Raw genomic sequence first — 61,262 nt, forward strand, 5'->3', positions numbered from 1 at the left:
CTTATCCCATGACTCAGTAGCCTCACTTCCAAATATTTACCTAAGAGGTAAATAGATGGGAATGTTCACAGTGGGCTTATTCATAATCACTAAAATTTAGACAAAACTAAATGGCCCTTTCCTGGTGAATAGAAAAACTATAGCATATTCATGAAATGAAGTACTACTCAGAAATAAAAAGTAACGAACTATACCCAGCAGATCGAAAGGCTGAGACAGGAGGATTGTAGGTTCAAAGCCAGCCTCAGCAACAGTGAGCAACTCAAGGAGCAGCTAAGCAATTCAAGGAGACCCCTGACTCTAAACAAAATACAAAACAGGGCTGGGGATGTGGCTCAGTGGCTGAGTGACCCTGAGTTCAATCCCCAGTACTAAGGGAAAAAAAAGTAATGAATGACAGAGACATACAACAGGGAAAGACCTCAGATGCATTATGTTAAGTGAAAAAAGCCAGATTGAAGGCACTTATTAAATGATTGAATGATAATATCGATTGATTGAAATGGGGCTCATGTGGGTCCAGCTGTCTTTTTTTCTTTTTTTTTTTTTGAGTACTCTCTCCCCAGCCTGTTTTATTTTTTTATTTTGAGACAGGGTTTTGCTAAAATGTCTGGGGTGGCCTGGAACTTGCAATCCTCCTGCCTCAGCCTTTTAAGTCACTGGATTACAGGTGTGCACCACTATGCCCAATAAGGTGGGAGGGGATTTCAAGTTTGAAGCCATCCTGGGAAATTAAGTGAGACCAGTCTCAAATTAAAAAAAAAAAAAAAAAAAAAAGAGTTGGGGGATGTAGCTCAATGATAGAGTGCTTGTCCGGCATGTAAGATGCCCTGGGTTCCATTCCCAATACAAAAGACTCTGGAACTGTGTGCAAAAAAAATAAAGAGCATTTTATGAATGATCCCTTTATATAACCATCGAAAACTTAGGGCCATATACTCTTGTTCCAGGCACTGTTTATAAAGTCCTTTACATACATATATTTTGGCTCAGTCCTCCTGACAACTCTATGAAGTAGATATTAATTACTCCAAATTGTGAGAGTTTTATCCCAGAATCCCTCAACTTCCACTAAGTCATTTCACTGAGGGGCACATAGCTAACAATGAGGCTTAGCAGGAATTTCAAACTCAAACACCCATGGCAACCAGGCAGGTAATGTAACTAAGCCCAATAGACCAAGGCATTAGGGAAGGTGGGGACTGGGGAAAACTTCTCAATACAGACTTTATTTGGAGGGGACAGTTGCTCCTGGGCTCCAGCAACTACGAGGGGAAATAAGGGCCCAGGGTTGTCAGATAGTCTGATTGTTTGAGAATGCCCTAACAGTCTAGTTTATATGAAATGTCAATGTTTTATTAAATGTTAACAAATAGCTGGATTCAATGCCCCACACCAATGACTCAGAAGGAGGAGGCAGGAGGATTGAAAGTTCAAGATCAGACTCAGCAACTTAATGAGAACTTGATTCAAAATTAAAAAAAAAAATTTAAAAGACAGGAAATGAAGTTTAGTGGTAACACACCCCAGGTTCAATCCCCAGTGCTGAAAAAAAAAAATGTTAGCAAATAGTCAATAATTTTAAAAAAACATGTAGATGTTAGTTAAACGTACATTCTCTCCTTCCTCCTTCTCCAAAATCACCCCCCAGGTGTAAGAGACCAATAAGCAGAAGCAGAAAATCCATAGCTAGTGAAATCAGGCATTATCTGCAGCCGTTGTGAAAGTAGGAAGGAGAATGGAAGAATAGAAATGAACTTTGCAGGGGGCTGGGGCTAGAGTACAGTGCTTGTCTCCCATGCAGAAGGCCCTGGGTTCAATCCCCAATCCCCAGCACCACACACACACACAAAAAAAAAAAACAAAAAAAAAAAAAAAAAAAGAAATAAACTTTGCAAATGGGATGTGGTAGCACCCAACTGTAATCCCAGCAGCTCAGGATCACAAATTCAAAACCAGCCTCAGCAATTTATCAAGACCCTAAGCAATTCAGTAAGGCCCTGTCTCTAAATAAAAAAAGGAAAAAATGAACTTTGCAAGGTGGAGGAAGGTGGAGGAAGATAAAACCAAAGACCTGCAAAAGCAGATCCCAAGGAGATGCTGGTCAGGCCTCTCCCAAAATCCCAGGGAGTCTCTAGAATTGGAGGCACCATAGAGGGTGGAAAGAAAGGACTAAGGAGGTTGTATGGACTAAGGAGGTTAGAAGCCCATGTGGGACAGAGAGTCTGTCAGGTTCCCAGCCCTAGCGGGTCTAGTCCTGCTGACTGCCTCTGATGGTAGGGTTTCCTTCTGGAGAAACCAAATCAGGGAGGCTCCAGTGTTGGGGGTGGTGGTGCTGAAAGTAGAGAGGAAGGGAGTGACCACAGACGGAGAGTAGGGTGACAGCAGCAGCAGTGGGCACAGCAACAGGAAGTTAATGGCCCCTTCCCCGGCCTTGCTCTAGGGATTCCACAGCCTTACCCATGCTCTCCCAGAGGACAACTGGAGGTCCTTTCCTAGATGGCTGGGACTCCCCTCGGTCAGAAGACTTTCAGACACCCACATTAAGCCTTCTTCCAAAAGGCTGCTGGCCACACACTGACTCAGCCATTGATGGGCCTTACTTCTGCCATCACATTGATGGTACTGGGGTTATCATAATGGCTCCTTTCCATACTTCTTCTTCTTTTTTGTCAATAGACTTTATTTATTTGTGTGCGATGCTCTAAAGCTTCCAATATGAAGAGAGTTCATGTTGAGGGCGGAGGGAATGGGGGGACAAACAATGTAGGGAGCAAAAGAGACTTCAAATAGCTGGGCACAGTGGCTAGCGCATGCCTATAATCTCAATAGTTTGGGAGGCTGAAACAGGAGGATGGCAAGTTCAAGGCCAGTCTCAGTAATTTAGTGAGACCCTTAGCAGTTTGGTGAGACTATGTTTCAAAATAAAAAAATAAAAAGGGCTGAGGATATACCTCAGGGGTAAAGTGCCCCCTGAGTTCAATCCCCAGGACTATGAACTCAAAATAGTTGTGGAATCAGAGTCAATATTGTATTCATGAAACAAGACAGGATGCTCTTAAGAAAGTTTTTTTTTTTTTTAAAAAAAGCATAATTTAAACTTTTAGTAAAATTTCCCTAAAAGTAGGTCAAAGAAAAAAATTTCATAAAATATAGTGGGCCCTCTGTTTTTGTGGGTTCTACACTCAAGGATTCAACTAACCTTGGATTAGAAATATTTGGGGAAAAAAATCTGCATCTGAGCCAAGTGTAGTGGCACACAGTGAGACCCTGTATCAAAATCTTGTCTCAAAATATAAATTCAAAAGTGCTGGGGATGTAGCTCATTGGTAGAGGACGCCTCAGTTCAATCCCCAGTACTGCAAAAAATAAAATCAAAACAAGCAAGCAAGCAAACAAGCAAGCTAAGGCAAACCAGAAGCTGTGGTTCATGTCTGTAATCCCAGCTGTTTGGGAGACTAAATAGGGGTAATGTCAAATTCTCAAGTTTCAGATCAGTCTTGGATAACATAGCAAGAGCCTATCTCAAAAAAAAAAAAAAAAAAAAAAAAAAAAAAAACCCAAAAAGGTAATATTATCATCTTGAAGAATTAAAGGGTCCCTTCATCTGTAACTCAAACCATACCCAAAAATATAAAGAGGAAATCAAAGTGGAATTTAGTTATTATATTATCACTAATTATACTGACAACCCCCTCCTCTGAAAAAAAAAAAAAAGTTAAGCAAATGTGGGCAGGAAGGGAGGAAAGTGAAATACTGGAACAACAAAGGTATAGAACTCATCAGTGTACAATTTGGATCAAGGGCACACAATATGATGGGCATGTAGCTCAGTGAAAGTTTGTGTTTAACATGCCAGAGGCCCTAACTTCATCCCTAGCACCCCCTCTCCCCGCCAAAAAAAAAAAAAAAAAAAAAAAGCACAAAATATTTTTCGTGGTTGAAATAATGGAAATATTGAAAATGATCTTAATGAATTATAATTTAATTATATTACTATTATCAGTTTGTGGTACTGGGAATTTAAAGGAGGGGAGCTATACCATTAAGATATGCCTCTGGCCCTTTTTATTTATTTTGGGGTCTCCCTAAGTTGCAAAGGTTGGCCTTGAACTTGCGATTCTCCTCCTTAGCTCCTGCGTAGCTGGTATTACAGGCCTGTGTGTGGAGCTTAATCATAATCTGGGAGATATTCACTTCCTAGATCTTCCGGTAGACTTCTTCCTCTGGCGCACCGATAACGCAAGGTAAATAGTTTCCCGCCCCCAGGTTAGGGAGCCGGAGAGGGAGAAGAGGAAAATAAAAAAATAAGCCCCAGAGCAACTGAGGGTTATATTCCCAAGGTGAACCATTGTTACAGTTTGGCAGACAAGAAAGCTATGGCTCAGAGTTTCCCCTTTTTGGAATTACTTAGGGGCTGGTTCTGCGGTCAGTCTCGAAAACAACCCCACAGTGTTTTGAGCTGTACTGGAAGGAGCAGGGCTCCGGTCCAGCTCTGCCACTCAGAGCTGTGGGCCTGGGACGGCGCCTTGACCTGGACCTCTGCGGATGTCAGGTCTCGTGAGAAGGGCTCCGGTTTTTTTGTGCACATCTGGGAAACCCCTTCGGTACTCAGCGACAATAAAAACGAAGACAGTAGCCACAGTAGCACAACAGCTCGGAATGGAGCTGTCTAGGACCCAGTTCCGGGCCCCGCAGGAGAAAGCCGGCGGGGGAGGAGGAGCCCCACCCCCACCCACCACGTGGAGCTCGGGTTTGGCCCGCAGCTAGGCGGCCGGGCGCTCTAGCCAGCGCTGGGCTGCGCGGGGCGGGGCGGGGGCGGAACCCGAACAGCCAGTGGGCCAGGTCTCTGTTAGGCCGAGCCACCCTCAAGGGGCGCGGCCTGGCCCCGGCGTCTTGGAGCTCTCCGCCTGCCCCGAGGGGTGGGGGTAGAGAGGGGCGGGGCAGGAAGGCGTAGCCCTTTTTTTGTCCTCCTAGATAAGGAAAAGTTCCCTTGCGCCTTTAAGAGGCCGACGCGGGCATCTGATTGGTTGAGGCGCGGCAGTGACGACACGCCGGGGTCGGCGCCCTACCCCTCCCTCCCCGCCGCGCGCTCACGGACAGTCCGCGCGCGGGCAGGGCCGGCGCCCCTCAGCCTAGCAGTCCCGCGTCTCCCGGACCCCCGGGGGATGCCCGCGGTTGGGCTTCCCTCATGGCCGCCGACGTCTTCATGTGTTCTCCGCGCCGGCCTCGCAGCCGGGTCCGTTCGGTGCTGCTCAAGCCCCAGGTGCCTGAGGACGACGACGACTCGGACACGGATGAGCCGTCCCCTCCGCCCGCCTCCGGCGTGGCCACCTCGGCCCGGGCCCACGCGAGCGCTGCGCCACTGCAGCCCCGGGCCGGGCCGGGCCGCGAGGAGCCCCCGCGCCCCCAGCAGATCATCCACAGCGGCCACTTCATGGTGTCTTCGCCGCACCGCGAGCACCCGCCTAAGAAGGGCTACGATTTCGACACGGTCAACAAGCAGACGTGCCAGACTTACAGCTTCGGCAAGACCAGCTCCTGCCACCTGTCCATCGACGCCTCGCTCACCAAGCTCTTCGAGTGCATGACCCTGGCCTACAGGTGCGACCCTCGCGGATCCGGCCGGGCCCCGTCTCTCACCGGGGCCTTCCTTAGACAAAACGAGCGTGGAGGGCTGGGACCCTCGGGGTCCCTTTGGCACCACGCTTTCCCTTTGGGAGGGAGTCCCAACGTTGTGAGAGGCGCCACGGTCCTGGCCGCTTCCCCTGTCATCAGTGCCTGGGTTCTTCCGGCTTCACATTCCCCATCAAGGCACCCCCCCCACCCCCGCCTCCAGTGTTCCAGGAGCCACCGATCTCGGACCAGAAACTGTTGTAGTAAGGCTGCACCTTGTGTTGCCCAGCTCTGTCGACCCCTTCCCCCAAACTCTTTGTGTGTTTCCAACAATACCTAGCGGTGATTAAGACCACCTGTCCAGGGTGTCTGGGGCGCTGGCTCCACTATTTAATGATTGTGTAACACCTTGGAGCCTGGTTCCTTCTTTATAAAGAGGAGATGACGGTCGTATCTGCCTCCAGGGGGCTATTGTGGGGATGGATTGGATAGATGAAGCGCTTATTACAGCCCTGTACAGCTCCATTAATGTTAGCTACTTTTGGTATTGTCCGTGCACCTGGAGTCTGGGCCTCCTCACAACCTATTTTGTTGGGTAGCCCTTGGGGAGGGCCCTGGGTGCTCCTAGGAAGACTTTTGGAGCTACAGCGGTTGGAGGTGCAGTCTGTTCTCCTGGCAAGTTGAAGGGTTTTCTGGGTGTCCCTGAAACATTAGATGAGGTAGATGTCAGTGTTTAGGGCACACATCCCAGATACCATCCTGACATGTGGATTTGGCTTTGAGCAGACATCTCTTTTTTCAAAGTCACAGAAAGAAATACCTGCCTCTCAAGGGTTAAGAAGTCTTTCCACTCTTCTCTCCCTTACTCAGGTTATATGTTAGGCATTTGCTTCAGGTGACTTTTCTCACTCAATCATAGAACTTCTTTGCCCTGGCTGTCTTGGCCTGAACAGCCCAGCCTTGCACAGAACCTCCTCCACCCCCCCCCCCATGGGATCCCTACAGAATTGAATCTCTTGCATTAGTAAATGCAGTGGCCCTGGCTCACTTAGCTCTGCTTCACAGGCAGCACAGGCAAAGTCTCCTATGAGACTCCAGTAACACTGGAGAGAAGAGCAGAAATAGTTCCCTCTCCTTTATTTATTTATTTGTTTATTTTTGAGAAGGTACCTTGCTGTGTAACCATGCTGGTCTCAAACTCTTGGATTTAAGCAGTCTTTTGGCATGAAAGACTTTTTTCTTTTTCTTTCTTCCTTTTTTTTTTTTTTTTTTTAAAGAGTAGTGATCCCTGAATAAATCCAAGTTAAAACATTATTTACCTGAATTTAAAATGCTATATACTTAGCTCTGGATGGCATTTTCTTCCTCTGGAATAAATGATTAGTCTACCTGTTCCTTTGTTATGTTCCTGAGACAGACCCCTCACCCCTGTTTCCTTTTATGAAGGTTTCCCTGATGGCTTGTTCCATATTTCTTTATCCTATCCCCCTGACGTGGCACATTGGCCAGTCTATGCTCTGATTCTCAGGTCTTGCCAGTTTGAGCTGGCACTGAGCCTAGAAGATGTTCTGTTTAAAAAAAAAAAATGGCATTGATGTTGCAGTTCTGTTCACCCTTCAGTCTCAAATTTTGAGAACTTCCATTGGAATTAAAGCAACTAGATCAGAGCATAATCTTTGAGAAAGCTTTTTCAAACAAAACCAGAGGTGAAAGACAGGAATGTGTCTTATTAAGAAAACTTAATCCTTTTCTTTACTTTAATATAAACTTCTGCATGTACAGTGAAAGAATGATGCTTGAGTCACAAGAGGTGCAGGCTAGAAAGCCTCAAGTCAGCTCAGCAAAAGGAAAATTAAGCTAGTCTCCCCTTTGCCCTTTGTTTAGATAACCTAAAGGCTTATTAAATAACACCAAAGAATTTCAGTAATGGCTTTTTCCCCCCCTTCATTTCTTTCAAAAATATTTTGGCAACTGGCCACTGCTCAGTTACCTTTTTTGATTGTAAAAGGCACCACTAGTTTGGTGCTTACCTTGATTTTCAGAGCTTCTAGCTCCCCTAGCTCTCTTGCTTTTCTTGCTGTTCCTTATGCCTGAGTTCCTTCTACTGCCACCTAGGTCTGTCCACCACCAAAGGTCCCCTGCTGGGATCTGCTTACTAATTTTTCATGAAGATACTCTACGTCTCTGTGTGAGGCTCAATTTGGCTTTTCCTGAACTTAGTTGGCAGTGTGGAATTTTGGTAGAGATTGACAGAAAAGCTAGGGAAAAGGCAGTTTTTGACCTCAGCTCTTTTGCTATGATTACCAGATGACTTTCAGAGAAGTAAGGTTGAGGTGGGGGACAGGGAGGAAAGAGACTCAGCTTCAGAGCTGGTCTGACTTCCTGTTCAGTGGGGTCAGAGCCTTTACTGCTTTTCCTGGTTTCTTCTTTACTTCAGCTGAGAGGAATGTCAGCTGGAACTGCTCTTCTATGTGACTTTTTCTGTCTTGGGTCCTTCCTAACTTCAGTGTCCTGGCTGTCCCCTAGCCTCTTGGTTCTAGCTGCCTAACTCTCCCTGGTACACTCTGTGCCTTTTTTTTTTTTTTTTTTTTTTGGTTTGGCTTCCTGTTAGCTGCTGCCTCCCAGCTGTTTCCAGCTGAGGTTCACAGTCTTTGGGGAGGAACCAAGTGCAGGGGAAGTTGTGGTTATTTTTCACCCAGTTCTGAGAAGTGGTCTAGGGATCATGAACATGGTCTGTTCCAGAACAAGAAAGGCTTTAACTCCTGAAGTCTGACCAGGGCTGACTTTGGTGGGGGAAATATGGTATTTGGGGGATAGAAGACAGTGTGAGCAAGCCCAGTGGCCTGCCTGGTGACTGTGCCAAGGGGATTCCATTTTCTTTGTAGCTGGCTTTAAAATCCATGGCCACCCACTCTGAGATGCTGAGTAGCCCTATGGCAAAATGTCTTGATTTGGTCCTAAAATATGTGTTCAATTGTTAGGATATCTTAGAGGGGAAGAAATTGCCTCTACCCAAGGCAAAATTGGTAGGTGGTAGAGGACATGGAAGAGCTACAGGTGGCTTTACTTTCCTAAGCTTTCCTGTCTGCTGCTCTGGAATGGGGTGGCTAGAACTTTTCTGCAGGGTGGAAATGAGTATTAACTGAGATATGTCTGTGAATATGCCTGGTACCTGGCAAATAATAGGCAAGAGGAGGTTTACCCATCTGACTATAGCAGGTGGAGCATGATGGAATTTCAATTCTGTATTCTCATTCAACTGACATTTTTTAGGATCCCAAGTTTCTCATCTATAATCAGAAAAAAAAAATGCATCCAACTCGTGTCTTTTAGGGTGGTTTTTAAATGTCTACCTAACAAATACTAAACAGAAGCATTCTTGATTTGGCTGAATCCTTTCTAAGGCTCCACAGTAGAGCTATGCACTCTGGAACATAGTTCATGATTCTTGCCCTCTTAACATTTCAAGGAATGTCACACATGTACATCCCCCACACAGATTCTGAACACATCTAGTGTGTAGCTTTTTGTAGTCAGTTTTGGTTTCACTTTTCTACTTTTTAATTCCTTGTCAGGGAACCTTGGTATGAAGTTTTCAGAAGGTAGAAGATACTCTTTTCATGTGTTTTAAGATAAAAATAGCTTTCTGGAAAACAGCTTTCTGCTTAAGTGGATATTGGAGGAGACATTTTGACTAAGAGCTATAAGGTAACCTTGGTATGTAAGTTTTCAGGATGTGGTCCCCACATGTGTGCCCTGTATGGTAACCCTTTGTTCGTGGCTTAAGGAGGGAGGCTGTATCAGACTTGGGAATAACAAGGACTGAAGACAGAGCATTATGTCCTCCAAAATGTTAAGTTTCAAAGCAGCATCCTCTTTCTCTTGCTCCTCCCCCTCCTCCTCCTTTTTTGGCAGGGTACTGGAGGATGAATCCAGGACCTTGTGCATGCTGGGCAAGCATTCTACCACTGAGCTACATCCCTAGCCCTTTTAAAATTTTTTAAATTCTGAGTCAGGGTCTTGCTAAGTTCCCCAGGCTGGCCTCAAACTTCCCATCCTCTTACCTCAGCCTTCTGAGTAGCTGGGTTCACAGGTGTGTGCCATGCCCAGCTGAGTTTTACTCTGCTGCTTCCACAAAAAAGTTAAGGTATTCTTCTTCTCTTGTTCTGTCTTTAACCTTTAATTATTGGATAGTGTGCACTAGCTGCACATGGTGGCACATGCCTGTAGTCCCAGCACTCTGGAGTCTGAGGCAGGAGTATGTATCCCTTGAGGGTAGAAGTTGAAGACCAGCCTGGGCAGCATAGCAAGGCCCTGCCTCTAAAAGGTGGTGGAAGTGTAGTGACACATCCCTGTAATCACAGCGCCTTGGGAAACTGAGGCAGGAAGATCACAAATTCGAGACCAGCCTGGGCAACTTAGCAAGACTCTGTCTTAACATTTAAAAAAAGAAAAAAAAAGTTGGGGATGTAGGTTAGTGGTAGAGCACTTGTCTGGCACGTACAAGACCCTGGGTACAATCCCAATACCACCACCATCAAAAAAAGAAAAAGGTGTGTGTATGTGTATATGTGTTTGCACATATAAGCACTGAGATGGGAGCTGTGGCTACAGAGATGAAAATGTCAATCTCTAAAGGAGTTTTATAGAAGACTAGTTGTGGGACAGACACAGCAATGATAGCAGTTAGTAAGAGCTGTAACAGTGTGAACCAGGGTCTAATGCCTTGCTCAGGAAGTGTCTACACTGTACTGAGAGTATGTGCAATGCTATAACTAGTATCTATGTGGACAGTTTTGCTGACATCAGGTTCAATGCTTATCTCCCCTTCCCTGTATTAATTGTCAAAAGTCTTGGATTCTCTTTCCCAGTGGGAAGCCCCACTATTCTTCTTACCTATTTTCTGCCCTTCAGTAGTCCAGAACCAACTTTCTGTTTTTATGTAGAGGTTGAATAGTTAATTGCTAGCTCAATGGAAAGGCAAAGAATGGTTGATAAAATTGGGGAAAGAGAGTCTGAAAAAGGAAGTTAGAGGACTGAGGTTGTAGTTTAATAGTAGAGCACTTGCCTAGCATGTGTGAGGTACTGGGTTTGATTTTCAGCATCGCATATAAATAAATAAAATAAAGGCCCATTGACAACTAAAAAAAATTTTTAAAGAAGAGAAGAAGTAAAAGGGTTTATTTGGTAGGGCAATATAAGAAAACTCATACTAACTAAACAGCTGCTATGTTGTAGATTCTTTCTATGATTGTTTTTTTGTTGTTGTTGTTTTGTTTTTTTATCGGGGTTTGAACGTTCACCAGGGTGCTGTACCATGAACTACATCCTCAGTTCTTTTTTTTTTTTTTTTTCATTTTTTTTTAAGAGAGAGTGAGAGAGGAGAGAGAGAGAGAGAGAGAGAGAGAGAGAGAGAGAGAATTTTTAATATTTATTTTTTAGTTCTCGATGGACACAACATCTTTGTTGGTATGTGGTGCTGAGGATCGAACCCGGGCCGCATGCATGCCAGTCGAGAGCGCTACTGCTTGAGCCACATCCCCAGCCCCCCTTTTTTTTTTTTAATTGTTTTTGTTTTAAGACAAGGTTTTGCTAAGTTATCCAGGCAGACCTCAAACTTGCAATTCTGCCTCGGCCTCCTGAGTAGTGGGGATATCAGGTGTGAGCTGTGGCACCTGACTCAGAAGTTTCTTGGGGGAAAAGTTAAGCACCCAGTCATGGTATGAAAGTCTTTTAAGTTCTTTTCCCTCATTGGCAAACCCACCCCAGGGTTATATTGATTATGCTGAGTGTACTGGGCTCCAGTTCAGGGGGCCGTAGCAATAGAAGGCCCTGGTCAAAGAAAAGTCTATACAGTGGATTGTGTCCTTGTTTTTTCCCTGCCTGGTATAATTCCCATAAGAGAATATTATGGAATGGAAAGTCAATAGACTTTTTTATTGTTGCTGAGGATCAGAACCAAGGCCTCAGTGCATGCTAGGCATGTGCTCCACCATGGAGATACAATCCCAGCCCCAATCTGATTTATTTTGTAGGGATATAAAAGCTAATGAAAAATTCAGAGCATGAGCACCCCTTGTTCAGATTTCTTTTTCTTTTCTTTTTTTGATTCTAGATATTGAATCCAGGGGTCCAACTATGTCCCTAGCCCTAGCCCTTTTTATTTTTTATATTATGACAGGGTCTTGCTAACTTGCTTTAGGCCTTGCTAAATTGAGGCTGGCCTTGAACTTGTGATCCTCCTGCTTCATCCTTCCAAGTTGCTGGGATTGTAGGCATGTGCCATGACACCCAGCCCCTTCCTGGAAATTGAATAAACTCTTGGGTATAAAATGTACAGTCTAGAAGTCCTGTGTCTCCAGTGATTCTTTTCTGTCTTTTGTTGGAGATCCCTCATCTATGGTTAGAATTCCAGGTCCCAGGACTGGGTTTAGACAGGGCTCTTTGGGCTGTGTGCCTATAGGATAGGGGTTTATTGAAAGGATCAGGCTGGGCACAGTGGCACACTCCTGTAATCCCAGCAATTTGGGAGACTGAGACAAGAGGATTGCAAGTTCAAAGCCAGCCTCCACAATTTAGCAAGACCCTTTCCCACCCCCCCACCCCCCAAAAAAAGGGCTGGGGAATGTAGCTTAGTGAAAAACACCCCTGGGTTTAATGTGAGAACTACTGGAGGGCAGCGGAGACTGGTGCTGGTCCCTGGCAGCCTTAGTGGTCAGCAGGGGTGATGCCCCTCTTTGCTGATGGACCACCATGCAGTCCTCACCTCCTCTTAGGCACCACTTTCCTTGGTGATGTCATTCCTGCTGCCTATTGGCACTCTCACCTGCTGCTGTTTCTTCTCTCTGCTCCTCTGCTTACGGGAGCTTCTATGTCTGCCACCTTAAGCTCCCTAGGGCCTGTGTTTTCACATGTGAACCTCACTCAGAGTTTCCTATTATTACTAAGTGCTCTTTGCCAGTTGTCTAATTAAATTAGCCCTGTAGACTCCAATTCAGACATTTGAGGGAGGCTGACTGACTCTTTCTCTGAGCAGAACCTCACAGGCCACAGCATGAGTTTGGTTGTGGTCTTGGCTTAGCTGCCCCAGGCTCAAATGCTTATTCCCCCAACAAGTATTCATTGGGCCTCTTGTGTTCCAGGCACAGGTCAGCTGTTGGGGACACAGTAGTAGACAAGACAGATTTATCATCTCCCCTCATGGAACTTCCACTCTAGTGGAATGCAGCCAAGACTATAAAACAAAATGAAGGATAGAAGTGATGGGTGCAGGGAGGGTGGGCAGATACTTTGGGCTGCTTGGAAAAGACTTCTGAAGAGGTGACATTTCAGATTAAACCAAAACATGTGTGACCTGTAAGAGGCAGGCATGGAAAGAAGCAGCCCAGGTTAGAAAGAAGGCCAGCATGATGAGGTTGAGGGCAGATGGGATGTAGGAGATAAACCTGAGAAGGCAAGGGAACTTGTTGGTTGTGGTGGGGAGTTAGCACATTTCTCACTGTGCTGGGAATATTAATTTGTCTTCATCGAGCAGCTCATGGTGGCTCATCTGTAGATTAGTTCACAGGAAACTAGTAGAGTAGTCTCTAGGGGGCCAGAGAAGCGAGGATCCCAGTTGGAGGCTGTTACTCTCTGTTCTGCGACACTCTGTGTCAGGTGGAGTGGTGAGAAGTGGATGGACTCAAGGTGGTTTTTGGATTTGCTGGTGTACTGGACCTGGTGGGGGAGCGAAGGACAGCAATGAGTCAGTGATGACTGGGCATTTTGGGGCCTGAGCTTCTAGAGCCATGACTGAAATAGGGAGCCTGCATTGTGTGGCTGGTATATTTGTGCTGAGGACACCTCAGTGCAGAAAACTTTGTTGCCCAAGGCTTTCCTGACAGCTGGGACTTGGGCTGTGTGACAAAGTATGACAAAGGATGAGAGGGGCTGTCAGTGTGGGAGGCCCAGGTCCATGCACCTGGGTTCCGTCTTCTGGCCATGCTGTACCATCTTGTCCTCTTCCCTTTGATGTGCCTCCTGAGCAGGACATTGGATGATTGGATGGGTGGTGGGGCTTTGGGGTTTGAAACTTGCCTTTTGAACAGAAGGGTTTTTATCCTGTGATCTGTAAATCCTGAATTTTTTTTTTTTTTAACTCAGATGGGTGTGGTTATGTATAGGAATATAGAAGCAGGATTCCTTGTTGTTAGCCTTGGATTCTCAGACAGAGTATGCAGAATCCCATTTGGGTAATAGTGAAGACTTTACAGCTCATAAAAAAGAGTAACTTAGTAAGATCCTGTCTCAAAAAATAAAGGATTGGGGATGTGGCTCCATGATAAAGTGCTTCTGGGCTCAAGCCCCATTGCCAAAATGAGAATAAAAACAAATAAATAAGTACAAAATTTAAAAGGTATGCATGAGGCCCTGGGCTCAATACCTTACACCAGAAAGAATGAAGGACTTGTGCATTTTATTCTATGCAGTGAATAAAAAAACCTGGGACAAATAACTGTAGTTGGTGTTATGCATGCTAAGATGTTAGGGATGAAGTGATGATGTACTCTGTCTACATTCTACTCTGAAATGCTTTAAATTAGTGTCTCACAAACTTTTTGGTCTTGGGACTGCTTTACTCTTTTTGTATATGTGGGCTATATCTTTTTATTTTTCTTTTGGTATTGAGGATTGACTCCAGGATGTTTTACCACCGACCTGCATCTCCAGTCCTTTTTATTTTTAAATAATTACTGCAATTGCTGAAGCTGGTCTCAATCTTGCAGTCTTCCTGTCTCAGTCTCTTTAACAGCTGAGAATGTAGGTCTGCACTACCATGCCTGGCAGGTTATATCTATATATAACCATATTAAAAACCAACTCTGAGAAAAATTTAAACCATTTATTAAGCACTTAAAAAATAAACTCATTAGCCAGACATGGTGATACACACCTGTAATCCCAATAGCTCCAGAGGCTGAGGCAGGTGGATTTGAGGCCAGCCTAAGTAATTTAGTGAAACCCTAAGGAACTTTATAAAAAGGCCTGAAGATGTGGCTCAGTGGTAGGAACCCTAGGTTCAATCCTCAGTATCAAAAAAATCCCAAGCAAACTGCAACTACTTGTCTGGAAAGCTGTACTGCATACTCTGCAGTGAATGAGCATTAAAGACAAAGAACTTCTTAGTATTACTTTGAAAATAGTTTCGAGGGGACTGAGGTTGTGGCTCATTGGTAGAAAATTTGCCTAGCATGTGTGAGGCACTGGGTTTGATTCTCAGTACCACATATAAATAAGTAAAATAAAATGTCCATCAGCAACTGATAAAAACAAAAATAAAATAGTTTTGATATCATGGTAGAAAATGTTGTAAAATTAGAGTGGCAATGGTGTGAATATACCAAAAGCTGTTGAACACTTTTAAAGGTTGAAGTTTATGGTATGTAAATTATAAAGGGTGAAGTTTATGGTATGTAAATTATATCTTAACAGAGCTGTGTTTTTGTTTATTTGTTTGTTTAATATTGAAACAATTTAGACTTTCCACATTATTTTTAGGGAATGTGACTTGGAAAGTGCAGGATCAGATGGTCTTAAGAATCCTAACTAGGAGCTGGGGATGTGGCTCAAGCGGTAGCGCGCTCGCCTGGCATGTGTGCGGCCCGGGTTCGATCCTCAGCACCACATACAAACAAAGATGTTGTGTCCGCCAAAAACTAAAGAATAAATATTGGAATATTCTAAAAAAAAAAAAAAAAAAAAAAGAATCCTAACTATGTCCATGTATGGAACCATGATTCTGTCTCTTTACTTCATACATGAAAGGGAGGAATCATGGGGAAAGTGACCTTCTTTGAGACTTTCCCTATAGATCAAAAGTGGCTTGGGAGTTGTTTTCTGCATGTGCACTAGAACTTGCCAAATTACCCTCTGTAAAGTTTTCCTGTTAAGACCTTTCTCCTCTTAACATTGCTTTATCTGGGTCAGGATTACACTTAAATCTCCATAAGGACCAGGAAATAAAATGGGCTATCTGTAAGTCCAAGAGGACCTTTTATATATTTTATTTTCCTATTTTTGATAAAGTCACAGTTATAGAGAAATACTTACTATGAAAACCATATGAGTTTTAAACTGTTGGGCTTGGCCTCAGCACTGGAAAAGCGCTAGAGAGTGACCTGTGGGGCAAGGCAGAGTTTGCCCCAGAGAACAGCCATCACCCACCTCCAGGTGATTCTTGGTATTTTGAGCCCAGTGTTAGAACATCTTCATATTTGAAAAGCTGGAAGTAATCTTGATTTGGGGGGGGATGAGGGGTTCTGGAGATTAAACTCAGGGCATGGCACACACTCTACCACTGAGCTAGAGTACTCCCAGCCCCAGAAATCTGAATTTTTATGTGAACTCTACTTTAAAATTTGATTTGGTACAATTTAAGGTTGGATCTAGTGTAAAGCGAGGCTGGCCTAAGAGATGGCGGTAGTGAAACGTGGAAAGTGGAAAACAAGAGAGATAAGACAGTGTGCCATGAGCCAGCTCTGGTACAAGGACAGTTTTTTAGGTGTTGCCACTGCTATGTGTACCTTCAGCTTTGTTTATAGGACCATAATCATCCCCCTACCCCTGGTACTGGGGTTTGAACCCAGGGGTGCTCTAGCACTGAACTAATCCCCAGCCCTTTTTATTTTTTTTTATTTTTTATTATTTTTTTTTTAAGAGAGAGAGAGTGAGAGAGGGGGGGAGAGAGAGAGAGAGAAATTTTTTTTTTTTTTAAAGAGAGAGTGAGAGAGAGAGGGGGACAGAGAGAGAGAGAGAGAATTTTAACATTTATTTATTTTTTCTTAGTTCTCGGCGGACACAACATCTTTGTTGGTATGTGGTGCTGCTGAGGATCGAACCCGGGCCGCACGCATGCTAGGCGAGCGCGCTACCGCTTGAGCCACATCCCCAGCCCCGAGAGAGAAATTTTTTAACATTTATTTTTCAGTTCTCAGCGGACACAACATCTTTGTTGGTATGTGGTGCTGAGGATCGAACCCGGGCTGCACGCATGCCAGGCGAGCGCGCTACCGCTTGAGCCACATCGCCAGCCCTCTTTTTATTTTTTATTTTTAGACTGAGTTTCACTGTGTTGCCCAGACTGGCCTCAAAGTCAAGATCCTCCTATCTCAGCCTCCTAAGTAGCTGGGATTAGAGATGGGCCACTGTGCCCATCTGTACTGAAGTCTTCAGAGACAGTGGCTCTTTATTAGGAGGAGGGCCTGGGTTCTAAATGATCTTGTCCTAGAGATGGGGGGTTTACTCTGGCTTTGTGAAAATCTTGTACTCTAAGTTAATCTTAGCCTTATATTCCTTTTTAAACTATTACGCCTCAACCTTACCACCATACTTGACTAGAATGGGGCTGTTTTCATAGGGTGATTCTGAGATTGGGGAGGATGGCAAAAAGTTGGATTTGAAGCAGTTGATTTGGTTACAGTTCAAACAAAATTATAGCTTCTGGATTGAGTGGGCCTCTTGCTTCCTGTTTGAAGTTTGTAATCTACTCATTTTATTACTGTGTGTGTGTGTGTGTGTGTGTGTGTGTGTGTGTGTGTGTGTTGGCTTAATAGTGGGTGTCATTAAGAACTTCCTCTCACCTACCCATACTCACTTGTATAGTCACCAAATTCTTCCTCTGTTTTTCTCTTTTTTTAAAGTATTTTTAAAGTTGTAGATGGATACAAGATATTTGTTTATTTATCTATTTATCTATCTTTCTGTGGTGCTGAGGATCGAACTCAGTGCCTCACACATGCTAGGCAAGCGCTCTACTGCTGAGCCACAACCCCAGCCCCTCTCTCTTTTTGATGTGATTTATAAAGGTGCTTGCAGATACCCTTATGGCTCATAAATGCATTTCTTCTTCTAAACCAGATTAAAATGGAGTTTATATTTATTGGAGATACAATGTTTCCTCTACTGTTCACTGTTCACTGATAAATTGGTGAATCCTTCTAAGCTTAGATCCTTACTTTTTAGAGTTTGACTGTGCTTTCCAAGCTTCCTTCCAGATTTTATTTGTCATTATTTCTCTATGTCCACAGTATATTTTAACATTAAAAATAAAATGAACCTTTTCCTTTTAAACTGCATTTTTATTACAGAAAATTAGAAAATGCAATAAAGCTAAAAGAAAAAGAAAAATCACAACACCCAGAGATAGCTTGTCAATTTCCTAGTGTTTATCCTTCCAAACCTTGTTTAAAAATTTTTTTTGGCATGGTGAGCATATTTTGTTTTCCATTTAAGAGATTGTGAACATCTTTCCAAGTTCCAAAATTTTCATCTGCATTGTTTTTAGTTGCTGAATAGTATCTCATTGTGTGGATGATTTACTTAATCCCTCTGTTGACCCTTGAGCATTATTTCCATGGTATTTTTGTAACCTCAGGTTTCTGGGCCCCAGTTCTGTTTGCATACCTCAGGTTGGCTCCTTTGTCCAAAGGGTCCCTCTGCCTCCTCCTCCTTTCTGACAGAATCATTTACCCTGAGAACATTTTAGGACTCTTGGAAAAGAAGCAGTACCTCATACTGCCACACCAGGCACCTTCCACACCGTCACACCAGCCCACCCTCATCAGGCAGGTAGGTGTGTATGGGGATGGTGGTGAGGGGCTAGACAGCTGAATGGTGGCCTTCTTCTGGCACCCTGGGCTGCTTATTTGAAAGCTGTCTGTGTTTTCATGTGTGTCCCTGCAGAGGAGCAGGGGGCAGAGGATAGTTGGTAGCCAGTAGGAGCCTTTGTGTGTTTTGCAGCTGTCAGACCCCTGAGGCAGTGATCACAGTGGTGCTGGCAGTGAATGCCTGTCCCTTGGCCTTTTGTTGTTACAGAAGTAAGGAGGGTGAGGGCTTCTAAAGGGTTTGATTCCAGACGAATGCTCAGCACCAGTGCTCAGTGGTGAGCTCTCGCAATGGTGAGTGCTGTGGATGTGTGTTCCTGCGATTTAGGCCTAAGCTGTGGGAGGGCCATGGGAGGAAGGACTGACTAACTCTGAAACGTCGTCATTTAAATATTTTCTGTCAGGTGGTGTTCTGAGATGCAGACTGATCTCCGCTTTTGGCAGCCTTCCTCACTTGAGGGGCTGTCTCATCTCCTGCAATGTCAGCTGATTGTGGGGTGAGGGGCTGGTGATTGAAGATACAAGGAATTTGATTATGTTTTGCCTGCCCTGTGTAGAAGTGAGGTCCCAGCACAGAGGCCTGGAAGCCTGGGTATCTGTGTCAATCTTTTTTTTTTTTTTTTTAATATCTTTATTTTACTTATTTCTTTTTATGTGGTGCAGAGGATCGAACCCAGGGCCTTGCCCAGGGCCTTGCACATGCTAAGCGAGCGCTCTACCACTGAGCCACAAACCCAGCCCTGTGTCAACCTTTTGCATTCTTGCTCAGACCCCTTACTGAGGAACCAGTGGGTCAGGCTCCTAGCTCCCTGTTCTTTCAGGGTAGTCACCTGTCCATTGGACCAACTGTTTCCATTTTTTTTGGGGGGGGGGCATGGTGAGTATATTTTGGTGGTGTTCTTGTTTTAGTTTTTGTTTTTTATGGTTTGCTGGGGCCCAAACCCAAGTCTTCACACTTAATAACCACATGCTGTGCTGCTGAGCTATATCCCCAGGCTTCCTATTAGTTTTAGAATTCATGTTGTTTTCCTACTGCGAAACCTTGGCAGAGGCGGTGCCCATTGGAGAGCCTGCTTTCACAGCAGCAAAGAACCTGGTTATCAGCTCAACTCTGGCTTGTCCTTGGCATTATCCTTGTACAGTAGTTGAGAGCCAGCAAGCAGGTAGAGCTTACCTGTGCTCTCTAGGCCCCCTCCATATCCTTCTCTGTAGCTTACCAGAGTGTAGGTTATAGTGGAGCTGGCTGGTGTAGCCTGTGTGTAGCCAGCTGCTTTTCACCTGATAAGTTTGTTTGCTTATCTTTGTTATTGTGCCTGCTGCTGGCTCCTTGGAGCTCTGGGTGTGTTTGTGGAGTGCAGGAGATTGCCCCAATTGGAAAGTAAGGATGAAGTGAGGAGGGCAGGGTGTGGTGTGAGAAATACTGTAACTTGTTCTTTCCCGAGCCTCCAGTTCTTCTGCAGAGGGAATGTACTGTTTCCTGTCCTAGAGGACCCTGGGGTAGCTGCTTTGAGGGTCTTGCAGAGATGGGGGGTATAGCCATCCCAACTCACATCAAGATCTTGATACTTTCCTCCCAAGTGACTGGAACTCAATACTGCAGCACTGTAGAAAACTTGATGTTTCAGCCCTTTGTTCTTTGTTGGCTGGGATCACTGGAAATTCATCAGTAAGATTTAGACATGTCCTGGGAGCCCTGGCTCCTGGGTAGGTGTCCCTGCTGCACAATAGGCAGCTCCAGTGATGTGTTGTCTCTGAAGGGCAGCTGGTGACCTTCTCTTGCATCACATACATTTGCTGATGTTGATTTAAATGTATAATTTCTTTTCCTTCTTTTTCTTTTTGGTATTAGGGGTTGAACCCAGAGGTACTTAACCACTGAGCTACATCCTTAGCTTTTTTTTTTTGGTTGTGGGGATTGAACCTAGGAGCACTAAACCACTGAACCGCATCCCCAGCCCTTTTTTTGTATTTTATTTAGAAGCAGGGTCTCACTGAGTTTCTTAGAGTCTCACTAAATTGCTAAGGCTGGCTTTGAACTCAATACTCCTGCCTCAGCCTCCCAAGATGCTGGGATTATAGGTGTAGTCTCATTAAGTTGCTTAGGGACTCACTAAGTTGCTGAGTCTGGCCTTGAACTTGTGATCCTCCTGCCTCAGTCTCCTGAGTTGCTGGGATTCCAGGCATGCACCTCCATGCCTGGCCCTTTTCCTTCTTTTTAACATGATATCTCAAAGTTATGAGGACCGGAGGGTAGAAATTAGGTGGGGAGGGCAAGTTTTTCAACTGACTCTTCTTGGGCTGTTGCAATCTCCTGACAAAGCCACCATTGTTTTGAATAAAGTGTCAGTTGCTTTGGTTTGAGTTGCACCAGTGTCCTGACACTGGCTCCTTTTTCCTTCTACCTCTGCTGCTCTGGAGGGGAGAAACATCTTCCCTTTGCTGTCCCTGGTCACAGTAACAGCAGATTTGAGTAGGCAGCTGTCTCTTGCTCCAGTGGCATCCCAGGACCATCCTGGACTCTAGGGCTGCAGCCCATGTTACCTCTTGGTAAGGCCCTTTCAGCGTAGTTTCCAGGAATCACAGCACTTCTGGTGGCCGTCACCTGCTCCATACACAGACTACCTGCTCTGACCAGGCTGCCTGCTTGTTGTTGTTGCTGCCAAGGCTGACCTCTCAATTGACCCTTCAGGCCTGGTGTCTGCCCTATCTTGTGTATGACTTTTCAAGTTATAGAGATAATCAGCAAGAGCAGAAGGTTTGGCTGAGCTCCTTCAAGGATAGGAATGGAGCCTCAGTATTTTGGTTTCCGAAGCTAACTTCAATGCATAGACTTACTGTCTCACCCCTCAGTGCAATGTCCTATTTGTGGGGTCAAATTATGACATCCAGATGTTTCTGGAACTCTTGCTCCTGAAGGGAAAGGACATCAGGAACTCCCCTGGGGTTGAGGTAGCTCACAGAGGAAGGTGTTTATAGTGAGATTGAGATTCCCTTTTCAAGAACTTCATTTCTGTGCTTTTGGATTAATAACTCTTTAGTGCAGTGTGGTTACAATATGACATCTCAAGAGTATAGAAGGTAAACTAGGTTCAGTGGCACATACCTGTAATCCCAGTGGCTGGAGGCTGAGGCAGGAGGATCACAAGTTCAAAGCCAGTCTCAGCAATTTAGTGAGACCTTAAGTAACAGAGTGGGGGTGGGGAAAGAAATTTAAGTCTCTTGTGCCAGAGAGCTAAGTCAAAGTTCTTTTTCTCATAGATTGGGTTGTGGGAGTGAAAGGAGACAGTAGTGCATGGTGACAGAGCCCAGTGGAAGGGTGCCTATACAGTGACCTCCCCAGGGCTAGTTTTTATTCAGAGAGACTTGGGAAGCACCTGATTCTATTTGAGGAGAACCCAAGAATCTAGGAATGGATAAGCTCCTGGTTTTCGAATCTTTAATGACTGTCCCCTCCAGGCTGTCAGCTCCTCAGGTTCTGCAGGGAGACTGCTGACCTGCCCTTTTGTCTCACGTGCTGGGGCTTGAACCAAGGACATTTTTTATTTTGAGTTAGGATCTTGCCAAGTTGTTGAAGCTGGCATTGAACCTGTAATCCTCCTGTCTCAGCCTCCCAAAACACTGGGATTACAGGCGTGTACCACCTTGCCAGCCAGATCTTCCATTTTCTATTGGTTTGTATAACTTGTTAAATTGAGTGTAAAATAAGAGTAATTAACTTAGGGTTTGGAGACTGTCCTCTGAATCTAGTGCACAGAAGTTTCTCATCCATCTGGAATTATTTTTACTCACTCCTAGATAGTTAATTGAGTTCCAGGTATTTGTGAGAGAATGCTCTGTGTATGAACTTCTTTTCTGGAATACTCTGAAGCTGTAATTACCCAGTTACGTCACTAAAAGTGTTGGTCAAATTAACTAGTATGTATGATAGAAATGATCTGCAGATCTGGGAAAGGCTATAAGATATGAGATTCTTAAGAAAATTACAGCTGAGCATGGTGGCGCATGCCTGCAATCCCAGCAGTTCAGTATTCTGAGGCAGGAGGATCACAAGTTCAGTCTCAGCAACTTGGCAAGACCCTATTTCAAAATAAAAAAGGCTAGCGATGTAGCTCAGTGGTTAAGTGCCCCTAGGTTTAGGTTTGATCACTGGTGCCACAAAAAAAAAAAAAAAAAGAAAAGAAAAGAAAAAAGAAAATTACAGTGTGTTCTCATTTCTCAAATGTTCCAAGTTAAAAAAGAAAAAAAATCCAGTCAACAGGGCAAACTGTGTGTCCTGGTTAGTTGAATTTTACTTTATGTTAAATGTGAGATGAACATTGACTTTTCTCCTTTCCAAGTGGAAATTCTTTTTTATTTATTTATTTATTTTTAGTTGTCAAATGTGAGATGAACATATATATGCGGTGCTGAGAATCAAACCCTGTACTTCACACATGTCAAGCAAGTGCTCTACCACTGAACTATAACCCCAGCCCCCAGGTGGAAATTCTTTTATGTAGGTTCTTCCCTTACCACTCTCCCCATTACTTGGAGATGCACGTTTATTGTCAAATGGGGAATGCATACTTCCCTAAAGACAGAAAGAAAGGACAGAATCCTTTGAAATACTACAGTTATGTTACTGTCCTTTTAACTTTTCTCTGTGCCCATGTAGGTAAAATAGACTCACACCATCATTTTTGGGTTTTTTTTTTTTTTTTTTTTGGTGGAGGGGGATTGACCTGGGGCACTTTACCACTAGTCCTTTTCTTACTTTTTGAGACAGGGTCTCACTAACTTGTTGAGGCTGGCCTTGAACTTGTGATCCTCCTGTCTCAGCCTCCTGAGTTGCTGGAATTACAGGCATGCGCCATTGTGCCTGGCTTCAGTAGTTTTTTGTAGAGCAGAGGTTTTTAAAAACCAGTTACAGTATGTATGTCTTTTATAATTCATCGCTTTTGTGCTCTATTAACAAAATATTTGCCAAACCCAAGGCCTCTAAGATTTTCTTGTCCGTTTTCTTCAGGAAGATTTTTTGTGATGCTGGGGATTGAACTCAGGGCCTTACACATGCTAGGCAAATACTCATACTAGGCAAGAGCTCTACCACTGAGCTATACCCTCTGCCTCTAGGAACCTTATACTTTTAGTTCTTATATTTAGGTTCATTTTGAGTTAATTTTTGTATATGATGTGAGGTAAGGGTTGGAATTCAGTTTACATAGAATGAATAACCTTGTTTATACCTTTTGTCATTACACTCCTTTATTTTTTATTTTTATTCTTTTGAGACAAGAATCTCAAAATGTTCCCAAAACTGGCCTTGAACTCCTGGGCTCAAGTAGTCCTCCTGCCTTAGCCTCCTGAATAGCTAAGATCACAGGTGTGAGGCACTACATCTGGCTGAAATCTTTGATACATATTATTAGAGCAGGTTTCAAAAATTGTACCAATTAGAAAAGAACTTCCAGAATAAGAAATTTTTTGCAAATCATATATCTAGTAAAGAATGCATATGTGACTATATAAAGAGATTTACAACTCAAAAATTTAGAAATCCTAATGTACAGATTGAGCTAAGGACTGAAGAGACATTGTTCCAAAGACACACAAATGACCAGAAGCATGTGGAAATATATTGAGCTTGTTCATCATTAGGAAAATACAAATCAGAACTACAGTGAGGTCCCACTTTCTGCTCACTAGGCCATGGTCTGCATTGATGAGCACACGGAGGTTTGAGCACTCTGCACTGCTGACACTGCTGAGGGGAATGTAAACTGGTGCAGTGGCTGTGCTGTCTGGCAGTTCCTCAAAAAGTTAAACATAGAATTACCCTATGATTCAGCAGTTTCACTTCAGAGAAATGAAAACATATGTCCGTGCAAAAACTTGTTCATGAATTTTCATAGAAGCATTATTCATAATGAGAAAAAGTTAGAAATAAACTCAATGTCCTTCAACTGTTGAATGGTAAATAAAATGTTGTGAATCTAAGCAATGGAGTATTATTCCATCATGAAAGTGAATGAAGTATTGACATGCTTTAATGTGAGAGAACCTCAAAAACAGTATAATAAGAGGAAAAACTAGTCACAAAAAGTCACATAGTACAATTCCAGTTACGCACATCATCCACAATGGACATACATATGAAGACAGAATGGATTAGTAGTTTCTTAGTGATAGCTAAGGAGTGCAGCATTTCTTTTCCTTTTTCTTTTTTTGGCACTTAACCACTGAGCCACATCCCTGGCCCTTTTTTATACTTTATGTAGAGACAGGATCTCATTGAATTGCTTAGGGCCTCTTATTACTAAGTTGCTGAGGCTGGCTTTGAACTTGAGTTCCTCCTGTCTCAGCACCCCATGCATGCCAGGCGAGCGCGCTACTGCATGAGCCACATCCCCAGCCCCTGTTTTGTTTCTTTAAAAAAAAAAAAAAAATTGAGCATGGGCTTTTTTTTCCCCCAGTTTTTTTTTTCTTTCCGATTTTTATTATAAAAGATTTTAAACAGAGAAGTTTAAATAATGCAACCACCACCATCATTACAGTTGCCCCTCCAACCTCCCTTTATTGGCTTTTAGCACACTTTCTGTATCTATATCTCTTGCTTTCAAATGGTTCAACAAAATAAGTTGCAGACTTTTATGACATTTTATTCCTAAATATACAGACTACATGAAGTTTTCTGGTTTTTCTCAAAATGTCCTTTGTAATTAATTTTTATGAATCAGGACCTAATTCAGGCCTATACTTGTATTTGGTTTTCATCTTTTTAGTCTTTTAATCTAGTATAATTCTTCTCCTTTTCCTCATGCAGTGACTTTTTGTGTGTGTATGTGTGGGGGGTACCTGGGATGAACTCAGGGTACTCTACTTTGATGCTACACCTTTAGTCCTTCCCCTTTTAAATTTTTGAGACAGGGTCTTACTAAGTTACCTAGGCTGGCCTCAACCTGGAATTCTGCCTCAGTCTCTCAAATCACTGGAATTACAGGCATGTCCCACCACACCTGGCATGCATTGACCTTTTAAAGGGACTGATCTGGGTGTGAAGACTGTCCCACATTCTGCATTTGTTTTTCTGTTAGGGTGTTTAACCTGTGTGCCTGTCCTCTACGTGTCCTATAAACCACATGTGATTTGGCCTAACCATTTTTGTTGGGTGCTTCATGGGTGTGTAACGTCAGGTTGCCCCACTGTCAGTGATGCTTACTTTAGTCATTTGATTCAGTATGAACTGCCAGATCTCCTTGTAGAGAGATGTTTTAGACCTCCTTCCTCAGCCTCCGGAGCTGCTGGGATTCAGGTATGTGAAACTGCATTCTGCAGATTTTCACTTTTTTATCATCAAACCACCAACAGTTGAGAAAAGACATCTCTCCACAATATCCCTTTTATGAGCCCTTCTTTCCCCTGTTGTTTTCTCCTGCCCCACCACCTTTCTCTTTCTGCTTCACTTCAGACACTAGCACGACAGGTGAACTCTTCTTCCTGTTCCATCATCCTTTTGGACCATAGATTCAGGAAATTACCCTTTGTCTAAATGTAAGATGTGGACAGCAGACTTTCCATAACCTTCTTCTTTTTCCAGTAACTTGACTGGCACCTGTTCTTCCACTAGCAGGGGACACAGCAGCAAGGTACAGACTTTGACCCTTGGCACTCAGCATTCAGGTTCTGTTATCTTAACTCCTTTCTTCAAAATTAAGGACCTATTTATGGTGCTGATAGGGGAAGGAGGGAAGAAGAGCGCAGGAGCTGAGGCTGTTCATGTCTGGAGAAGGGGCTCCTTCCTTTTACAAGGAGCCCTTCCTCTGTATCCCCTTCTGTGGACCTGGAGACAGGTGAGGCATCCTTTTGGAGGCACCATTAAATTTCCTTCCTTTGTGTTTCCCTGCACTTGTTCCCTGCAGACCTGAACTCACTCGGCCATTTCTGTCATTCCCATTAGCTTGTGGGGTTCTAGGGCGGAACCCAGGGACTCACTTTGTTACCTGGGCCTCAGTGTTAAGCTGGTACTTTGCAGGCTCTGGTTGGGTAGTGCTGGGATGCTTCATTTCCTGGCCTGTGGAAGATCGCCTCCTTACAGTAGGATGCTTTGATCTCTGGTGATGGAAGCAAGATGCAGGCGCAGGCTCTTTTCTTTTTTCCCCTTCATTCATCAAAAACACATTTTAATCTGTACCTCCCTTAAAATAGTTGAGGAATTAAAGGCCTTTGGCCTTTCCCTTTGTAACTCTAGCAGCTGACTCTCAGCCTTGTAAGGGGATCATTTCTTATTTATTTATTTTTTTAAATAAATACCTTTACTTTATTTGTTTATTTTTATGTGGTGCTGAGGATTGAACCCAGGGCCTCACACCTGCTAGGCGAGCACTCTACTGCTGAGCCACAACTCCAGCCCTCTTATTTTATTATTGTGATTTTTATCTTATTTAATTTTTTGGTACCAGGAATCGAACCTAAGATCTTGCATGTACTAGGCACTCTATCACTGAGCTATATACCCAGGCCTTTTTGTTTTTTGGAGACCAGATTTCACTAAGCTACCAGGCTAGCCTCAAATTTTTGATTCTGCTCCTTCAGTCTCCTGAGTCTCTGAGATTGCAGGAGTGTGCCACCATACATTTCATTTATTTTTTTGGTGCTGGATTTTGAACTCAGGGGTGCTTTACCACTAAGTGACATCCTCAGCCCTTTTTAGTTTTTATTTTGAGACAGGGTCTCGCTAAGTTGCTGAGGGTCTCCTTAAGACGCTAAGGCTTGGGATCCTCCTACCTCAGCCTCTGAATCACTGGATTACAGTTGTGCACCACTGCCCAGCTGTTTCATTCTTCTTTGTTTCTGTGGATTTGTCAGACTGAAAGAGCTGTGACTACATGACCAAGTACCTGAGTCCATGGAGCTGGTCCACTGCCTCCTAATGCACTCTCCAGTAGGCAGCGTGGCCCAGAACCCTCCCTTTGGCTCCTTCCAGGTTTCCAGCTCTCTAGCCTAATTAATCAACGCTGGGGCAGAGGGCCTCCAAGTTAATGGTGAAGGCCATCAGTCCCTCTGCAGCATTTCTTTCTTCGCCCAGGGAGCTAGGACAGGATGCAGGGGGTGTGGGTGCTGGGAAATCCCCAACTCCACCCTTTGCTGCTCCTGTGCAGTGGTTCTTCTGTAATGGGGCTGATGCCAGAAGGACAACCTGCTCTGTGCTGCCCATACTGGCTGCAGTCTTTTGTGTTTTTGTTAAAGTGTGAGATCTTGCAGGGTGGCCAGCTCCAAGGATCTTGTTTATCACCATCCCCCAACCCCACCAAATTGTTCCCTTTCTACATTGGCTGTAGTGCCTCAAGGCCTCTAAATGTGCCCTTTATAGTGAGTGGGTCACAGCTCTGAAGGTATGGCAAGCTGATTGTGCAAATCCATTCAGCAGAGACCCTTCTGTGTACCAGATGGAACAGTCAGTCTGCTCCAACCTCCAACTTCATTTTTTCTTACCATAGCTCTGTGAAATCTATTTTCTTCTTCCCAAAGAAAGTGAAGTTCAGAGAGACCTGTGGTCTGCGTGGGCTGCAGAACTGCATTGGGGGACATTAATATCCTTTTCCCTGCTCTCCTGTGGCTGCAGGTAACAGGGTGATTCTGAAAGTGTCTTTCTGATTAGAAAAGCTGACCCTGTCCCTGAAGTCACCCTAATTGGGAGATGCTCTGTGTTTCCACCCATGAAGGGGGCCCGGCCAAGGTTCTGCTGATAGATCTGGTAGATTTTTCATGACATCAGGACAGGCATGGTGGACGAAACCAGATTTCCTCTGTAATGTCTGTGATTTTGACTATAGCGGAGTCAGGCATTGTCCTCCTCCTTATACTGAGAAAACACAGCCAACCCTTATTGCCAACACAGGCTGCTGAAACTCTACAGTCAAAAAATCCATTTAAAGGTTGGCTTCATGTTTTAATCTGCTTGCATCCTCTCATGCAGAATTCATAGTTCCCTAATGTCTATGGAAACAGAGAAGGAGGAGAGCTCCTCCCACCTTGGTCTAGTCTTCCCAGTTCCACAAACTCCTGGAGGGCCTGGCTGCATCAGCATATCAGGATTTCAGTTAGGAGAAGATAAATGCCTATCTCTTTTTTTGGTGTGTGTGGTACTGGAGATTGAACCCAGGGTTGCTTTACAACATTCCACCACCCCTTTTTTAAAAAGAGGATCTCACTAAGTTGCTGAGGCTGGCCTGAAACTTGCAGTCTTCCCACTCCAGCTCCCAAATTGCTGGGATTATTGATGTGGGCCACGGTGCCTGGCTAATGTCTATTACTTTGTGTGCTGACTTCTGTAGTTTGTTTTTCTTAATAATCTGTGCCTTAGGCATTCTCATTTTCTTTTTGTCTATTTTGCCAAGAGGCCTTTGAAGCTGGGGTAAATGAGAGATCCATTAGTTACCCTTCCACTTGATTTTCATAGCACCCCAGTAACTAAAGGTGTTCTCACCTTCACATGTAGCTATAAAAAATATTTTTCTCTTTATGCGTTTGCATTGACAGTTAAGATAGGAATTGCCTGTGCATCAGGGTCAATAATATACAAAGGTCTGATGTTAATATTGGGATTGGATAATAACTGAAACTTATCTCCTTCTGCTGTTTTTTTTTTGTTGTTGTTGTTTTAAAGTTTTTGGAAGAGGAAGAGGTTTAGGATGACAGTAGCACATGGGAGGGAGATCATCTGTAGCAGGCAAGGGAGAACAGATGTTGTTTTGGAATTTTACTGATGTGAAGAGGGCATTAAAAAGTTGTTTGCTTTGTTGAACTGCCCTTCTTAGAGATAAGCCAGAAGTCTGGTTATAGTGGGGTGTCACAGGTTCATCTATTTGTTCTTTTGCCTAATGGCAGCTGGTGTGACCCCCCCTCCTTACTTTGGGTACCTCTCACTTGGGTTAGGGCTCACATCTCCTTTTCTAGGAAGGGGAATGCTCTGGACCTTTGGAACTGGGATAGAATTTGGACTAAGCTGCTTGAATTCTCTGTAAAAGGGAGAAGCTATGGAAGCCTATTTATAGGTCTTGGCTACCTGGAGAGTGTTATCTTACCCTTTGAGATGCATCAGATGGCTTCAGGTTTCCCTGACTTTTAAGTAGGTTACGTAGCTGGCAATACCTCAAAAATGACTGATGGTGATAATAACAAATTTGTGTCTTGCCAGTCTTCATAGGAGCTCGGAAACATTGACCCATGACCCATTTCTGTTGCATCTCTGGTAGCCAATTTCTAGAGCCTTCACTTTTCGTGTGGTCTCTGGCCAGAAAACTGTTGATTCACTTCCTCTGTAAGCCAGGTGTCTGCATTTCAGTGAAAGTTTTCATTCTTTACATACAATCTTACTTTAGACTATTTAAACCTGCCTTTTTGCACAGGTGGGGGAAGAGGCCAGAGCAGGATTATTCTTCTGGGAATATTCCTGGTACTGAATATAATAGAAGCCTTTCCTCTCTTTATCCCAGCAGCTTACCCCTGGACGGTTGCCTTATCAGCTAGGTGGGGCCATGTTGAATACAATAAAAGGTGTTGTATTGAAGGATGCTCCAGTTCAGGGGTGTAACTATGCAATTTGGTTTTGTTTTGCTGGTTTCACTTTATACTTTTTATTTTTATACTATTTTAAAATGTTACAAAAGTAGTATGATCAGAAATGTGAAAGACAGGGCTGGGGTTGTGGCTCAGTGGTAGAGCACTTGCCTCACACTTGTGAGGCACTGGGTTCGATCCTCAGCACCACATAAAAATAAATAAACAAATAAAGGTATTATGTCCAGCGACAACAAAAAGAAAGAAAGAAATATGAAAGACGTGTGTAGAAAACTAAAAAGCTTCAGATTTCACTTTTCCATTTTTTTCCTGTATGGTGCTTGGGCTCGAACCCTAGGCAAGCATGGTACCACTAAGCTACACCCAGCCTTTCTCTTTCTTTTCTAGTCAGTTGAATAGCTTGAATAAGTAGAGAAGCATACCCTAACCTGAAATGGGGACAGCCCAATTGGCACATCAGTGCAGCCCACCTTAGGTATAGCCCCAATCAGAATACTAGAGGCGTTTCCTAATTTTCTTCCATTTCCCTTTCTTTCCTTCTATTAGGAGATAGGGTCAAAGGTGGCCTTAAACTACTGGGCTCAAGTAATCCTCCTGCATCAGCCTGCCAAGTGTCTGGGACTACAGGTGTGCATCACTGAGCCTGGCAAAAGTTTTCTTTTGAGATTTGATAACTTGATTGTAAAGTTCAAATGGAAGAATAAATAGGCAAGAATTCTGAAATTTATTTTAAAAAATGATGGGCGCTAACCTTACATGTGACAGTAAAGTATGTCACAAAGTTATAGTTATTAAGTCAGGATCATGTTAATAGATGATGGGACACCAATCAGTGATATGAGGCCCTAGAGCAGACCCTACTGTATGTCATGACATAATATGTATTTATGGAAATGCCATTAATAAGTCGGGGAAGCTGAGATGGTCAGATACCTAGTCAGAATTTATTTTGGAGAACTGTATAAAGAACTGCATTTTGATTCCCTCCCCCACTCTCTGAAGAATCAAGAGTTGAATATTGAAAGTGATAAATCACTAAAAATATGTTTATGGCTAGGTGTGGTACATAGCTGTAATCCCAGCTACTAGGGAGGTTGAAGCAGGAGGATGGAAATAAAGTTCAAGGCCAGCTTAGACAACTTAGTGAAACTCTGTCTAAAGATAAAAAATAAAAAGAGCTGGGGGTGTCGCTCAGGGGTAGAGCACCCCTGGGTTCAGTCCTCAGTATCCCTCCCCTACAAAAAACCATATACCCAAAAACTCGTAAGAAATGGAGCATTCAAACGTGGTCCCAGGTGTGTGTTGAAAGGCTGTGTGCTGGGGTGGAAGTTCAGTGGAACAGAAAAAGTGGATAGTTTAGCAAGTTGGTGAACCACTGACTAGGCAGGATCCCCCTCTTATTCATTACACTAAAATATATTATAGACACAGCAAAGAGTTGAATGTACAAAGTAAAGCTGTGGAAATACTAGAAGGAAATGTAAATGAGTATTTTCACAGGCTTAGGGTAGGAAACCCCCTTTCTAAAATATGACACAAAAAACAAACATAAAAGAAAGGACTTAAATTTTTACTATATTAATGAAAAAATTCTACTAAAATAGCAACAGTAACCCACCATATATTAAAAATTTAAGTGGGACCAAAAAAAAAAAACAAAAACAAAAACAAAAAGGGCATGTACCTTAAATAGTCAAGACAAATAGGACAGGACATGGTAACTCTTTGGTGAGTTGCAGACATTTCCATCAGATAAAGAGCCTCGAGCCGGGCTGAGGATGTGGCTCAAGTGGTAGCGCGCTCGCCTGGCATGCGTGCAGCCAGGGTTCGATCCTCAGCACCACATACAGACAAAGATGCTGTGTCCGCCAAATACTGAAAAATAAATATTAAAGTTCTCTCCCTTTCTCCCTCTTTCTCACTCTCTCTCACTCTTTAAAAAAAAAAAAAAGAAAGAAAAGTTACCTGGCAAGTTCAGGAACTTTAAAAAAAAAAAAAGAGCCTCAAGCCAACAGGGAGGGAAACATTTTACCTTAAAAAAAACAACAGGGAACACACACACAAATATACTATTGGGGGCTTGGATTGTGGCTCAGTTATACAGTGCTTGCCTAGCACGGGTGGGGCCCTGGGTTCAATCCTCAGCACCACATAAAAATAAAATAAGGATATTGTGTCCAACTACATCTAAAAAATAAACATTAAAAAAAAAAGATGGTAATGGGAGTCAAAGTATCATTGAGCCAGATTTTGCCTGTCAAATTAGCAAGTATTAGTAATTAATATAAGTAATGTTTTGGGGAAATAGGCATTATTCATTGCTGTTGAGAGCGTAAATGAGTATAAATTTTTAAAGAGTCTTTAGCTATCACCAAATTATAAATATATATAAACCCTCTGATTCAGTTCTTTCATTTCTAGGAATTTTTCTTATAGAAACGGTCTCATAAATGCACAAAGATATAAATATTGGAATACTCATTATAGCATTGTTTATAATAGTAAAGAAACAGTGTGTTTGTTAATATGAATGTCTATCTATGGGAAAGTAGTTAAATAGATTATGATAAATATGTGTAGTGGAATATTCTGTAGCCAATAAAATAATGTAAAACTCCATATTCACATAATAAGATATCTGTGGCCTACGAGTAAAAAAACATGTTATAAAACAAAAGCATGATCCTTTGTTTATTACAATTATTCATATATTTATATTTTTATCTGAATAAATATATTTTTAAAAAACACATGGGGGCTGGGTTGTAGCTCAGTGGTAGAGTGCTCCTCTCACATGTAGAAGGCACTGGGTTCGGTCCTCAGCACCACATAAAAATAAAATAAAGGTATTGTGTCCATATACAACTAAAAAAAAAAAAAAAAAAGGACACAGCTCAGAAGGCTGAGGCAGGAGAATCGGAAGTTCAAAGCCAGCCCTAGCAAAAGTGAGGCACTAAGCAACTCAGTGAAACCCTGTCTCTAAATAAAATACAAAATAGGGCTGGGGATGTGGCTCAGTGGTCAAGTGTACTGAATTCAATCCCTGGTACAAACCAAAACAAAGAAAAAGGACACATGGGCCAGCTACAAGGTTAGAATAATCCCTAAGACTTCTTTCAATAAATACACCAAATGCACATTGTGGGGTTTGCAAAACTATCACCAGGTTCAATGATTTGCTAGAAAGACCCCAGAACCCAATGAAGACTGATATACTTCCAGTTATATTTGATGACAGGGAAAGAATTCAAATTAACACCATCCAAGAGCAGAATTATTACCAAGTCTCCATCCATATTGCCTATGACTGACCTTTAGTCTCCAGCTGCTCCAGAGGTCCAGCTGAGACCTTAATCGCCAGCTGCTCAGGTGGTCAGAACTGATGTCCCCTGCTCCAAAACCCCTATGCAAACAAAACACTCCTATCAGGCAGGAGTTGCAGGGGCCTAGAATTCAAGGCCAAGGGTAAAGGCTGTACCTGTCTTTAGATAGATATACAATATTCTCACCAAAATTTAAAGGACTGTTCCTTCTAGGTGGTGAAATTGCTTGTGACCTTGCTTTTGTTCTTTGTACCATTCAGTATTATTTGAATTTTCTTTAATGTGAGCATGTAATCTTTTTTTCAAAAATCAGTAAGATTAAAAAAGGCTTAAAAAGAGATTAATGTTAAAACAGAATCTTTGCATCCTTTGGGCAGAGAGGGAAGCAATAAAACACATAAGGAAAGACCAGTAGCTATGACTACACAAACTTATGAACTACCTATTCAAACACATGCTATAATACACAAAAGACAATCAAAAGCCTCATGGAGGGGCTAGGAATATAGCTCAGTGGTAAGGCAGTTGCCTAGCATGCAAAAGGTCCTATGTTAATCCTCAGCACTGCAAAAAACAATAGAACACACAAAATCAAACCAAAGCAAAAGACCTAGAAGAATCATCTTTAAGAACTTCATGAACTGGGGCACGGTGGTACAACCGGTAATCCTGGGAGCCTGAGGCAGGAGGATCATGATTTCAAAGCCAGCCTCAGTAACTTAGGCTCTAAGAAACTCAGTGAGACTTGTCTCTAATAAAATATTAAAAAAACAACAACAAAAAAAAAACCCAAAAAAAAGCAAAAGAAAATCATGAACTGTAAATATCGCTAATGTAAAATATTACAATGTAAAATAGCAAGAAGAAAGCAGTCAACATTTCAGTGGATATTCAAAAGCTAAGTACAATTTTAGTCCTCTTACCTGTAATGTACCAAAGCCAGTCTCCTGGTTTTGATATTGTCCTGCAACTATAAAAGATATTACCCTTGACTGAAAGGTACCTGGAACTCTTTGTTCCATTTTTGTGACTTGCTGTGAGTCTATACTTGTTTCAAAATAAAAAGTTATATTTTTAAAATACAAAGAACATGAACAGACAACTCATAAAATAAATAAAAGTTTCAACTAATGCATAGATCTTTTTTTCTTTTTTCTTCTCCTATGGTTTGAACCAGGGCCTCATGCATGCTAGGCAGCCACTCTGGCACTGAGCTACATGTCCAGCCCTTTTTATTTTTTTGAAACAGGGTCTCAGTGAGTTGATGAGACTGGCTTTGAACTTGTGATCCTCCTGTGTGTATCACCATGCCCAGCATATATTTTTAATTATTAAATCTCACTAACAAATGACACAAAATGAAGTGAGATACCACCTTTTTTTCAGTTGCAACTTGTTCCTAGAGGAAGGAGATCACCTGGATTTCTAGATTTGAGTTTACTTTCCTGGCAAATGAGCTTTTATCTATCTATCTATCTATCTATCTATCTATCTATTTATTTATTTTGGCGCTGGGGAGCCCAGGGCTTAGTGTATGCTGAGCACATATTCTATTACTGAGCTATACCTCAGTGCACACAAACATTTGAACATGGCTCTAAGTGGTGCTCTGCCCTGTGAGTCCATTTATGGCCAGAATGTGACACTTTAAAACCCAGAGACATGCCCCACAATGACTAGTGTTTCCTCTGTGTTGAGCCCAGGGCCTCACACCTACTTGTAACCCGCTCACTGCTCTTGTGCGTGGGTATTTTGCAACTACAAAAGTGGACTCAGGAAGCTAATGAGACTTGTCCAGAAATAGAACCACTCTCCTTTCTTTCTTTGCTTAGAAGTGGTGTAAGTCTGGTGGTGTGTCTGTCTGCAAATGGAAGGCAAGACCACAGATCACTTGAGGTCACAGTCAGGGTAAAGGAGAGGTCAGCGTTGTAGCCAGGTGGAATTCCCACACACTCTTGTTGTGGCTCACCTTGCTGTAGGACAGAACTGGAACAGGACTTGCAGCCTGTGTGCTGCCTTGCTGCTACAGCCCTTAGAGGCTGTTCCTCTGCAGGACTTTCTTTTGAATGTAAAACAAACCAGGTAACCGACATAAAGGATGAATTTCAGGTGCAGGAGAGGTACCCATGCCCAGGCATGGGAGTAGGCCCCAAACCCCCGGGCTCCTCTGAAGGAGCCCTCCTCTGAGTGGCAGCTTCAAATTGCCAGGGCGATTCCTGCATGTACATTGCCCTCCTCCTGCCCTGCACTTGCTGTGGCTGCTCACCATGTTCCAACTCCTCAATGAACCTTTGTCCCTCTACAGCCTGTTAGTTTTGGCTCTTATAGCCTGTGGGACCAGGCCCAGAACCCAGGACAATCCAACAGAGACTGTTCTTTAGAAGAAGAATTGGAGTCTTGGAGGAGAGATGAGGCTGAGCATTGTTCCTCCACTCACTCATTAAAGACATCCGCTTAATAACCATTATCCTATCTGGTCTGGTACACAGAACTGTCTCATTCACAAGTCCATGTCTGTCTGTGTGGTTAATTGCCTTTCCAAAGCTCCCAATTAACTGGAGCTTTATATGTTCCTGAACTGTGTCTGATCTTTTTTTTTTTTTTTTTGCTTATTTAGGAAAAAAAATATATATATTCATTCCTGTGTTACATTTGAACAGTACAAAAAAAAAAAAAAAAAGTAAACAGTGAAAACTTCCCACCAGGCCCCATAACTGTCCAATTTGTTTCTCTAAAGGGGATTGCAGTTATCAATCACCGTTTATCTCTTTCTTGTGTGTCCTTCCAGAGATTGGCTGGCTGTCTATTCTCCTCACTCCCCTTCTTCCTCCCTTCCTTTCTTCTTGTTTGTCTGTGTATATTATATACCCCCCTGTTAAAAATACAGATGGGGCTAGGGTTATAGTTCAGTGGTAAAGTGCAGGCTTAGCATATGTGAGGCCCTCAATTTGATTCCCAAATCAAAAACAAACAAAATTAATAATGCCTCTTATAGATTGGTCCTATATATTAGCACATAAAAATGCTTTTTAATGATCCCGTAGTGTTCCACTATATGAATATACCAGTGTTTGAACCGATCCCCTCTGATGAACATCTAGTTTGTTTCCAGCTTTCTGCTACTGCAGACAGTGCTGGGGTTTAGTGTCCTTCTGTTTGTGTATTCGTGCCTGTGTGCAATTGGATCTATAGAATCAATTTCTACAACTTGAATTGTGGGTCAAAAGGATGTGCATTCAAAATGTTGATAAGCAGTTGTCAACTTGCTCCCATCGAGGCTCACAATTGTTTTTGCCCATCATTATGTCCCCGTTGCCAGCTCAATGATGAGACCTCTCTCCCCTGCCAGTGTTCTGAACCATTTGGAAAATATGACAAAGGAATTAGTTTTTGGCAACATTGTTCATGGTAGCCCAAAAGTAGAAACATCCCAGCTGTCTGTCTGTCCATAGAGGAACAGAGGAATAGAATGTGGACTAGAGGAATAGAAAGTAGATTCATCCCTTATGTGGGTTACCTGGTTGGTTGGTTTGTTTTACATTCTAAAGAAAGTCCTGCAGAGGAACAGCCCACAGTGGAATAGGATTCAGCCTTAAAAAGGAATGAAGTTCTGAACCTGCTACAACATGGGTGAGGCTTGAAAATATGTAGAGCTGGGCGTGTGGCCCAGTGGTAGAGTGCTTGTGTAGTATTTGTGAGGCCCTGGATTCACTGCCCAGCACCACAATAAAATGTAGAAAAAGGAAATAAAAGAAAATATTATGCTAAAATAAAGAAGCCAGACACAAAGAGCCACATATTGTACGATTCCATTTATATAAATTGTCCAAGAGCTAATGCAGGACTAACAGGTGACAAAAAAAGTTTGGAGCCAGGCACGTGGTGCATGCCTGTAATCCTAGCTATTCGGGAGTCTAAGACAGGAGAATCGCGAGCTCAAAGCCCATCTCAGCAATTTAGTGAGGCCCTAAGCAACTCAATGAGATCCTGTCTCTAAATAAAATACAAAATAGGATTGGGGATGTGGCTCAGGAGTGGAGCGTCCCTATGTTCAATCCCCAGTACCAAAACAACAAACAAACAAAACCAAACAAACCAAAAAAAAGTTGGGGAACTAGGTAACGGTGATGATTGTGCAACATTTTGAATGTACTTAGTGGCACTAAATCATATACTTTTTTTTTTCTTTTTCTTTTTTTTTTTTTTAGAGAGAGAGGGGGAGAGAGAGAGAGAGAGAGAGAGAGAATTTTTTAATATTTATTTCTTAGTTCTCGGCGGACACAACATTTTTTTTGTTGGTATGTGGTGCTGAGGATCGAACCCGGGCCGCACGCATGCCAGACGAGCGCGCTACCGCCTGAGCCACATTCCCAGCCCCTAAATCATATACTTTAAAAAGGCTAAAATGGTAGATTTTATGTTACATGTGATTTATCATTATAAAAATAAAAAGTACCATCAGATGATGGCTAAAATGTTACCATATTGTTGATTGAGCTGAAGATGAGCTTGTGAATTAACCCCAGACTGACTTCCTCCCTCCGTATCCTCCCTCCAGAGCAGAGCATGGTGAATATGGGCAGCTGCCTCCCAAGAGAAGAGGCGAATGGCCTGCCACCTCTACCGGTCCCTCATCTGCTCTTACACTGACACCCTCTCCACCTGTCTGTGAGGAAGTAAGGAGGCAGGGCTGGGGATGCTTTGTTATTGGCCAACCCACCAAGCAGCATCAGGAACGATGGGGGACATATTGCCCCATAACATATATGATGGCATAAACAAATGAACAGACCCTAAGACCTCTGCCTTCTTCCTGTTGGAGAGAAGGTTTGACCAGGAGTTAGGTTCCAATCCTGCCTGAGACCAACAGAATCCCAAATCTGTGGCCTGCTCCTGCCCTCCCTCACTTTGCTGCCCTTCCCTGTTTTCCTACTTATCTAGCTTGGCCTGTGCAAGCCTTGCAATTTAATTTCCTTTCATTCCAAAATAGTCTTTTGCCAGACCTCTGAAGAATTTATGGTTTGTTCACTCGGTCCAACAAAGTTTTGAGAGGGATCTTTGTTGTCCTGTGAAGTTCCTGTTTCATGTCCAGAACCTGTCTTCTAAGAAGGGTGGCCAGGCTGGGTGGTATGAAAACTTCTCTTCATGGAAACACTTAGTGTTCATTTAAAAACTGGATGTAAAGGCATTTCCTTGTACCAGACACTATGCTGGCAGCCCCAAGATGAGCTGGACCTAGACAGTGGCCTTCCTATATGGTGGGCAGGGAGGCTTAGTGGATGGTAAGTCCCATTGGGATCATTGTTCTGACATAAGGAGGGGCAAAGTTGGGAGGCAAAGGCTGGCAGAAGATGTCAAGGTATTTGGCAGAAAACTAGTGGTCTCAGAAAATTTCATCAGTGGTCCTGGTTATGCTTTGAAGAAGAAATGCATTTGGACCAAGAAGCATATTTCCATCACATCTGGAAGATGAGTTTTGCTGTGGCAGTGTAGGGGCAGAGTCCAAACCAGAGAGACTTTCTGGAAACACTGCTCATGGCTCTGCCAGGGAACAGCTGCCTTTTCCCATGAAACTAGAAGCTTCTCTAAAAGGCTCCACAAGGGAGCCCCAGCAAGCGGAAAGGCAGCTATTCCCTGGTACAACAAACAATACACCTGAGCATCTTATAGGCCAAGGAGCCCATCAGGAAGGTGACTTAGAGAGGCCTACCCCAGCATTTCCTAATATAATTTGTCTCTTGTCATTTTGTAACATCATTTGTCTTGGTAACCCTTGATATCATAGAGCAATGTGTGTTGCATCTTCAGATCTTTATTTGGACTTGCTGTGGTGGGCAGGGAAGTCTACCTTAAGTTTTGCCTTTGCATTTGGGCCCGTTTCTTTGTGTCTGTGGAGCGCCACCTATTGGCTATGAGGATAATATAGGAACCTGGACTGATGGAAGTTCTGAAATCCTGCATCTTCCTGCTGAAATGGACTGTACTTGACCTAAACATCAAGGAGAAGGGAAACATTTCATCAAGCAGGGAGGAAGAAGTGAAGAATCCCCAAACTCACGCCTGTCAGGGGGAGCACGTGGAGCACCACCAACCGAGTGGGAGAATCCAGAAAGCTCTCTGGAAGAAGCAGCATTTAAGCTAAGGCTGAGGAAAGGAAGGGAGGCCCACACTGCTCCTTCTTCCTGCCACTGGTCAGGGCAGTGAAGCCCTCAGTGGCCGTCCAGACAAGGCTGGAGGCAGAGCCTACAAGAAGCTAATAGCTCCCTCCCACCATGAAAAGACAATCCTCTTTCCCTCCAGTGCAAGATTGAATTTCTTTACCATCTCACTCCTGTTGTGCCTTGTTGAAGGTGCTAGATAAGCAAAGCTAGAGTTGGATTTTGTTTGTTTGTTTGTTTTCTTTCAGTGCTGGGAATTGAACCTAGGGACACTTAACCACTGAACTACATTTCCAGTCCTTTTCATTTATTTACTTTTGAGACAGGATCTCACTGGTTTGCTCAGGCTGGCCTTGAACTGGTGATCCTCCTGCCTCAGCCTCCCACGTTGCCGGGATTGTAGTTGTGTGTCAGTACTCCAATTAGGTTTATATCAGCAGGTGATTAATTTGGAGACCACATCAGGGCACCAACAGCTCCCCAGTCTGTGTGGGTACTCTGCAGCCATTTCTGGGAGGCCAGTGTTTGGTCAGATTCTGGTCCTACTGAGGATGTAGAGTAGCCTTAAAATTCTTACTTCAGAATGAGGAAGGGGTGTCAATTATAGGGAAAGGTTGTTTTGTTTTGTTTGTTAAAGAGTGAAAGAAGTGGGATTTATTCAAGGGTGAAGAATAAAAATAGAGCTGGAAGGGGCAAGAGGGGACCCAATAGGGGTTGCCAGGGTTTTGTTTTTTTTTTTTCCTTAAGGAAATAAAGAGACAAGGACAGTGTTATTTTCTTTTGTTTTCTAGAATCTGGCCATATCTTAAGTTGCTAGAGAACCTCGCACAGGAGGGAAAGAGGATTGTCTTTTTCATGGTGGGAGGGAACTATTAGCTTCTTGTAGGCTCTGCCTCCAGCCTTGTCTGGACGGCCACTGGGGGCTTCATTGCCCTGACCAGTGGCAGGCAGAAGGAGCAGTGTGGGCCTCCCCTCCTTTCCTCGGCCTTAGCTTAAATGCTGCTTCTTCCAGAGAGCTTTCTGGATTCTCCCACTGGGTTGGTGGTGCTCCACGTGCTCCCCCAGTCTTTGCTTATCCTTCACACTCAGCACACAGGCTTGGGACAGCAGGGCCCCTGCTGCCCTGCCCGTGCCCTTCATTGATTCTCAGCACTTCACCATACAGAGTAGGTGCTTGATACTTGTTGAGTAAATGGGAAGCACTGAAGAAGGAACCCTTGGCCCCCACAGCTTTGGGGGCTCACAGGCACCACAGGGCTGACCTTCCTGTGTCTCTGCTGGGATTGAGGGTGCGCACAAGGCACCTCCCTCTTCTGCCTGTGCAGGAGCTGCAGCCACCTGGCAGTGTGGCAAACATCTCAAGTCAGGAGATGTTAAAAAGATAGCTTTCAGGACTAACTAAAATCTGATTCTCGAGATGGTTACTCATAGTTTTTTAATATTTTGCTTTAGGGTTTAACAGATATGGGGTGAGGAGAGGAGAGAGAATCTATGTGTGTAAACACATGCCCATTCTTATTCAATCCTTAGTGAAATACTCTGGAGGAGGGCCATTTTATTTTGATTCTACCAGGGAAAGGCTGTGCCAGAGGAGATGGGTGCCTGCTTAGCTGGGGTATGCTGTGCAACAGAGGCTCTGAACCCCAGAGGTGTGGTGACAGGTCAGTCACATGGAGATGAGCCAGGTGGACTGGGAAGCAAAAGAAGCACCAAAGGTTTTGACTCTTCTGAGGTTCCTGACCTTTTGGACAGAAGCTGCTGTTACTCGTATGGCCCCTACATGCAAAGAATGTTTCTATGACATGTTCTCTGTGGGGTGAGTTTTCTGGCCAACATAATCCAAAGCTTGGGCTCCTTGATGGCTTGGGTGGGAAGGTAGAGCATCCTGGGTTCAATTCAACACATAAACCAAAGAATGTTTATTATTTAAGTACCTCCTTTGGACACTCCAGCAGCTGCCTGATTGCCAACACACCTCTGCCCCTCAGAGGGCCTTTCTGAATGGGTTTGGAGAAGAGACAAGGCTGTGTCCTGTGACCAGATGGATCACTCCAAACCCCCTTTGATACAGACCAAAAATAATACCTTGCCCATGTTAAGCCATCCGAAAAAGGGACCCCTCTGCCAGTTGTTCAGAGTGGCCCCTGGCAGGACACTTGGAAAACTGAATTGCTTGAAAGCCTGCACCTCCAGGGAGCTCTCTGCCGGCTGTTAGTTTGGTTTGCAAGTACCCATAACCTGTTCCAGGAAAAATTACTAAGTAAGCCCATCCTGGTGGCAAGAGAGATGCAGTCACGTGTGTATACACCTGTGCTCAGACATCTCTGCATCAGGTGTTGGTGTTGTTCCAGAGGCTGACTAAAGCCAAGAAGAGAGGCCAGGCCAGCCCAGAAGGGTGGCATTGGAACAGCTTCTGGAAGGCAGAGCAGGGGCTGGACAGAGGGAGTTCCTTCCTTCATGAGTGAGGACCCAGTGTCAGGGACTCTGAACAGGAGGAACTCCCAGTCATCGGGGTCCATAGGATATTTGTATGCCTGGATTGCCCGTACCACCCCTAATTGTTAAAGAGTCTACCTTCCAATTCTTCCTGGAGTATGTGAAGGGCACTTGCAGACCAGGCTAACAGCAGGCAAGGAATGCTGCTGAAGGCATGGCCCTCTTGGACAGTTCAGGTTCCCAAGTGCTGTGCCAGGAGCCACTTCCAAGCAATGCAGAGAGGTCCCCTTCTCATAAGGCTTGAGAAAGGCAAGTGAAGACCAGGGAAAAGGAGCCTAGTTTTCATTCAGTGGTCAACAGATTTCTTTTTGGTATTTAATTCAGAAAATGTTACAGATAGACAAAAGTAACCCAAAGAGTTAAGTGAACTTCATAGTATCAACTGCTGCAGTATTTATGCCCTCCATGCCCGACACTTTTGCCATCAGGCCCCACTCCTACCCCATATGCTGTGAAAAAATCCTGAAGTAACGTGTCTGTCAAGCCTACCCTGTGGCTGGTAATGAATCCATTGAGAGTTCTGGGGTTCCCGAATGACAAGGCAGCATGGATTAATTTCACTTCATTTTTCCGCTTTGTCTCTCTTTCAGTGGGAAGTTAGTGTCTCCAAAGTGGAAGAATTTCAAGGGCCTGAAGCTCCAGTGGAGAGACAAGATCCGGCTCAACAACGCCATCTGGCGGGCCTGGTACATGCAGTGTGAGTGCCTGGGTATGGGGCTGAGGGCCTCCAGTTATCTGGCATCAGATCTCTACCCACTGGAGACCTGAGCAACTTGGGACCCAGAGCTTGGAGGCATCATGTTCTAATAGGAGAGTTTCTCAAGCAGTTTGTGGAGATGGGAAGACCAAGCCAAATCCCAGGGACCTGGATACTCAGCTGTGTCCAGGCATAGTTGGCTGACAGAGCATTGAGTCTGGAGGGACAGACGTGTGAGACCACTGCTCACAGTGTAGTGTGCTCAGTAGCATGCTAGACGCTTGTGCCCAGAGGAAGAGGAAGGGGTTCTCTTTAGGGGAGTCAGGAGTGAAGTCAAGAGGTGACATTTGAGGAGCTGGAAAGTAGTTCTTGTTTTCAGCAGGTCTGAAAAAATGCAGGCAGGGCTGGATTATAGCTCAGTTGGTAGCGTGCTTGCCTCACATGCACAAGGCCCTGGGTACCACACACACACACACACAAAAAAAAAAAAAAAAAAAAAAGTCTGAAATAATGCAGGTAGCTGGGCATTATAATATATAATATATATAATACATAATACCAGCAACTCAGGAAGCCAAGGCAGGAGGATCACAAGTTTGAGGTTAGTCTGGCAACTTAGTGAGACCCTGTCTCAAAATTTAAAAAAATAAATAAAAAGAACCGTGCTGTAGCTCAGAGGTAGAGGACCCCTGGGTAAACCCCAGTACACACACATAGTTTTTTTATAAGTTGCAGGCACAGCTGTGTCCTGTTCCCAGGAGCTTGGATGCCACAGGACCCGGTGACTCGAGTTGAGTGGATGAAGCATTGCTAGTGCAGGCTGCACCCCTCTCCATGAGCCAATTCCCTCTCTTGCTCACACATTATTGTCAGATTCTTTGCCTTTCACCTGGATGGCTTCCAGGGGAAAGAGAAGGAAGGAACACTCTAGAGGATCTCATCTTGAGGGAAGAGTGTGGATGGGTAGGACAGGATTCCTTCAGGGTTCTTGGTGCAATGACAATGTCTCATCTCTCTTTTCAGATTTGGAGAAGCGCAAGAATCCCGTGTGCCACTTTGTCACCCCACTGGATGGCTCTGTTGATGTAGACGAGCACCGCCGACCAGAGGTACTTGGCAATCCATCATGATGGGCTGAGAAAGGAAACTGCTTTTGCTTCCCGGGATAGACTTGCTGAGGGCTGAGTTCTGCGGGGGAGACTGGGTGGGAGAAGCAGGGTCCCATGTTGTAACAGCAGTCAGTATGAACTTAAGAAGGCACAGGTGGCCTCCAGCACCCTCCTACCCACAGAGATTCCCTCTTCAGGCCAACCTGGTGGAGACTCATCCTCTCCTCTTGTGTAAGTGGGTCTTTCTTCTGGAAGTTATCAAGAGAGAAGCCTGCCTCCTTACAGAGCAGATGTCATTACTCCTACAGTGACCTGAGATCGCTAGATACTAAGAGCAACAAGAAAGAGCACCCTTTTAAAAAGCTGATTGCACAGCAGTATTTTTAGTATATTTATGTTAATTTAAAAGTGTGCACTTGTGATTATATTTACAAATGACATGTCTAGAAGGATATAGAGATTCATTCATTTCTTATATATTCATTTATTTATTTATTTTGCTGCTGGGGATGGAACCCAGGGCCTCACGCATGCCAGGCAAGTGCTCTATCACTGAGCTGCATCCCCAGCCCTAGAAACCTTTTAATAGAGGGTACCTTTGGGAAATGAAATTAGAATAGGTGCCAGACAATGAAGGCTGACTCTGTTTTCACATTTTTCTTTTTATCTAAGAATGCCTTTCTGTTATGATAAAAGAGGGGGTAGATTTAAAGTAACCTAATGAAGTAGTACTGAAACTCTCAGGTATAATTTGCTGTTCAACATCATATGATTTCCTTAGGTATGATGGAAATATTGAAATTGTTTTTAGCTGGGCACCGTGGCATATGCCTGTAATCCCAGCAATTCAGGAGGTTGAGACAGGAGGATCACTAAATTCAAAGCCAGCCTCAGTAACTTAGCAAAGTCCTAAGCAACTTTGTGAAACCTTTCCTCAAAAATAAATCAATAAATACATAAATAAAATAAATAAAAAATTTTTAAAAAAGATTCTGTTTTTTAAAAAGTGATCCTTAGGCTGGAGTTGTGGCTCAGTGGTAGAGCACTTGCCTAGCATGTGTAAGGCATTGGGTTTGATTCTCAGCACCACATATAAATATAAATAAGTAAATAGAATAAAGGTTCATCAACAACTAATAAAAATTTTTTTTAAAAATGATTCTTCACTGTTACTGACACAAACCATGAAGGTTTGCAGGGGAGGGGAAATGAACTTGAAGCCTGAAGGCTGGGCCTGCATTGGGCAGAGTAGGTTCTATCCTGAGTCTCCAGGGCCACCAGGGAAGGCATGTATCCTGCTGCAGTGGAAGGGTGGATTTGGTGCTCTTGCAGTACCTGGTCCACCTGAAACCTGTGTGATCACTTGCTCATTTTCACCCTTTGAGAGTGCAGCAGAGGCTACTGGAAAAGATATTATATGGGCTGCCCATGAGGTTCTGGAAGACTCCATGCTGGGAAAGAGTGACTCTGCTTTCTCCTGTGCCCCAGTGCGAATCCTTAGGACCCAAACCAGGATTCCCCTTAGATGTTTTAGGTCTTGAAATGAAAATGTGTCTTTAGCCAGAGGGCCAGAAGAAATGCAGCATGCTCTGCGAGTGAAGTCACACCCTCGCAGTGATGAGGTTCCCGGAGCTAGGTCGTCCGAGGCCCACTCTGAGTAGTGGATACTTTGGTGTTCATGGCTGAGTTTTACTGATCATCTAAGACCGCTCTTTTCAATGTGGCCTCTCTATTACAGGCCATCACCACAGAGGGGAAGTACTGGAAAAGTCGCATTGAGTTTGTGATCAGGGAATATCACAAGTGGAGGACCTACTTCAAGAAAAGGGTATATAAAAATGAATGAATGAGTGAATGAATGAATGAAAAGGGTGTTGTGTCACATTTGTCGCAACCAAAACACTCAGGGTCACTCCAGGGGAACTGGACTGCACAAAATAACCACACAAGAAACAGAAATATTTTTTTCTTTGGGAAGGTCCTGTGACGGCTCCTCTGACTTTAAGGGTTCACAGAAAGAGTAGGCGCGTGCTGACCCCTTTTATTGAGGAGAAGCCATTCAAGTGAGGCCAGCGGTCAGGGTTCAGGGGGCTGAGTCTAGCTTCATGATGTCTGCTGTCAGCAGGTTGACTGCCATCTAGGAAGGCCACAACCAAAGGCAGAGCAAGAGAAGGGGACACACAAAGGGCATTTCCATGGAACATTCTATCCTAAACAGGGCAAAAGGGTAATATCACAAAGGAACAGGTGAGCATAGCCCAACCCGTGGGGCTGCAGGGAGGCATGCCTACGCATGAAGACACATTCTGCTACTTCAAGGATCCGGGCAGCCGTAGAGGGCCACTATGAATGTGGCCAGATCACTACGAAAGTGACCGACAGAGCCTCTATCAATTACGGGAAGGAAAATGCTTGTTACTCAGAGCGACAGCCCCCCATAGTGTTGGACTGGGGCTCCCCCAAAGAACATGTTCAGGAAGCCCCTGTAGAGGAGGGAAGGAGCACAGCCCCCATTCAAAATACTGGCCCAAGGCCCTGGGCTCCACACTGCTCCACCAGAGGCAGAGCATCAGGAAGGAAAGCGGGAAGCCAGCATTCACACCCTAAGTGGTGGCCTTCAGTTTCCTCAGCTCTGAACAGGGCTGTTTCTTCCACAGACCCTGGCTGGGAACCTCCTTTTTGACCAAATCCTGGGGATGGCAATAAGCAGGGTCCCTTTCCCTGCATGCCTCCTAGAGAGATGAGGCCCAGGTGCTTCCAGAGGGTTCACTCACATTATGGGGAGATGAAGCTGGGTCCTCTTCCCTCCCAGGGCTCTTGGTGACCCCCTGGTCCCACTCCTTTTGTCCATAGCTCCAGCAACACAAGGATGAAGACCTCTCCAGCCTGGCCCAGGTGAGTGATTCTGTGAGCCCTGCCTGGGAGAGCTGTGGGACAGGGACTGCCTGAGGTGGAGACAGGTCCATCTCAGGACTTGCGGGTGACTGCGGCAGCAGCCATGAAGGACCCCCTGGGCAGGCTGGGAGGAGCTGCCCTCTACCTCCCGCCTCATCTTCACAGCACGGCTCTGTGGCCTGCTTCCCAGCACGGTGGGACTGAGTTCCACAGCTGCCCTTTGATGTTTCCTCCCCCTCTGTTGGTGGCAGGATGATGACATACTGTATTGGCATAAGCATGGGGATGGCTGGAAGACCCCAGTGCCCATGGAGGAGGATCCCCTGCTGGACACGGACATGCTCATGTCAGAATTCAGCGACACCCTCTTCTCCACACTTTCATCACACCAGCCAGTGGCCTGGCCCAACCCACGGGAAATAGGTAACCCCAGCTCAGTCCTGAAAAGCTGGCTTCTCTGCCAGGCCTCTCAGGGTCATTTCTGAGCTGCTGCATGTCATCTGTCAAGGCTAGGCAGAAAGGAAGAGAAGGATCAGCCGACCTCCTTCACTTAGGGCCACATGCACTGAATGGGGTGGGAACTACAGATTGAGTCACACTGCAGCAGCTGTTATTCCCTTGGCACCACTGTGAGAAAAAAGTAGGGGTGTGGTCTGAACCAATTTAATGTTTCTGATATTAAATGTTAGATATTATTTCTGATACTGTCCTGCTGTCCTCTTTAGTCAGGGACACATGCCAGTACTGAGATCTACATGTCAGGGCCATGTGACTCTAAAGAAAACTGGAAGCACTTCTGGACCTGACTTCCCAACTGGAGGCCTCCTGTCTTCCAGTGAACCCAGAGAAGACTGAATTCAGAACTGGGAGAGGGAGTGGAGGGTTGGCATCTGCTCAGCTATTTGCGGCTTCTTGGGGGTGTCCCATTCCCTGATACTCCATTTACCCATCTAGTAAAAACTCACTTTTCCCTGCCTTCTGAGTGTGGGAATGGCCACAAACCTCCAAGAATGTAGAAACCCCAGCCAGCTGCCCACAGTTCTCCTTGGAAGAATCTAGAATGTGAGCAGGGCCAAGAAAATCTATTCCAGGTCTTTTATATGTTCCCACACCCTGTCTGAGAAGGCAAAGTGATTCCTCTCTCCTAATTCTTGCAGCACATCTAGGAAATGCAGACATGATCCAGCCAGGGCTGATCCCTCTGCAACCCAACCTGGACTTCATGGATACCTTTGAACCTTTCCAGGGTGAGGACCCCAGGGCAGAGGGAGCACGGGCCTAGCTCTTCCTGCCTGCCACAGAGCACATTGGTGCTTCCCTTTCAGAAAGAGAATGGTTAGAGTGGACATGGTGGAAGACTTAGAATTTTTCAAAAACTAAACTTTTATTTTGTAGTAACTGCAAAGCTTGGGAAATTTTTTCTGGGCCATTGCTCTCTCGAAGGAAGTTGACATTCTCAGAAGGCATTATCACCAGTTTGGATCCTGACTGTGAGCAGTTCTCCCTCTAAGCAGCAGAGGGCACTGATAACACAGCCACCTCCCAACAAAGCTTCCTGCAGTTAGATCAGGTCCTTGAGCTGCTGTCATCACTGAAATGCCTGCCTGGCCTCAGGAGTTTTCAGTCAGCAGTGGTGGCTCTAGACAGGCACCTCTTTCTACAGAAGAAGTCATCTCTGGGGGGTGGGGTACTCTGTGGTCATGGCAGCCCTGAAGTAGGATGGGGTTCAGCCCTGTTTGTTTGGGTCTTTCTTCTAAGAAACAGTGGGCACCCAGAGCTCAAACACCCCTGCCGGCTTGTTCTTTTTTAGACCTCTTCTCTTCCAGTCGCTCCATTTTTGGCTCCTTGTTGCCTACATCTGCCTCAGCATCTGTACCAGATCCCAACAGCCCTCCTGCTCAGGTAGAGGACATTGGGGAAGTGGCAGGGGGTAGCAGGCATGGGGCTGTCATCATAGTTTGCAGTAGAGCTAGATCAATGACATAACCATGCAATCACAAGCAAAGTGGAAGGTGATGCTAGATGCGGTGCTGAACACAGGGATCGGGTAAAGAAATCCCAGAGTCCTCTTCAGAAGCATTCTTACACACCACAGGTGTTCTCCCCTGAGGATCCTCATGACTTATGTGTGGCCAGTTCTGTTCTGAACAGTTGAGATAAGATTAGCTAGAGAGAATGAAAACACGGATCACTAATAAAAATAGTTCTGTGTATTTCTTACACTTGTTTTACTTAGTAATCAACAAAAGTTGGTTACCAGGTGTTGAGGCTACAGAACTGAACAAGCTGCCCTGGGAGAATCCTCTCTGGCGGGTGCCTGTATCCAGTTAGCTGCTGGTAACCTGGCACCATCTCCCTCCACCTGACTCGGGGAAGAATTTCTTCTATAGAGACCGAGGTCTCCACAGTTGATTCCTCATAGCTTTTCCCACTTAGGAAGATGTGGCCTGCCTAGAAATTGACATCTGAAGCTGTCCTGGGGGAACCCCTGAGCAGCTGCAGTCCAGGCCAACTCTGCTCTGTAATAGAAGATGACAGAAACTGTAGGGAGACCCTTACTGGACTCCAGAAACCAGATATTCCCAGGCTGCTGTCCAGCTGTGTGGAGGCCGCTGCTTTGTCTGAACTGTGTTATCATTCAGCTCCTCATGGAAATAAGACTCCTGTCAACGCCCTGGGGACACCGATCTATTTTCCTAGCGCAGCAGCAGAGAGATAGCATTTCAGTCCCTCCGTCCCAATGTCTGAAGTTGAGCTTTGAAGTACGAAAAACACTAAAGGGCGAAGGTGGACGTCTGATCCAAGTTGGTCCTTCACTTCTCTTCCTTTCTCAGGGGAGCGTCCTGCAGACCTCTGCTCTGCCCACTGTGAGCCTTCCCGACAGCCTCATCGTACCCTCTGCTGCTCCCTCCCTTGACCCCACAGGTGGGCAGGGCTGTGAGCGTGCTTCTCAGACTGAGGACCCGTTTACCCAGTCCCCGGACTTTGGTCCCTCGGAGCCTCCCCCAAGCGTCCCTCAGCCCTTCCTCCCCATCTTTACCATGCCCTTACTCTCCCCCAGCCCCGCCCCAGCCCCTGTTCCATCTGCATTACCTTTAGTTTCCTCTCCTGTCCCTGCCCTGAACCCCCCAACGCCACCTGCCTTTCTGCAGAAGTTTGCTGAAGTCAGCAAGTCGCCCCCTGTCATCACCCACACGGCTTCCGCTACCCTCACCCACACAGCCTGCACCACCACCTTCAGCCAGAGCCAGGGCCTTGTGATCACAGCCCGCCACCCCACCCCTTCCCCCTCCCCCTGTGGCCTGGCACTGTCCCCTGCCCCCCGGCCACCTGCTGTTGGGCCTCCCCAACCTCGTTTAACTTTTGTACACCCCAAACCTGTATCCTTCACTGGAGGGAGGCCCAAGCAGTCCCCCAAAATAGTGCCTGCTTCCAAACCCGAGCCCAGGTCCTTGGTGTTGAAGAACGCTCGCCTGGCCCCAGGTGAGTCAGGGGAGTGCACCTGCATGGGATCTCCAGGGAGGGGTGTCCCCCTGTCCCAGAGGCTGTCAAGCTTGAGGCCATCCCCTTCACACACACACATTTAAACAAAGTAGAAGTGTCATGGGTAATGCATGTGCATGATCTATTCCCTCTTCTATTTTATGTCCTTTTTTGAAGTTAGTATCAGCCCACAGTTTGAAAACACGTGGTCTGGGCCTGGGCCTCTACTCGGAGGTAGAGTGCTTGCCTAGGCACTGGGTCCAATCCTCAGCACCAAATAAAAATAAATAAGATAAAGATATTGTGTTCATTTACAACTAAAATTATAAAACACACACACACACACACACACACACACACAGTCCCAGGCATCTCTTTCAAGAAAGAGTCTATAATGTGTCTTCTTCAAGAAGTTGCAAAAACAACTTAGATGCCCTGGTGGTCTTGTCTCTCCCTTGTGGTGAGAGGCCTAGAGGGTGTATGTGTGTATTGTTGTGTGTGTGTGTGTGTGTGTGTGTGTGTGTGTGTGTGTGCACACGCACTTCTTGGGAGCTAGGCCACCTGCAGCTTGGGGGCTGGGTCTGTAATGGCAGGCCCAGGCCTTCCCTTCATCTTAGCCTTGTCCTGGCAGCTACCTTTCCAGGCCAGCCACAAGCAGTGATCATGACATCAGGCCCTCTGAAGAGAGAAGGGATCCTGGCATCTACTGTGTCCCAGTCCAGTGTGGTCATCGCACCTGCTTCCATCGCTAGGGTGAGGAGGGCCCCAGGCAGACCTCAGTGTCTGAATCACCCCAGAGCAGCCTGCATTTGAGTGGCTCTCATCCAGGGTAACCGGTCTGCTCTGCTGTGCATCAGCACTGGGTGACTAGTCTCTCCCATGTCACCACAGGCTTCTGGAGTCACGGAGTTCCACAGCAGCGTCCTGGTGACAGACCTCAGCCATAGCACGAGCAGCCAGCCCACCCCTGTCTCCCGGCTCTTCTCTCCGAGCACAGTGCCAGACTCCCTGGTGAAGGGCGAGCAGACCCAACTGCATGGGGGCAGCCCCCAGGGCCCTGCCTCAGGGTCCAGTGAGTGTTCACACTACTTGAGTAGTTGGGACTTCACACAGAAACGAGCAGCTGCCCATGGGCCTCCAGGACTGGGACATGCTGGGTGGGCAGCAGGGTGACTGGGGCAGCACTAATGGGCAGGCCACCGGCACACTACAGCACAGGCAGCTGGTGTGCTTGGGCAGCAGCCACTGTCTTTTGTAAGGACAGGTTTTGAAAAAAATGGACTCTTCAGTCTAGAAAGATAAGGAGTTGAGAGAATTATGAGTTAAGTTCCCTAAAGTAAGCTCGGAAAAGCCCAGGGCCGCACAGCCCTGCTGGTGAGGTGGAGGAACCTGGGGTTAGAGCCATGCTGTGGAGCCTGACCATAGTTTGGGGGAAATAATCCAGTAGAGAGGACGTGAACCTGGGACGTCTGATGCAGTAAAGTGGGGCAGGCCAAGAAGGCTGGAAAGGGACCCAAGAACTGTCTGCTTAAGAGACGGCAGTGACAAGAACCATGAGGTCACAGCGCTGCTCTACTTGTTCTGTGTGGGTCCAAAGGTGACAATGGGTTTTGATTAAAAATTTCAGGGAATGAGTAAGATAAAAATTTAAGAAAGCATACATGTAGAGTTTAAAGAACAGAAATAAGACAGATTCCAATGTGCTCCACACACAAGGTAAGAACGGGAACCTTACAAACCCTGTGGAAACCCCTGGCTGCCTGGAGGTAGCATTGTAGGGGGCTGGGTCAGCAGTCAGACCTCCCCTCTAATGGCTGCCACTCCCTGAGACCTGGGGCTGCAGAGCTCAGGCTGCGTTCCTGTTCCATATCTGACTTGCCTTTGCCAGGCCTTGCCTGGGCTAAGGGAAATACCCCTTTCAGTGTTGGCAAGGGTTTTTTTTTACTCTGGGGAAACTATGAAAGGTTAAAAAAATGGGCCTCTAGTCTCAGGAGTTGGAGGATCCCTGTGTCTGAGGGTTGCTAACCTTCCTTCATGATACTGAATCCTCTCTTCAGGCTCTTCCCTGAGAGCAGTTTCTGTTCTTCCTAGGTCGAGACTGCCCAAACTCAGGGAAGGCCTCTCCGTGTGCGTCAGAACAAAGCCCTAGTCCTCAGTCTCCCCAGAACAGCTGCTCAGGGAAATCTGCAGACACCAAAAACGTATTTGCGTTAAAGGTATGATGCATCTCTCTTGGGTCTTGATTTCCTTGTCAGGATGAAGAGAGAAGGGAAACAATATTCAGGAACCTTGGGGCAGCTGTATCCATCTGGAAAAAAGAACCACTGGTTTGGCATTTGTCTGACATCACACCCTCAGGCAGCCAGAAACATTGAGATCCAATCCGCCCCTCTGTTGCCCCCCCTTCCCCTCAGCCAGCCCTGTGGCAATGAGGGCCTATCAGAAAGCTTTGTGTGGACCTTGAACCCAGGGATCAGCTTTGAATCCTCCAGCATGATAGGGGTGCAGCTTTGTCACCACCAGTTGAGGAAGGCGGTGGCAGCCAGAAGCACTGGGTTGGAGAGGAGAGGTGGCGGCTGTAGTCTACCCTAGCCCCTCATTGGATCCTACTCTCCTGTGTAGCTCTCTAGCCCTGGCCTATCATGTGCCCCAGGGTCCCAGTCTGCTTCCAGCTACTCAGTGTCAGGTTGGGCAATGAGGAGGGATGCGGTCCAAGGCCTGCTCTTGTCTTAGTGACCAGTTACTTCCCAGCAGCACCGGCATATCTCAGCTGAGCAGAAGAGGCGCTTCAACATCAAGATGGGCTTTGATACCCTCAACAGTTTAATCTCCAATAATTCCAAGCTGGTGAGTTGCCTGAGAGTGTCAGGTGGTGGTGACAGGATGGCTCTTCCCTGCGTGCCTTTGACACACCAGGTGCTGCCACCTGAGTCTCCTGCCTTCTGCAGACCAGCCATGCCATCACACTGCAGAAGACCGTGGAGTACATCACCAAGCTGCAGCAAGAGCGGAGCCAGATGCAGGAGGAGGCCCGGCGGCTGCGGGATGAGATCGAGGAGCTCAACAACACCATCATGTGAGGCTTGGGCTGGGTGCTCAGCCTCACACGTTCACGTGGCAGAGGGACCTTTTGTGGTTTTGCTGCTGACGGAGCCTCTCCTACAGCATTTAGGTTCTGGTCCTCTGCCCACAGGCCTGCGTTTGTGCCTGGCAGTGGCCCAGCAGCAGGCCGGCCCTGCCCACCTGGCCCAGGGTTCTCCTCTGCCGCCAGCTGCCTTCAGAGCTTTCCCTGATTCCTCCTGTTGTTTCAGCTCCTGCCAGCAGCTGCTCCCTGCCACAGGAGTCTCTGTCACCCGGCTTCAGTATGATCACATGAGAGACATGTTTGACGAGTACGTGAAAAGCCGGATCCTGCAGAATTGGAAGTTCTGGATTGTATCTTTGGGTGGTCTTTTTTGCTCTTCCCTCCTGTAGGCAACATACTGAAACAGTAGACGTGACGCTCAGTTCCCTTAGAGAGCTTTCTGCGTGGTTGTCATTGGCTCATCAAGATAGGCAGTGCTAGTTTCTGTCTCTGGGGAAAGGGGTCTGTTCTGGCCTGGCCTGCGTCCAGGGGAGAGCTTCCAGGGTGCTTTGCAGGAAAAGCCAGGAGGCCACGTGACCTCTTCCGCTCTCTAGGTCTGTGAAGAATGCTGGAGCCACCAGCAGAGGCAGCAAGTGGGGAAGGAAAGGGGTTAAACAGCCTCGCAGCCTTTTTACTTTTCACTGACAGATAGAAACGGGGCTCACCTAGTTACAGTGGAAGAGTCGGGTGCAGTGCATTCCTATAATCCCAGCATCTCAGGAGGTTGAGGCAAGAGGATCTTAAGTTCAAAGCCAGCCTCAGCACCTTAGACTCTTGTCTCCAAAAGGGGCTGGATTTGTGGCTCAGTGCTTAAGAAGAACCTCTGGGTTCAATCCTTGGTACCAAAAAAAAAAAAGAAGAAAAAAAATTTACAGGGGCTGGGGCTGGGGCTCAGTGGTAGAGGGCCTGCCTTGCACGTGTAAGGCTCTGGGTTGGATCCTCAGCACCACATACCATCTATAACTAAAAAAATAATAAATATTTACAGTGACAGAGCCTGGATTTGAAACCAGTCCCCTCAGATTCCTCTCAGTTTGTGTTCACCTGGCTTTGAATGTCCTGGGTACTAGGCCATGTCTTTGCCTTCCAGATGGCAGTACGGTTCTTACAGGGATAGCTTCTTCACCAGCTTCCGCTCTGCCTCCAAGTAGGCAGGGCCCTCGTGCGGCAGGTCAGCCATGACGTGGGGCCAGGGGCCTGGCATTTGGAGGAAACAAGCACATGGAATGCAAGGATCACAGCTGCAGCAGTCAGACAGGGCAGAGCCACCTGTGTGTACTTCCGTGGGTGGTTTTAAATGAAGAGATGGCAGACACTCGTCCATGTGACTCAGCTTGCTTTGCTCTCCTGTCTCCTGTCATTAGTGGAGCCAGGTGGCATCTGGAGTGAGAACCTGTCCCAGGGCTAGGTGGAGGTGGACAGTGAAGTCCAGGAGACGTTGGTAGCCTGCTGTCACCGAGCACACCTAGGAGGGTGTGGCCCTGGTTCAGGAAGCAGCCAGGAGCTGCCCAGTGCACGGGCACACAGAAGACATACCGACATGCCCCCTCCAGACAGCTGCTCATCGGTCAGCTTTGGACCTCCTGTGTTACATAAAAATCTGTTCATGATATTATTTCAGGACCTGTGTCTCCCTGCCTTCTGCTCACTCCATGTTCATAGTTAGAGCAAACTATCTGATCACACGGAGGACACAGCTTGCCTGGAGACAGGACTGCCTCTGTCTCTGATCAGCTCTCTGTGGTTGACACTTGCTAGTCCAGGGGGATCAGGAGGAAAGCCAGGCTGTCACTGGGTTTTGTCTTCTCTCAGTTGTCTGCTCTCTGGCCCTCCTGCACACTCCCTTCTCCTTAACCCACGCCCTGCAGTTTAGCATCATCATCAAGCCACTGTTTGAGTCCTTCAAAGGGATGGTGTCCACTGGCAGCCTGGAGGAGCTGCACCAGACAACACTGTCCTGGCTGGACCAGCACTGCTCCCTGCCCATCCTCAGGCCGAGTGAGTGGGATGGTTGATGCTGGTGCCGGAGGGAGGGAGGGAGGGAGGTGTGTAGCTGGAATCAGTGCTTAGGGGATCCTGCCCGCAGTGCCGGGGGTGGGAGGATGATGCCATACAAGAGGCCCTGAGCCAGCAAAGCTACTGCAAGGGCAATGTGTCTGCCAGTCTGCTCCAGTCCAGTTTTTTTTTTTTTTTGAGAATTTTAATATTTATTTTTTAGTTATCGACGGTCACAACATCTTTGTATGTGGTGCTGAGGATCGAACCCGGGCCGCACGCATGCCAGGCGAGCGAGCTACCGCTTGAGCCACATCCCCAACCCATCCAGTCCAACTTTTGTTATTGAGCACCTGGTATTTGCTAGGTGGCTTTAGGGGCTATTGACTATTGTTTAATTCAGGGTATAGGCAGCTTTTGTGAGGACTGAGGCTAGCAGGGTCTGGGCCAGGGCCTTGCCCACAGTCCCCCCTGCACTTGGCTCTGGACTGTCGTCTTTATGCCTGAAAAGCATCCTGTAGGGTCTCACCTGTGAAGTCACGTGCTCTGCTGTTGTGGGTCGTGTCCCCAGGCTAACTTGCCCTTTGTCTTCCAGTGGTGTTGAGCACCCTCCGGCAGCTGAGCATCACCACCTCTGTTCTGACAGACCCGTCCCAGCTGCCAGAGCAGGCATCAGAAGCTGTCACCAGGATTGGCAAGAGATCGGGGGAATCCTAGCCACCTAGATGGCATATGACCTCATGAGATGCCTGGAGACCTGACCTGTCCCCGCTCTTCCTGACGCAAAGCCTTGGGCCTCCCTCTGCTCTACTGGCTGTCAGGATGCCACGCTCAGGGCCTGCCCACAGCGATAGCCCATCTTGGGAACCCCTTGCTGTGACCTCCCTCTCAGCAACCTCAGTCACCAACCTCCCTGCCCACAGGGCAGCTGGACAAAGGGAAAAGCGCCTTTCTAGTCCTAACCTGCTGGTGGCCCATCTGGGTCCTGGACCAGTGAGTGAAGCAGATGGGACAAGGAGACAAAGCCTGATCCTGCTGGTGGGAAACCTCGCGGGTCCCTCTGAGTTCCTGTCTTGAGACTTCCTGCTCCTCCACCCTCGGCTCCCTGCGCTCCTCTGGTTATCCTGCCCGGGGCAGGCAGAGGACTTATTCCTGCCTCTGACCCTGATGGCGCCTGGCCCTTGTGGGTGACCTGGGCTTCTGTTCCAACTGTGGCTTGGTGGGCTGCCCTCTTCCACCCCACAGGCTGCTGGGGAAGTGCCTTCCTCGCAGACCCGTAGCACACAGGCCCAACAGAGGCGCAGAGCATGCACAGCATCGCCCAAGCGACTGCTCAGCTCAGAGGCCCTCCAGCTGCCTTGTCAGTTGTGTTTGGTCCACCTGGTGTTGCGTTCTCCTCAGTGCTGCTAGGGACCTGGCCCAAGGCCTGTGGGGGTCCTCTTACAGCTGAGGCCTCTGCCCTGATCCCTACCTGGTGGCAGAAAGGGAGGCATGCCCAGGGAAGTTTCCCTGAGTTCTGGCATGCAAAAGGCCCAGGCCTTGCTGTGTAGTCAGCTGGCCGTCTTGTCTAGTGGGGGTCAGCTGGGATCCCGAACAAGGGCAGGTCTTAGACCATATGTCAGCATGCTCAAAGTCCAGCCCGTCTGTGTTTGGGGAGGAAGCTAAATGCTGAGAGGATCACCTCAGAGCTATCTTCAGATGTCCCCAGGTGAGACATGAAGGACTGCACTCGGATTTGGTACAATGGAGGTGTGGCTGGAGGTGGCAGGCATCCAAAGGTTCAGGGGTCCTGAGTGCACGCTGCAGCTGGAAGGGATGAGGAAGGACAGCTGCAAGTGGCTGTACCTGAGTGCTCTCCCCAGCACTCAGGTTCCTCCTGGGAAGAACGTGCTTCTCTGATCTGCTGTGAGGATCAGAGCCGCCTTTCAACCCTGGCCTCCCGCCTGTCCTCGCCCTCATGCCTGAAGGAGTCACCTGAGGAGGAAGCCCTGGGATGCCCCTAAGTTCCACCCAGGCAGAGGCAGGGGTTCCAGCTCCACCTCAGCCTTGGTGGATGGAGGACAGAGAAGGGGGTGTTTCTTTCAGCCACTGGCTGAGCCACCATCTCTGTAGTGGGCCCTAACCAGCCATCTGCTTTCCTGTCTGCACTTCTGCCCCGTGTAGAGCAGCTTGGTGGCACCCCTTAGCCACCTCAAAAAACATGTTTACAGGCCGAGGGGTGAGCAAGGCATGTGGGGGCCGGTGCTTTGTATTCCACTGGGAAATGGTAATGGAATCGATCCCTTACCCCAGGATAAATTCAGAGTTCCCTTTCAGAAGTTAAGACCATATGTCAGCATGCTCAAAGTTCAGCCCGTCTTGTGTTTGGGGAGGAGCCCCACCAGGATCAGAAGGGAGAGAGGACAACCAGACATTGCTGGGAGGGCCTTCTGGGGGACCCAGGCCCAGCCCTTCCCACTCCTGTGCCTTGTAACCTGCAGGTGATGTAGTGGTGGCCAAGGCTCTCCTGATCAGGGGGCTCCCACCCCTACTGGGGAGGAACTTTAAGAAAAAAAAAAAAAAAGTGGGATGTGAAATCATCGGCCTCTTGCTTCATGGCCTACCTCTCTTTTGCTGAATTTACGTTCATGATTCAGCTAAGGCTGTTGGGTCCCGTGAGACCGGAGCGGGCGTGTGAGCGTGTGAGTGTGTGCGCCCTGGTGGACTTAGCTGGATGCCCATTTCTGTCTGGGGCTAACTTTAGTCTCTTGGTGCCTCTGCTTGCTGTGGCTGTAAGGCCGAAGTGTCGTGTCTCTGCTCCACATGGGATTGTCTCATGACCTGGGAATTTTCTTGGTTTAGAGTCTTGCCTGATGAATCTGGCCAGATGGAAGGGCCTGCCCTTGACCTTTGTCCTGGGCTCCCTGGCTGGCGTTTGGGGCAGCTGAGGCCACGCTGCTGCCAGCAGCCTCCCGTAGCGGGAGCTTGTTTATACACCTTCCCACCCCATTCCTGTCCCCAGCCCCTGTCAATGCTGACACTTTGAAGAGGAGAAAATTGACCTGAAAAGATAAAAACAGAAGGACGGCAGGCTTGACAGTCTCTGAAAATGTTTCTGTGAAATCTTCCGAAGCCATCAGTGCCCACATGCTGCTCATTCTTTCGCTATGAGTGGGAGACCACGGACGGGGCGGGTGCAGCCAAGGGGCTTTCTGAGAGTTGGCAGCAGGTCACACTCTGTCACCTTCCTGGGGCCCTATGGCAAGTCAGCTGCAGTCCAGTGGTTTTTCACTCAGAAGTCAGCACCGATGACACACTGGGTCTAGTGAAAGAAGGGTGGAGGGCTGTGGAGCCCAGTCCAGCCCCTGTCCCCTGCCACCCACAGAGGAGAGTCAGTGGCCAACGAGCCTCCGTGCTCTTGTGACCCGGTTTAATCCCATGTGCTGTACTGGGGTTCTGACCCCTCCCCTCTTCCATAGCCTGGGCCTGAATGTTTCTGTGCCATGGCTGAGATGACCACTTGGATTCTCAGAGGACACAGTGCCCAGACCCTAGTTGCTCCCAGTGAAGGAGTGAGGTGGCTGGTAGCACTGGGCTGCCTGTTGTCAGAGCATCCTGGGGTGTGTGAAGGGTCACAGGTCCTGGCCCATGGGCTTACCCAGCCTCAGCCCAGGGCTCAGCTCTTCTCCCCACTGGCTCCCAGATGGGCAGGCTTGGAGGGGACATCACCCCTCCTTGCTTTCAGAAGTCCCTTCCCTTTGTCCTCATCTGACCCTGGGGATCCCTTTCCCTCTGCTGAACAGGCGCATGAAGGTGCGAGTGGGGCCTTTCTCTACACTGGGGAATCTGGCCTCTAGTTAGAAGCACCACTGCCAGTGACGGCTTTACAAAGTATCTTCCTGCGGCCTCTGCAGGGGGCAGTGTTTGGGGAGCTGCCCACTGGGACACTCGGAGCAGCAGGATGTGGCTTCAGACCCTGTCCCCTCAGTCCCTGTTAGTATTAAAGAAGACTTAAACCATGTCTGGCCACGTGTAGGGGCAGGACAGTGAGGGGAAATGGAAGAGCTCAATAGCAGTCCTGACATTTGGACTGTCTGGTAGGCACCTTGGCCACCACCTACAGGCCACCTTGGGGTAGGTGGGCAGCTTCTCAAAGGCTCTAGGAAAAGGGGGTGGCCTTAAGAAACAACCCTATCCTGTGCCTCCTGCAGGGCCAGCCATGGGGGTGGGTGAGGCTGAGGACAGGCCTCCTCAGCTCACCCGACTGGACTGCTTGTTGCCACATGCAAAAACCAACCTTCAAGAAAGAAGGGAACTTGTCACATTGAATGTAGACTTGTGTGTGTACCCACACTTGCACAAGCCTGCGTGTGTGCGTGTGTGTGTGTGTTTACTTCATGGAATTTTTATAAAATTCCTTTCCAGTTATTTAGCAGAACTCAACCTCCATCTCGCCTTCAGACTTTGGATCCACAGTCATCCTGGGCGAAGCAATTTGAAGAGTTAGTTCTCTTGGGGTTTCCTAGTGAAGATCTGGTGAGGGGTGGGAGACACCGAAGTCACACATTTCCAGAGTTTACATCCTGCAGGGAGGAAGGCCTGAAGGGCTCAGCCTGTCCCCAGGCCGCCTTCCTCCAGGGGTGCCCTATTTGAATCTTCACCGCCCGCCCTGGGCCAGCGGGCTCACCGGCTTGTTCTGCTACTCCACGGCCATGGCTACAGCATGTTCTGTTCTTTTCCAGGTTTCAGTTATTATGTACATGGCTGTTTTTTTTTTTCTTTTTTTTTTTTTTTTCTGTTGTGAACTTCAGTGACTGCAGGGCTCCTTTGAGGAGGTGGTTACACCTGGGGGTATGAAAATCCAAACCAGGAAAGGGTCTGGTTTGACCAGAAGCTCCTTCTGTCCCCATCACCCCCAGCACGGCCCTTTGACACTCTGCTGTCGAAATGCGTTTCCACCAGCTGTATTCAACACTACAATGCATTTTTTAAACTATATTTGCATTCAAGACAATAAAAAAAAATCTTATTTTTTTGAAAAGCTGTTCTGTGTGGCCTTCAATGCTGCCTGTTGAGCTTCGGGCAAGGCGAAGTGAGGAGCCAGAACATTGGGAGACAGCGATTCAGCCTGGAGAGGAGGCTTGGGTGTGTGTGTGGGGGGGGGCGGGGGGTTGAAGGTCCTGTGCTTTAACAGCTGCTCCCTCCCTAACCCATCCAAACTTGGTCTTCTCCAAATTATGCCCCCAGCACCTTTTAAGATTGCACATACCATATGGTACTGGGCTCAAATCAATGAGAAGAACAAAACAGACACCTGTTGCTTAGCTCAGTGGAAACCAGGGTCCTCCAGCCCATAGGAATCTGCAGCCCATCGCCTTTCTCTGCAGGGTGCTGGTTCTCAAGGCCCAAGGTCCTGCTTTGTGTCATGAAGACTCTTCCCTGGGGGAGTCCTGAGGATCTCATCAAACACAAGCCTCTGCATCAGCCCACTGCGTCTCAAGTCAGGGATTCAGATTTGCACCACTGTCCTGTGAAACAAGCCAGCAGCTCCCTACAGGCTGGCTCCCTTATCCGCCACCTGTGCAGGCAGGTGGAAGAAGAAGGTGTGGAAGAAGAGAGTGCAAACTAGAGATGACAAAAACCTCCGCACCTGAACACAGGGAGACTCTGAGGCTCAACTTCCCAGTGTTTATTGTCTAAGGCATTGGATCAACAATTAGCAGAAAGACCCGTGTCTTGGGGCCATTGCCATGACAAGGAGCCTTTTCAGTGCTGGGCCAGTTTGGGCTGCGCTGATGGTGACCTACACTCTAATCCCAATGGTCTTTGGACACGAGTCCCCAGGCAAAATCCTTCATGGCAGGGGTTTGTCACCTACCCTGTGAATGCAGGCTTCCTTGGGACCACTGTCTTTCTGGACACCCCTCCAGGATGCCCTGCCCACCCACCAGTTGCCAAGCTCAAACCCGGAGGCCTGAGACCCCTCTTCTCCCTCCCTCATCCCCCCGATGCCAAGAGCTTCTCAATTTCCTCCAAATCCATCCTCTCTCCCCATCCCACTGCCATTGGCACCCAAGTTGCCAGCTGCCCTGGGAGCTCCAGCCCATCATCTCAGCCCCTCACGCTGAGAGCTCTGGGGCAGAGTCTAAGCTCCTTGCTCTTCTGCTGGGTCCTTCAGGGCTTCCCA

The 61,262-nt window shown here is 46.4% G+C and overlaps 1 protein-coding gene across 2 annotated transcripts; it reads left to right on the forward strand.

Annotated features, from left to right (window-relative positions):
• Nucleotides 1-5,047: 5,047 nt before the first annotated feature.
• Nucleotides 5,048-60,116, forward strand: Mlxip (MLX interacting protein). Of its 2 annotated transcripts, none has more exons than XM_078039247.1 (17): nt 5,048-5,604; nt 42,384-42,490; nt 43,514-43,599; nt 45,338-45,427; nt 46,453-46,494; nt 46,746-46,917; nt 47,652-47,741; nt 48,305-48,396; nt 49,329-49,977; nt 50,609-50,730; nt 50,869-51,049; nt 52,069-52,193; nt 52,729-52,824; nt 52,926-53,053; nt 53,289-53,412; nt 54,970-55,099; nt 55,692-60,116. In XM_078039247.1, the coding sequence occupies exons 1-17, from the start codon at nt 5,192-5,194 to the stop codon at nt 55,811-55,813; spliced, it is 2,769 nt and encodes a 922-aa protein (XP_077895373.1). In that variant the 5' UTR covers nt 5,048-5,191; the 3' UTR covers nt 55,814-60,116. The 2 variants fall into 2 exon arrangements, with proteins under 2 accessions (XP_077895373.1, XP_005329713.4); XM_005329656.5 differs by having other exon boundaries at nt 5,049-5,604; nt 52,732-52,824.
• Nucleotides 60,117-61,262: the final 1,146 nt, after the last annotated feature.

The sequence above is a fragment of the Ictidomys tridecemlineatus genome, chromosome 2 (genome assembly GCF_052094955.1).
Source record: "Ictidomys tridecemlineatus isolate mIctTri1 chromosome 2, mIctTri1.hap1, whole genome shotgun sequence".
NCBI classification, from domain to species: domain Eukaryota; kingdom Metazoa; phylum Chordata; class Mammalia; order Rodentia; family Sciuridae; genus Ictidomys; species Ictidomys tridecemlineatus.

Coding starts and splice junctions, on each gene's coding strand:
- Mlxip (XM_078039247.1), top strand. CDS start 5,192: ATGGCCGCCGACGTCTTCATGTGTTCTCCGCGCCGGCCTCGCAGCCGG. Junction 5,605..42,383: donor TGCATGACCCTGGCCTACAG/GTGCGACCCTCG, acceptor TCTCTCTTTCAG/TGGGAAGTTAGTGTCTCCAA. Junction 49,978..50,608: donor GAACGCTCGCCTGGCCCCAG/GTGAGTCAGGGG, acceptor TTGTCCTGGCAG/CTACCTTTCCAGGCCAGCCA.